This window comes from Apus apus, chromosome 12 (genome assembly GCF_020740795.1).
Source record: "Apus apus isolate bApuApu2 chromosome 12, bApuApu2.pri.cur, whole genome shotgun sequence".
Taxonomy (NCBI): Eukaryota; Metazoa; Chordata; class Aves; order Apodiformes; family Apodidae; genus Apus; species Apus apus.
This window is the reverse complement of record NC_067293.1, coordinates 2,232,241-2,284,510: the sequence shown is the minus strand read 5'-3', so window position 1 is coordinate 2,284,510 and position 52,270 is coordinate 2,232,241. Positions and strand designations below refer to the sequence as shown.

At 42.2% G+C, this 52,270-nt stretch overlaps 1 protein-coding gene across 1 annotated transcript; it reads right to left on the bottom strand.

Annotated features, from left to right (window-relative positions):
• Window positions 1–403: 403 nt before the first annotated feature.
• Window positions 404–41,407, bottom strand: MAP7D3 (MAP7 domain containing 3). Its single transcript, XM_051629991.1, has 20 exons — window positions 41,292–41,407; window positions 29,494–29,595; window positions 28,574–28,654; window positions 26,998–27,161; window positions 24,301–24,415; window positions 23,342–23,374; window positions 18,109–18,210; window positions 15,678–15,776; window positions 15,170–15,268; window positions 13,985–14,110; window positions 11,787–11,932; window positions 11,305–11,435; window positions 9,931–10,175; window positions 8,342–8,477; window positions 7,520–7,700; window positions 6,311–6,415; window positions 6,003–6,056; window positions 5,130–5,223; window positions 4,572–4,770; window positions 404–3,452 (listed from the first exon to the last, which is right to left on the bottom strand). The coding sequence occupies exons 1-20, from the start codon at window positions 41,350–41,352 to the stop codon at window positions 3,143–3,145; spliced, it is 2,583 nt and encodes an 860-aa protein (XP_051485951.1). The 5' UTR covers window positions 41,353–41,407; the 3' UTR covers window positions 404–3,142.
• Between the last annotated feature and the right edge of the window lie 10,863 nt (window positions 41,408–52,270).

Here is a 52,270-nt window from a genome sequence, read left to right as displayed (position 1 = left end):
CTTTTGTTCACAAGCACCTACCAGAAACAAAGAACCCTTGCAAGGAAAACAAGAGGTAGCATCTTTCTGTCTTCCTCATGGTCACTGCTCCACAGAGCACTGCTCCTCTCACTGTTAAGACCATAAAGATCCTGGTCCTACAGGTAAAAAGTTGAAGTTTACAGTGAAAAGCAAGGTAAAGAACTCAACAGTGATGAACAGGTCACTGGCATGTACAAACACAGCAAGAGCTGAAGTTGTTAGTACAAACACCTTCCACCCACACAGCTGCAATTCCCAAAGAGGTTCTAGTTCTGGGAAGCTGCAGGTGGAGCAGCCCCAGGGTGCACCTCAAGGCAGGTCAGTATGGCCAGGCTCAAGAGCCTCCTAGTAAGGTCACGTTTAGCATTACAGAACTAAAGCATTGGTCAACTGCAAAGTTTATTTAACAATGTGCACATATTTACACAGAGCTGTAACAGACCATCAACAAACAGGATCAGCACAGGAAAAATATCAGCATCTTTTTTGTCAGCGTGATTGTCTCTGCCAGAACGAGCAGCTAGCGTACAAAAATACATTCTCCTTTTTACCTAAGGCACTGCTCTAAAGGCTACAACAGTTCTACCACATCCTGAAGAGCAGGCAGTGAGAAGGCTGAGGGGTTGCCTGTTGTGACTGCCACGGCGAGGGAAGAACTTATTTAACATCTTTAGTGCCAACAAATCCATTTGCATTTAACTGCTGAAAAATGCAGCTGCCATTTGGTGACTGATTTGGGTTGAAGTACCAGCCAATGGTTTGTAGCAGGACTGGAGAGAGCTATTCCTTACAGTTATCCCTCAGCCTGTCCATCTGTTACAGGAGGTGTAAGAACAAGGCTGCATTATGACTTTTAGTAGCAATTTTCAGAAGATGCTTTAGTTAATCTCTTCATGCTGTAAAAAGCAGGCAAGTTTGGGTTAAATAGATCACTTAATGCAGGCTTTATGGGAAGGGACCTATATATAGTGCAGCCATTGTTAAAAAGCTATAACAGGAACACAGAATAATTAACATGAACAAAATATGACTTCAGTGGTCTAATACTGTTATGTACACAATAAAATAATACTTCCATGAGTGTAGATACACTTAAATAAGTAATTCCAAAGGAAAACATTTTTAAAAGCATGACCTGTTAAACTGCACTACAACAGACATATCAGGTACTCCTTGTTTTTGTAACATGTTAGTGCATTTGCTGTTTGCCAATAGATTAAAACACATCAGTGATGGTACAATTCTGCATTTTGAAACTGCCACTGTTTTCCTGTTAGAAAAGAAGGAATTTTTCTTCTCCATTCAAAGCTGAAGATACCCAATTCTGCATTTTTAAATAGCACATGAACCAACAAGTAACAGTGTTTTCTAGAACGTTACAAAGGGAATTCAACTTTTAACACGCTCTGAGTGAGTCTTATTTCATCAAGTGCCATTTTAGGAATATGCAACATCTGTCCAGTAGCTAACTGAGGAGTGGCATGCTGCTGTACCTGAGACTAACAGGAGTATAAAGAAACGACTCAAACAGATTCTGTAAAACCTAAACAAGTCATATTTGAACAATGAAATCTTAACTAAGCTAAACGAATGGAAAAGGAACATCAGCAGAACAGCTTCCCTGAAATGTTTCAAGGTGCAAATCTTGAAGTTTGCCATCCCTCCCCTGGCATTTTGTATGTTGGTTTTACTGGAAACTTGCAGATGGAAAAGGTAAACAAGCAGCTTTTCAAAACAAGGCCCTTGGTACTTGGTAAAACACTGAAGTGCAATTGGATTATTCCCAGATCTGTAGTGTGCACAGTTCTGTCCAAAGAGAAGACAACATGTAACCATCAAAACTCTGTGTGTGCCACACAGGTCTGTCATCACTGCCAGAGTCTACACCCAGCGAGTGAGCACAGAGCCACCTGGTTACTCACATTCTCAAACCAGTGCAGTAGCTTTTCTTTTTTTATTTAGAAATATTAGTTTTCCAAGTTACGAACGCAAGTCTTAAACCATTTTATGTCTAAACATCTTCAAGTTCAACGTTAAAAGGCAGCACTTCACTAAAAAGTTAATGATTTTGATGAGGACAGAATGTGACCAGCAGTGTCACACTGAGTCCTCCTACTCCCACTTAGTTGTGGCCTCCAGGAAAAGACTCAGTAAGGCTGCACCCATGGGGCTAAAGGTCAGGAGACGCAGAGTGACAGAGGAGACTCAGGAAACAGTTCAGTCTAGAAAAGTGCTACACTTTAATAAACAAAAGTGCTACACATCACTTAATGGTGGACAGCAAGTCTTGTCTGTTCCCTACCGTTCACTTCAACTGTTCCCACAGTCATTTCTCTCTTGGAAAGAGATCTGCTGTCAGGATGTCCATGTGGGGGTCAGCTCCAACACCAGAGTCTAGTCTTACATAAACTAGCTCACTGAAGCCCCTCGGACACACTGTGTTGTGCTGCATCAGGGTTTGGCTTCTCCAGCACATCTGGCTGCAGATGCAGCTGTACTCCTTTCAGAAAGTTCAGAATATTGTGTGTGCAGCTTTATTAGTCCTCCCAAAATGTAACACAACCATCTGTGGGATTTAAGGTTGGTGTTACATCCTTCAGTGAAATGCAAGACTATTCTACAGGAACTAGAAAGAACAGCTAACACCTTACCAGAGACTGAAGAGACCTTGTGAGACCACGTAGGTCAGCATCAAAAAGTTACAGAACATGCCTAGGAGTGGAAAGGTCTTGTCTGCAGAGTTACACCAGACACCTTTTGAACTGTTAGTATCTTCAAAAGTAACATGTGCCATTTAAGACATCTTAGAAGAAGCCTAAAAATACAACAGATGGGCCTGAGTGCTGGTAGGAGATAGAGGAGCTTCCCAGGGGCCCAGCTGTGTCTTTGGAAGAGCCTTCATGTTGGGCCTTAGCTGCTGTCTAGAGCAAGTCCCTAAAAAGGCATCAGTTGGCGACTGGTTTTGACAGAACACAAGTTACAAGCACTAAAGAAAGAGCTTTCCCTCTGGTCTACACTTGGGAAAAAGTGCCTTGAGAATAAGAAGCTGAAGTTAAGGCAAGGAGAGTAAAATGTGAGGAAGTTAATGATCTATAGCCAGAGGCAGGGACAGAGAGGGAAATCAGCTGGGATTACCTGATGAAGCATCTATAGGTTTGGTCAAAGAATTCACTGCACCATCTTCCTCAAAACCCAGCTTGGGACTAGGAGGTATCGTAGCAGCATCATTCAAGTTTTGATGACAGTGACCAGCAGAGATGCTGTCCAGGCTCAGTCTGGTTGCCTTGGAATGTACTCCAACGTCAAGAAGCTCCTCCAGAGTCCATGAACCAGATTTTCCATTAAGATTCTGAGTGAGTCCAATTGTCTGATCAGCTTCATTAATGCCCAACTTCACCGAGTCACCCAGACCCATTTCCTTTGCAGGATGGCTAGAAAAAAAGAACAGATACTTGTATTACAATTTCTGGATGCTTAACCTTTAGATTCATTACAGGAGAGCCAATTAACAGCTGCATAATTTGCAAGGTGCTGAATATTCCCAAGGGCATTCCTAGACAAGCTTCTCTTGCTTCCACATGGGATCTCCCCTCTGGATCTGATGGGGAAGAATGACTTACCAACATACAGCCACTTGTTGCTGTACTAAGAGCTCTCAGGTAGAGAGCTGGAGCTTTCTGGCTCTGGAAACTTGATATAAGCAAGAAATTTAAAGCCCAGCACCATTCAAACCCTATTTTAGCAGTGTGCATTCTCTCTCTTTTCTCCAGTTAAGACTTTTACAACAAAACTGAACCTGACAATACAAGTCGTATTAAAAACAGATTAAAACTCTAAAGCCAAATCACAGTGATCAATTTTCATTAATTCTTAAGGAAATAATGAAAAAGTCTTTACATTCCATCACTGGAGGAATAAAATGAATTTATCATCACTTAAAAAAAAAAATACTTCACATTTTCATTTCTAAATCATTAGCATTTAGATGAAAAAGAACAGGCATTACAGGACAGATTTTTCCAGTAGTAGGTGGAAATACTTTATGTCCAAAAAGATAAAATGGGAAATATGAAAAAAAAAATGCCATTAAGAGAGGTTTTTGTGTTGTACCTGGTGTTTCAGCATAACTGAAACTGTTCCAGAGCTTTCTCTAGGCTAGTTCTCCTTTCCAGTGTTGTCCCCCTCCCTCTTGGTTAATGTTTTGTTCATGAAAAGGACTGAGAGACAGTTCCAGGGAAAAGATTTCAAGCCAATGCTGTTGTTTGTGAGTGACAGTGCAACACTACTGGCTATGTGTCCCACTTCTGGCCATGGTGCCACCTAAACAATCAGTTATCCTGCCCCAACTGCCCCTGTGTGAAGCACTGACCTGCCAGCATGGACACACCACAGGCCTGGAGCAAGGCAGAGAAAACACCACAGAGCCAGGGGGGTGCAAAATGTGGTGCAGAGCTACATACAGCCCTTAACTTCATTGAAGCACAGAGAGGGAGTTCTCATGTGATGGGTAAGTGCTCTTGACAGCAGAGCAGCCATCTACACAGACCCACCTGGAATCCTTGAATTCAGTAACAAGCAGAGACCCCTGGTCACTCTTCAAATCACTTCCGTTCATGAAGACCTCGGTGCCCTCCAGCTCTGACACATCTTGTTCCTCAGGTTCTGTAGAGACCAAGCCATGAGCAGCCTCTGAACAACCCTCTGCCTCCTCCCTGACTTCCAGGGGAAAGTCAACGCCATTCAGCTTTCCTGAATGGGGGGGGGGGGAGAAGGAAGAAAAAGAGCTTCAGAAAGAGAAGTGCTTTTCTAAATTAATAAATGCAAGTGCCAAAATGACATTTCCCAGCCAAAACTCAAGGCATTTAGCTTTGACAGAATAATTTCTCTATAGATAAGCTGCCTGTAACAACATGAAACCTGTTTTCCATCTTTAAAAATACACTTGTAAAGTGGAAACAAGTTGCCTGCATTTCACTCTCAAATAATGTTTGCATTTAATAATTTTGACTGTCTCCTGCACTATGGGAACAGGCAATGATCTCTCTGTTCAAGCAGAGAACCTTGCTGGAGTTTCTGGAACTTAGACCTGACTCATCAAGTTTCCTTACCTGGTTCCTCAGCCTTCTCAAGACCCAGCTCTTCCTCCTCTTCAATATCCTCTCCCTCCATAGCCTCAGGGACAGACTTCCCTTCACTCTGCAACTGAAAGGCAGGAGCATTACTCAGCAGAACTCCCCACCATCGAGTGTTCGAGTGGCTCAATCCCTGCTCCCCTGCAGGAAGGACCACCCTGTGCCCAGCAGTGAGGCCACACTAGCCCAGAGGCTAGCAGACAATCAGGTCACCCTCTGCTGAGTCCCAGCCTGTGTGGGAATGTCTGGGACCCTCTTCTATCTCTTACCTATAAACTATTCCTGAGTTCCTTCCCCCTCCTTTTTGCCAGGTATGTGCTAAATATTTATTGGTTTTCAGCTATATGAAAGTCTTGGATCTCTGAGCATCCAGAGAATGACTGCTCCTTAATGTGTGTCATTTATCACACACCTTAGGTCACTACAGTAACAAAAAATACACCCAGTTTCCTGTAGCAACCCAAGGGGCACTCAAGGTTTGCTTTAAGCAAAGAGATGAAGCCAGGAGTTCAGTTTTCTGAGTCAAAAGCAGCCCCAGCAGAATGCATACAGTTAAAAAAAAGAAAAATCCATTACCAGTTAGTGTATTTTTTTAACCCATCTGCAAGCAGGACTGGCAGCTCACATGGCTTCTCTGGGCTTTGAACAAAAATGCAAAGACTTTTGGCCAGGACAAGTGAAGCACAAAAACGTTTGCACTGGGAAGCAACTGAAAATTGTCCTGGTGAATGAGAACTTGGTACTTCACATGGAAACCAGTTTGTGGAAGGACAACAGAAAAAGGCAGGATACAAGGCAAAGCCTTCTCTGGGAAGGGCTGTGCTGCATGAAACAGATCCAAACAACTACCTTGGATTCGTTTTGATCCGACCTCCTTGTTCTTTTCATTATTTCTTCAATTCTCTGTTAAAACAGGGAAAATATTTGCAATGACATACAGAGCTCAGCATTCTGGTTTAAAATGTTATCAATGATATTCTCCTATTTCATAAATTCACTACTTTTTTCATCATTTTTGAAGTTCACAAGTCAGAGTTAGCTTTTCTTTCAAAGAACACACTAGTACTTAAATGACTGTGAGACCATTTGCCTGTTCAGTTTAACACCTCAACCAGTAATTCAGGCTGAGAAACTTCTCTGCTCTCCACACAGCCCACCTTTTTTCTTTCAAGCCTCTCCTGCATATTTTGCTGCATAATTCTCTCTCTTTCCAGCCTCTGTCTCTCAGCCTCTTCTTGAGCTTTTGCTTCAGCTTCTTCTTTCTGAAAATGAAACAAGAGCACCCAGTGCACAACTCATTCCCAAGAGTCAAAAGCAGAGCTGTTAGAGCTTCTGGTTCAGCAGAGACAGGAACATCAGACAGTCACTATTAAATGTTACCATTCTTTGCAGCTAAATGCCAGTTACCCAGCTACTGACATGAAATATATATTCCTATGACATTCAGAAACTGATCTGAAAGTGATGTGCCTGGCTATATTATGATGATGCAAATGTTCTGGATCTTGTTGAGATACTGAGGTTTCAAACTAGACTTCAGGTTGAAGATGTGCCTAGGAAGGGTAATTTAAAAAGTAGCAAGACAGCAATTAAATTCTAAATGTGGCAAGATTAACTTCAAAATCTTAGCAGTCAGGTATTACTACCAAGACACTTGGTGCTAAGCATCTTCTGTTCCTTCTACATTGGAAAATCTTTTCCACTATGGCTGGAAACAGAAGCATAGTTAACACTCTGAATAACTGCTACAAACCTAAATAAGCTTTTAAAAAAACCATTCAGACACATGTCAGTACTGCCCAAGAGATACAGCTCTTCAAACACAAAGAAGTTGATTGTAAAACTGCTTTAACTTTCAAAATTAATCTCATTTAAAGTCCACTTTCAGCAGAACAGTTCCCTTCAGTTAGAAGGATGTCTTTGTAAAGCTACAAAGATATTAGCTGTGAAAGATGATTTAGAACTGGAAAAGCAGACTTGGAATCACTACCAATCCTTCTTTTAAAGGAGGCAGAGCAAGTCAGATGACTTTCAGAACAGACCACCTCCTTATAATCCTCAGCAGTAAGCTGGGCAAGTGGGCTCAGTACCAGTATTTTACACATGCAAAATAGCATCCCAGATGGCTAAAAAGATTCTGCTTCTGCCCCACACTTGAATTTATCAAATGCTGAGAAAAAAAAAAAAAAATCACACAGACTGAGGCAAGAAAAGGACTTCAAGACTCTCAAATCCATCTTGGACAGGATGAACTCTCCTGACAGATTTGTCAAAAACGTTCTGTGGAAGAAAATTGACAACAACCCCCTCCCAAACGTGCCAGCAGCTTGTGTGAGGAGCACAGGTGGAACCTACAGAGAACAGACCTGGTGCTGAAGCTCTGCAAGCTTTTCCTGCTCTTCCTGCTCCCGGCGGATCCTCTCCTCCTCCACTTGCCTTTGCTGCTCCTCATGAACCAGTCTCTTGTTTTCCTCCTGCTTCTGGAGCTCCTCCTCTCGTCGTGCCTTTTCCTCAGTTGCTCTCTTGGCCATTTCTTCTTCTCTGATTCTACAGTTTCCAAGATACAATTACCAGCTGGATATTTATTTGTGTAAAAGTGTGCATGCACGTGAGAAAGGCTAGGAAAGCAAGGAAGTTCTAAGTTATCCAATAACAGAATAACTGTCTAAAGATACTTTCTGGTGTGGAATTCCAAATGTCACCATCCAGACCCATCAAAGGAAAAAGCAGGAGTAACCTGGAAGAAACCAGCTACAAGTACATAAATATTCTTTGCTGATTAAGCCAAGGCAGATTGCTCCCATAATGGGATGTTTGATTGAGAACTGGATGCAGTGACAGCTATTTAATAAGTACTACCTGCCTCCATGACGAGTGAAGCTTTCATTCACTGTCAAATCTACTGGGGTTTTCTCAAGATATTCTACAGTCCAAATTCCAGGTACACTGGAGGTGTACACTGCCAAATCCTGCAGATGTGCACACAAGATCTGATGTCATTCTGATCAAACACCTGCAGCAGACTATACAGAATCACAGAAGGGCATAGGTGGGAGGGGACCTTAAAGATCATCAGGACCCCTGCTATCTTTAATCTTAAAATAATATGCAGGAAACATACACAGCTGGTTTCCACTCCACCCACAGCCCACCATGGAAAGCATCCCTTCCTTCTCCTGAGTTGCTACCTTTCCTCTTCCTGCCTCTGAGTTCTCTCCTGGTCTTCACGCTCTCTTTGCTCCCGTGCCAGGCGTCGTTTCTCCGCCAAGATTTTAGCAGCTTCCTCAGCTGTGGTGGTCCCTGCTACCATTTTGCTACCTGATTCTGCAAATGTCAAAAGAAACTGCTGTTAAAAAGCCCCAGTAACCTAAAATTAAGATAGACATTCTCACTCAGCAAGTAGAACCTGTAACTAGAGGGCCAGAAGAGCCCAAGGAGAGTCCTGAAGAGATGCAGAGCCACGGTATCTGATGCTGAAATAGTAACAACTAATTTCAACTACACTGTTCCAACCATATTCCAGATGATAAAGACATTCTCCAATTACCACAGTACTTAAAAAATATTTCTAAAAAGGCATGTTCTATGACACTTAAAAACACTCCAAAGAAAACTGAAAAAAACCACAAATACTGCTTTAGGAAATATACTTAACTTCCTTCTAATAAAACTGAACACACCCTAAAGAGGAAATATTAATTCTTCTAATTTCTCTTGTTTCATAACATTAATATTCATGCCTTTGAATTTAGAGCATCTTAGGGTACAAATAATCACCATCTTGTTTGGCCCTGAAGGCACACACTAATGACTTCAGTAATAGCATGTTTCTGCACATTTTAGCAGCAAATCCATTTCCAGTTTTCATGGACATCAAAACCTCTCAAACCACCAGGTCAGTAGATATTTGTACAGTTCTGCAGTTTCTGTTTCTTCATGTCCTGCCTGATCTGACCACCTGGTCAGAGATATTATTAAGTATATATTATAAATTATATATACTTTATAGATACATATACAGATATGCATGTATATATTATATATACATGCATATCTGTAATTACTTATAGAAATTATAAATTAACATTAGGAAAAAACCCACCCTTGTCATCCAGTTGCTCTTAATATTTATTGAAAATACTCTCATTTTTATCAGGTATTCCCACTCTCTACAAATATTACTTCTTCAATGTGGCTGAAGAACTGATATTCAGATACCAGTTACAGGTTATAGGTTTGAGAGCTATGGCATGATAATGATAGCTTGAAATATGATTAATATTGGAAATAATAGAAGAAAATTAGTCATAACCATGCAGAACACCACAGCTATGGAAACAGAAGGGGGGTGAAAACCAGAGAGGGTGGGAGATCTCAAGTCTATGGAAGATCTTCCCATTGCATTTTCACTTTTGAAGCTTTACTGATGTTCTCTATATGTTTACATCCATGGTGCCTTCATCTCCACCACCCCTAGCAGATCTCTCAGTGTGCCTGAAGTCCAAAAGGCAAACAATTTTTGCTCTTCTTAAAATTACAGAACAAATAATACTGAAAACTCTGGATTTAAATCTCCAAATCAAATAAACTGGCTAGTGCACTAAAATCCATCCCCAAAAGTCCTATTACACAAAATTATTTTATAAATAATAGACAATGAACAGCCTCCACCTTGTAAAGTCCTACCCTCCAATGGTGTGACTCCCAAGCAATTTCACCAGTCCTAGCACACACTGGAGATGTCTTAAGAGTGCCTCAGTCCCTGTGGAACACTCACCTTCTTTGGTCTTTGTGCTAGCTGCTACTGCATCCCTGTCCAAGGCTGGGGAAGCACCTTGTTCTTGTCCTGGTCCTTCTGTGCCCTTCTCCTTTGGTTTGCTCTCTGCTTCACTTTTCTTTTTGGTAATGTTCATAACCCCTGGGGTGAGAGGTGGGCGCTGGATGGGTGCTGGTTTAGAGACTGGAGAAGGAGATGGTGGTCTTTGTTTTGACATGCTGGGTGAAGGTGGGCGAGTCTTTTGCCTGTTGAAATGAAGAGTGTTTTTCAGGGATAACTCTGAAAGCCTCAAACACACAACTGAGGACGGCAGCCTGATTTTTTTACATTTACATGGTGTATCTTGCTTTTAAAAATAAATGCACACACAAACTACTGGTGCCTTCCTCAGAAAACTCCAGTACAGCTGACGACAAAGGGAAGCTTGTTCAGGAACACCAGGAGCTGGTAAAGGCCTGTGGAACAGCCTTGAAGAGCTACAGGAGTAACAAGAACTGAGCTAAGAGGGATCTCACTTGCATACCTTAATAACCATTCATCTCCTGAAGAGGAATCTTGAGAGGTAACAAAGGAAACACTGTGCCCCAAGGCAGGAGGTCAGCAGCATTGAACAGAAACTAAGGAGGGCAGAGGGAGATCGAGACCTCCTACCCAAGAAGTGCCCACTCCCCAAAGAAGACAACCCCTCACTGAACAAGTGCCATGACTGAAAAGGCCATTTGCCTTTAAACACAATTAACCAGTGAGACTGGTAGTGATAAGATGCTAACCAGTAAGTGGTGGATCTTGATGCTTGCTAAGCAGGATAAATATGCCAGAGCTTGTGGCTGGAGCTGTGCTAGCTTTGTGGATTTATCACCTAGCACCCCTTTCTGCACAGAACAGGAATAAAGAAATACCTCTAGTCTATGTGTAGATTGGATTATTGCACACCAGGTAAATGGACCCTGCTTTAGGACACACAGGATTCCAAAACACCCCAGGGCACCTGGACATGCTACTTATGGGCTACCATCAAAACAGGTCTGCTAGCCCACACCTCCATTTACTTCACATCAAGGATAAACTCTGTGATTTCAATCCAAGGAGCTTCCTACAAAAATACAGGCAGATCAACTTATTGAGACAATCCCGTGGTCCCTGCTGGTTTCAGTGCACAGACTGTACAGAAACCCAGGGTGTATTTTGTCTACACAAAAGAGATGAAGGTTCAGGTGAGGGCTGCATCCCTACTGTGGAAAAGATAAAGTGGCTCAAAAGTGAAGTGTATGAACATGGCAGAGTAGGTCTCCCACATGGTAACAGCACAGCTGCTGAGGCAGGAAGCAGCCTCCAGTTTCTTCTGACTAGGAGATATTTCACCTGGCCACGCACCTGACTGCAGAAGGTGAGGGAGGACGTTTCCCCAGGTGAGCAGGAGAAGGGGATCTTCTCTGGGCAGACACAGATGGAGAGGGAGGGCGTCTTAAGCCAGAGCCTGGGGATGGTTTTTCTGTTTCTGATTTCTAAGAAGATGAATAAAAACAAAATAATGCTCACCCTCTACAATACCTTACAGACAGAGGAGCTACTACCACAACCAACAGAAAACTTCTCAACAAGATGTGCTTTACATTTCCTTTATGTTCCAAAACACAGACCCAGTCAGTATGTAACTTAAACTCTGGGAGCCAGAAGCAGCACACAGCTTGCCTTTCACACGTCAGAGAGAGCATTGATTTCAATGCTGTGTTTTCAAAGCAAACACTACTAACAGTTCACTAAGCAAGCTGAAACAGGATCCCATCCTGAGCTGATCCAACCTCCCTTCCCCCCCTAATTAATACAAACCTAATTGCTGTGGATCTTCAACAAACCTGGGTTGAATCTGGTGAACTTGCATCAGATGAAGACAGAGAGGACTTCAATCTGTCGATGCTACGACTGCGCACGGGCACCTTGGGAGCTGGGGCTGGGGAAGTGATGGAACTGGCTGAAGCTGAACGAGGACAGAGGTGAGATTCTATAAAGGTTAGGAATTTGACAAGACAAAACGAGAACCAAGTGCACAGCATAAGAACAGGAGAAAAAGGGGGAGAAAAGAGAGAAAGAAAAGATGGTGTGTGTTAGAAACTGTACAGAGAAGCACCACAGGGAGTGCACATTGCAATGGGCCACGGACACAGACACCACCACACGATTAGTACTTTGGAAGCAACAGCACCAGGAATGATACCATTTTGAAAGCAGCAGTCTGGAGTAGATAAAAATAAAATGCTTTTCCAAACATCTAGATTTGCAACACACCAGTGTTACTTAGGTTCTAGTCAAGCTGCATCTGGTCACAAATACTTCATTTTTAATGGCTCAATATCTTTCAAGTTCTCTGTGACAGATTCAGATTTCAAGCATGATTCCCCCCTGCTCAAGGAGAGAATCACCCTTCTTTTCAAAGAGCAGCTATAAAGCAGTATTACATTAGGAATCTGAGCATTACTTTACAAACTGCTCTTGTGAACTAAGCACTGTTTTATTCTACTTTCCCTCTCTACCCCTTTATTACCATTATGTCTGTGTCCTTTGTCCACATTAACAAACCAAAACAGGTGGTGTAAAAAAAGAACATTCAAGAGAAAAAATTCAACTGTTAAACTAAAACACCTTTCCTACCTGAAGTGTTAGTGTCTTCACACACAGGATATTGAAAGAAATTGTATCCTCTTTTTTTAACTAACATAATCATAGATGGATAAGCATAAATAGATGTAAATACCTACTTCTAAAACCAGATACCGGATTTCTCTATAGTCTGGATAAATTGTGACAGATGCCAGCACTTAATTTTCTGACTTTATGGAAAATACATTTTATTTTTATATTTACAGCATTTGTGCAAGGAGAACTGCATTCTGTTTGTGCACAGTTTGTGCTAAAGCAAAGGTACATTTCCACTGAAATGAAGAAAGCACCTTTAAGTAAAATGATACAAAAATGTAAAAGTTCTCTTCAGTTCAGCAACAGTGAATAAGTCACATGCTGTCAGTAACAGTGAAAAAGATGGTATTTCCCCACATGACATGAACAGAAATATTCATGGCAAAATAAAAAGTGGCACATGGATAGGTATGCAAAAATAGGACCACTGACTACAAACCAAAAAAGTAAAAACTTATTATTACACAAGGGGAGCAGTGCAGAAATGTCACCATCACCAACAAGGACCAAGTCAAGTGGCATAAGATAAAAAACAAAGATGGAAGAACATACTTAGGAGGAAAGGAGCACAACTAGGAATGCAAGTTGTAAGGTATGAGAGGAGGAGGACTCCACATTGGTTCCAGAGATGCATTTACTGGGGCATTCTTAGAACCAGTAACAATTACCAGACTTGTGGGCTGCCCCCAGGGCTAGTCCACGATGCAGAGATCTCTGCAGTGGAACTCAGTGGAGCCACAGTGTGGGTCTATCAGCTCAGTCTGGACCAGTGTGAGATTGCCTGAGCCAGCCAGGGTTTCTCTACATTATCTCCACCTCCTAGTATGCCTCTGCTTCTACCATCGCAGTGAAGCCAGCTCAGCGCTCCCTGCACTTTATGTGAAGTTGACCCTTTTGCCACGTTCTTTCCCCTAAATAAACTTAGGGTTTGCACTTAATTCTTTTCAGCCTCCTTTGAAATGATACTTGTTTAGGTTTTTTCTCTTTCATTTCCTAACACTGTTCTCTGACCGGTGTGTCTCAGGTTAATCTGAGGGTACACTCAAATGCAGGTCTCTGCCTGTTAGAACAAAAACACAAACAAACCCCAAAACTAACACCAGCATCTGCTTCTCTGCAGAGCAAGTAACTGGCACTGGAGTTTAAAAGCCAGCATTATTCTGTGGTTTGTCAAGTAAACATGCAACACAGCATATAAATTGGTTATTACTGACCAAAGAAAGAACAGGGTAACTAATATTATACATAACCATATATTAACTGATTCACAGTTAAGTGTAGCACAGTTAGAAACTATCACGTAAGTTCTTGCTTGAAGAGCAATTGCATAAAACTTCCAGGTTTGCTGCCCTCCTGTTACCTGAGGGATCTTGTCCATCAGCCGACAATGCAGCAGCACTTTTACTCCTAGCTAAGGAGGCCTGTGTGGGGGCCAGAAGGCGGCTGATGATGCTACTGTCCAGGGGACTGAGCTGGGGGCGACGAGCTAAATGATGGGAACAAACCAAAAAGGATCCAAGATGAAATCACACCATGAAAAAGACAAGCAGTACAAAGCAAAGGCAGATCAGCATTGTTGGGAATTGTCACCGTTGGGGAGGAAAAACACAGAAGTCATGGAGGGGGAAATCCAAAGTAGAGCAGAAGAGTTAACCACGGCCACCTCTCATGTTGCATTTCTTGTCCTTGGCTTAATACTAACAATTCTAATGCAGCAGAGATGGGTGCTGGAGTTAGTCACAGCAGGAAAAGTTTTTGGCCCAGCTCTTCAGAGCAGCATTCTGTAAACTGCAGGAAAGGCTGTTCTGACACAGTGGACACAGGACTTGCAAGTCAAAGCAAACAGTTCCTGTCAGGCATCAGTTGCACACACAAATTCACATGGACAGCATCCATCACCCTCCCATCCTGGAAAGATTCTGGTGCACAGTATCATTTCACCTGCTGGCAATAGCTGCTAAAAAGGGAAGTTTGAGAACTGTTAACTCAAAGGGAAAAACGTGTGAGAAAAGTTGCTAGTCTTCAGCTTTAGGAAGAGCTCCTAGAAAAGAGGTGTTTGTAACTTAGTGGGGAATACACAGACTCAAAGAGGTTGAGGTGAGAACAGGTTTCCTCCTTCAGTTGCATGCACAAAGTTTAGGTGAGCAGAAGGAACAGAGAAGTTGCTTTTTAACTGAATAATGAAAGAGAGCTTAAAAAGCAAAGGTAAACTTTAACTAAAAAGTGAACATATCAGTGACATTTTTACTCTATCTTACATTTAAACCTACCAGCTTTCAAGTAAGTCTCTCTCTTCAGCTGAGAGACATTTTGATATCTACTTATAGTGCTATTTAACAAAGTCCTTCTTACATAATTTTCTTTTTGTCCAAAGGGAGAAATTTAATCTTTACCATTTACAGTTTTATCTTTACTACTGGGTAACTAAAAAGCCATTAAAAAGTCCTAAAAATTTAAGAACCAAGGAAACTAGTGAAAGGATGCCTATACAAACTTTACTCTAAGTGGCTTTAAAAAAAATAATTCAGCTTTATGAAACAACCACCTGATTTTTCTTCCTTTTTCACTTTTTCTAGTTCTGGAGAGGACTGGGGTTTACTACTCATTCTACTCAAAGATGTGCTCCTCTTCTTTTCTGTTCCTCCTAGAGACCAAGCGTAAGGAAGATTATTTTTAACAAAGTATTTATATGTGTAAGTTTCTAAACTGCCATTCCCATGCTTTGATTTGCCACAAAATCAGCTAAAACCAGCAGTCTATCATTATGAAGCACTATTTTCTCATTGAGATAAATGGTTTGGCTACAATTTGTCTCCTCTCCCCCCCCCCGCCCCACTTTTCAGAGGAATAAGGCTGGTTTGTGACACAGTTACCCAATATCTGGGTAATGATATTTATGAATAATGATATTTATGCCACAGTGCACAGACCACATGGACAGCAGGGAAAGCCTGAGTAAAAGCATTTACAATGGAACTGGGACATGGCTTAAAGTCAACTTCAAATATCCCATTTACTGCCTCCCACTTCTCAAACCAACTGGTTTCTAGCACCTTTCTGTTCCACCTGCGAACCTTTGAGTCCTGACTGCTGGGAATGTGGAGGAACTTTGTTATTCAGCCTGTTTAATGAGGCACTTCTCTTTGTGGTACCTGGAAGTGAAAGCGCATGGATTAATGATGTGGAAAACCCAGAAGTCCCCTCCAACACCTGCCCCACTTCCCTAACATACAGAAGAGTAATTAAGTCACTTTGTATGAAGCCTTCAGAAGCAGGAAAACTGGATCAGGGAAGAATTACTCTGTATGAAGCATTATTTCGTATATTCCTGCATGTTACTGATTATAGCAGCAGGATGCCAGTTTTGACAGACTTGTTTGACCTACTGAGGCCATAATCAATAATTTTGCAAGGCCATTGCTCATGTTCTGTATCTGTCAGAGTGAGCTCAGAACTGACACAGAACACAGCTGATCTAATACTCCACTGATCCAGAGACAAGCATCTCCCTCTCATTTCCACATCCTGCTCCTCCACCTTCCCAGGCACACACACGGCAGAAGCAATTTGGTTAATTCTGTGACTGCATTTTCTGTATTTTCTGTCTTCTGAACTGAGCCATCTTGCACCAAACAGCCATTTCTTCTGGAGTGCCAGCTGAAGAGCACAGAATCACTCTTTAACTTGCTGCAGTGATCTAAGCCAGGCACTTAATTGACCTCTGCATCCTGACCACATGGATCAGCTGGGAGTCCTGTCCCAATTTCTTGTATTTCAAGGCCACCAAGAATTTCTCCTCCAAAGACAACAAGGATTCACAAAGGATTTCAAGGTATACCAGTAAGTTTGAAAGCAACCCCAGTTAGTTGATCACTAGTGACTTCCTTTGTTAGCAGCTTAATTTGTGCTTTACGGGCCTGTTTCTGACTCACTGCCAGAGCTGAACCCTGCAGACACATTTATATATAAATATCATTTTAAATCACAAGCAGCCTCCAGTGACTCAGAGCCCCTGCAGCTCTGCCAGGGTAGATCTATTCACTGGTTCCCCAACAGGCACACAATGTATGACTACAGGCTCTTTGCTGAGTTACCTTCCAACATGAACCAGCAAAATCAGTGTTAGTTGTGTCCAGCTTGGAGATTCTTCTAGCAAAACTCCTCTGATCAAAGGCTGCAGACTGACAGAGCACTGCAGCACAGGCCCAAGCCGAACTTGGTTTTGTATTAAACAATTCTTAGCTTGTTAATGCTTTTTATCATTTTGGAAAAAAAAAAAAAAACACACTTTTAGGATACAGGCAGTATGCCACGAAATACTGGGAAGACTCCTCACCAGGAAATCCCAGGCTAAACCAAGCTGCTCACACAAATTATTTTTACTTTTCTGAAGCAGTGGATTAGAAGAATTCCTTGTGTTTCATATTTTTTTTGCTATTTGTAGAAGGCAAACTGTCATCATTTACAGACTGTATTGAGATGGGGCAGAGGGGAGACTGGAATGTGCAGGTTTACCAGAGAGCAGGAAAACCAGGGATCTATCTCAGTCTCCACATCCCTGTTCAGACCAGTGGCATGGTGCACATTTTAAACGTGGCATGGGGCAGTCAGGAGCTTCATCCACCCCAAAGCTTTAATTCAAAATGAGACTGGAAGCCACAGAAATTGGTGTATGATAAAAAAAAAATAAAAATAGCTGGCTTCCAGGCCTTTCCTATTCCTTGGTAGTCCTTGGCACAGTAAGTAACCCAGAATGCTTGCAAGCAGTGGTGTGCACTAACAGTTTAGGAAATGCATACTTTGAGTATCAAGGTTACACTTATTTATTAGGCTAGGAAACTGTGTCAGAGCTGCACATGTAGGCTATGATCATGCTAGAGCTTCAGGTCAAAACAAAACATCCCCTCCCACCCAAAAAACTCCTACAGGTGTCAAGGTTTTTCATGCATTCTTCTCTCTGTGGTTAAAGCAGAATTCCAATATTAAAAAAGAAGTGTGTGTCTATAGAGTCCAGGACTGGCACAACAGAAGGATGTCAAAACTAAGCTGATTTTTTCCCTCCCTCAGGCAACCCAACGACTGAAGCTGACCAACATAACCAAGCAAACTTTCTTTTTGTGCTACTTCTACTGTGCTGGAATTTGAGGGTGTGATTTAAAGGCATGCAAACCCGCACAGATGTGACACTATCTGTGATTCAATCACTCATCAGGATTTGACTTTTTAGTAAAACAATTACAGAAGTAAGAAAGTAGAAAACCAGCCATTTTTACCGTCACTCTTCTCCTCTAAGAGAGATCACATCACCTGGGCCAAAGCCCTGAAGGCTCCAGCTGGATTAACAAACTGCATGAAATGCATTTGAGATCAAAGCATGAGGTGAGTTACACAGCAAGGGAGGAGGAGGAGGAGGGTGGTTCCACCTCCTGGCTCCTCCCCAGACAGCAGGGAAGCAGCACACCCGCTGCCACCAGGCACACTTACTTCGGTCAGAAGCATTTAGAAGTGCAGCAGATGATGAGAGACGTTTGCTCATGGCAGCTTCTGCCTGTCTGAGGTTGGCTGGGGAGGGGGGCTGCTTGCTGGCTGTGTGGAGAAGCACTTACTTTAGAATTCATCTTCAGACCTGAGGATGAACCTTTAACACGTTGCTGTGAGATGACTCTGGAAGTATCACATCCTGAAAGCTATTTCCAGTTCTGCTTCATGAGAAACAGGAATTTATTTTTTTCCCTTTGAACTGACTTGGTACAATTAGCACAGAAAAGGCATTTAATTCAGAGGAGTCATGCCAAGATTTTATGCATATGTATGCAAATGAGTGATTTTTAAGCCTTGTGCTCCAAGCAAGGAAAGACTTGCTACTGAGGTTGTGTTGTTACCAGACAGGTAAGACAGAGATAGTAACAACAAAACCTGAAAAACAATAATTCCTTTCTTTGTTCCTTCCACACAGGTGTGGTCAAAAGAACTTTTCAATCATTAGTTAACAAAACCAAAACAAAATGCTTTTGAAAGAGATAAAAGCAAGTTCTAAGGAAAATCCAGAAAGCATTCCTAATTTCAGATTGCTCCCCAAAGCTTGCTGTAACTACTTTAGAAATTTCCAGTGTTTCTCTAAAAGCATGTTTCCTATCAATTTTGCAATTCTTTTGAAAAATAATTGCCATGAGAGGCATTATTTTTTTTGTATGTGTATACACACAGACACATATACACACACATAAAAATCACATCTCACATGGCAAAATTTCAAGTTTAATAGAGAAATACCCACTTTTTAATCACAAATAGTGTGCTTTCAGGATGAACACTACTCCAGAGTGTGGAAGCCTTGGGAAAGCATGGACCTGTTGCTATGGGAAGTCAGTAAGCAGAAAACTGTAATGCACACAAAGTAGTGTGAACAAGCACAACAAACACAAGAAATTCCATACATCAAATGCAAATAATCCATTTTGCTGGCACACTGGACAGCAAAGATGATTAATGTGAACTCATTAGTGCAGAAGCACCAAAGGAAAAAAAAGCACAACTCACCACAGAGGCAGCATCTTTTCCATTTGGCCAGCATTCTACAGAGCAGCTCTTTATAGCAAAAGCCAGGAGATAAAGATTCCCTATGGACAGCCCTGCCTCTGCATCATAGCTTTGCCACGGGTCTCCAACCCAGGCTTCCTCAGCTAGGGGCTTCCTGCAAAACCATGGCAAGTGAAAACCAGATTTTGGAGCTGAAGCTACCAAAGTGACAAGCTCTTGTCACACTGAGCAAGAGCCAAGTCCCCACGGGGTAAGAGGGAGAGAGGGGAATCTACTGAATCTAGTTAAGAAGTGAAGAGCTGAGCTTAGCAATTACACTTGCCCAACATAACCAAAAAGGAGGCATTTCATGAATGAAGCCTGAGTACTGTGATAACCAAAACAGCCTTCAGAGGTTTATATATGAAAATCAGGAAACTCACAACTCATCTATTTGGGTGTTTTCAAAGGCCAAGGCTACCCTCTAGTGTCTGCTCCTCAGAAGGAAGCCTGGCTCCTGACAGCTCAAGTGAGGCCAAAGCCTCCTCATATTGTGCAGGTGCTTCCATTCAGATTTCTCTGGGTTCAAATTAGGACTTCAGCACTTGCATGAAATTTGAGATTTCCATCACCTATTGAGGCCCAGAAGGCAAAGAATTAAATCTTGCCTTGAGAAAAATTACACTGAGCAAAGCAATTATTTTCCAGCAAGTTTCCAAGTTCTGGAGAGGTTCAGTGAAGAGACAAGGGATGAAATGTCTACTGGAAAACTCAAGAGAAAGAAGTACAGGCTAAACGTGCCTGTTTAGGCAAAAAAAACATCATCTACCATCAGTCTCTGTTTCTCTGGGGAACAGAGAGCAGTGATGAAGGCATGAGCTAACATCTCAACTGATACCTTGACAGAAAAAATCCAGCTGGTAAAGGGCATTTATACAGATGTAGGAGTTTTCTTTTTCCAGAAAATTTCATTTGCCATAAATTGCCTAAGATCTTAAGAATGTAATGCTTATTTGAAAATATATGATCAGATGGCCTCAACTTTTTCCCTACCTCACCCACAGGACAGCTTCTGCAAACTTTAAAGCTCTGGATATTTCACTAGGAAAAAAGCTTTCAGGATATTCCTGAGTAAGTTAATCTGGTTATTTAGGTATTTAGAAAATATCTTTTGAAAAAATATCTCAAGTATCTTTTTTATTTTGGGGGGGAAATTTAGAATACTTACATCAAGGGATTTGACATGGAAGAAGCATACAGCATAAGCCTCATGTGATACCAAACATCTGTACTTTTCTAATGGAAGGGGGAGAGCAAACTGTAGCAGCAAAGGCAAAGGAAGCACACGACTGCCATGCAGCAAGGCTTGCAATTGTGTCAGGAACTGGGAAACAGCACCTTGAGAAAATCACTAGGAGAGAACAGCTCTCAGTCCTAGCTTCTCACCAAGTTTTGCTGAGAGAGGGTGCTGCAGCACTGCCTAGCTGAAGTTGGATAAAAGTAGGCTGAATAAAATAATCCCTCTCTCACTTCCTTCCTAATTTCTACTAGGACAAGGAAGTTCTTTATTTAGACAGGAGAGACTCTGGCAGCCCAGTTTCTATCTTAACAGCCAGGCCCCACTACAGATGTACCTGAATATCTAGTTTTGCTTAGCAGTCACCACTGAACCTCCCTCATTTACAAGGACACTGTCATCAAGGGTGCTTTATCACCCGGCCTTGCCATGACTCTTGGCAGACCCACACCCTGCATGTTCCAGCACTTAGAGCAATGTCAGTAATGCAGCACTTGACCCTGAGCCTTTCATCAGTTTTTACATTTCAGGCCATCAGCAGGATACTTGGTGCAGCCTCCATGGATCCTGTTCTGTACATGACTATGTAGAAGGGCTGATGGTTGTGAAATGTTCCATTATATGGGGTTTAATCTCCAGAGCACACTACCCCTGCCACCCACAAATGCTGCTTTACCAGGCAGTATTTCTAAGTCTTACTGTTGGCATGAAGAACATGTCTGTTTTTTTTTTTTTAGAACACATCTATACTTTTTTGCACAGCAATACAATGAACAAGAATGCCTTTGGTCCCAAAATAATGTAAAGAATATTTGAAATCTGTTCCCCCAATGGTTTTCATTTTAAGAAATGGAGCCTTTAATCCCAAATCTGCCAGAGAAACTGATGGTGGAAAAATAATCTTGTACTGAAACTTGCTCTAGGTGTGATGTTAAGACTAGATGGGCTACTCAGCCACAATGACATAATGTGGCAGAGTTCACATGGTGTCTTCTTGCAGAGTAAAAAAATAAGTTAATTGCTGTCTTTCCAGCAGTTACACAAGATGAAAGGGACTAAATGAGGATTTCTTTAGAAAGCCAGCTGGACTTAGGCATCCTACATGGTTTGGGTGGATTTTAAGTAACAAGTGAGGAGCTCCCAGAAAGACAAAAAACTAAGAATGATCCTGAAATGGAAATAAATGTGAGCAGCATAAATCCAATCATGATTCCACACAGTCCACCACAGGTAAGACAGTTTTATGTTTAAATTCTCAACATCAAATCAAACAAATTTAAAACAGTGGGGTTGCATGAGTGTCTTAGTCACTGCATTATCTGTTTATCTCCATAGGCAATTTGAAAAAAAATTGGTGCTAAGTTGTCCAAATTGATGTACTGCTGCAGAACTTATCTGCTCCTCATCCTCTTACTTTATGATGCACAAGGTACAGCTTAAGCATCTATTTTTACATCAAGAGTATGTTTGTTGGAAGGCACTTTATTTTTAATGTGCTTTAGCAGCACTGAAGTTCTTCCTCCATGATCAAAAGTACAGACAGGACTAATTTCCTCACATAAATTAGGAAAGAGCAAAGAACATGATTTTATGTTCATTATGAAGTTTAGCTTTAAAATGAGATAAGGTAGAACATCATAGAATGGTGAAGGTTGGAAGGGACCTTAAAGATCATCAGTTTCCAACCTTCCTGCCATGAGCAGGGACACCTCCCACTAGACCAGGTTGCACAAAGCCTCATCCAACCTGAACCTGAACACCTCCAGGGAAGAATGGAAGAGGAAAAAAAATAGTGCTTTTCTAACCATATAATGCAAATGTGATTTCCTAGTTTCAAGGTTAAAGACATTTGGTAACGTGGAATCCAGTAATTGGATTTTTATATGTATCCAAAAACACATGTTAAAACAGGTAAACCAATCCAGTCAAACTGACTCATTTTGGAGAAAATTAGGGATTCATGCTGTGCAGAGAAAGGGAAAAGTTAAATAAAATACACATGCCAGAATAAGCCACAGTAGTTCAATCATACTGGGTCAGACTTTCATTGCAAGTTCAAGTCTCATGCTGTCAGCATCAGGAGGCAGCTGCACTGCATTAGCAATGCTGGGAGCATGCACAGATTTCCAGAGCTCAGATTTTGTTGGGCCTCAGCTGATAGCAATCATCTTGAACTAGCTACAAGAAACCATTTTGCTTATTAAACACAGCCTGGACAAATATATCAATGATCCAAATTTCTATGAGTGGGTCTGTGCCCTGGAAAGTGCCAGAAATTCAATTAAAATACATTTATTATATAGATTCCTGTTTAGGTAATTGGACAAATCTGATTCTGCTAAACCCTTCATGGAAGAAGTATCAAACTGCACAAAGAGCCCATTCCCTTGCACAGAGTTTCAGCAAAATATCATTTGATTTTGCAAATGCTACTTCAACTGGTGGTAAAAAACAAAGCCACAAGAAAACAAATCAAGCCCTACCATGTACTTTGTGCAAATCAGGAAACAATGAAAGGGTTCAAAATTGCCCTTAAATAATAAAAAAAAGCTTAGACTACAGTAATTTATATTCAAAGCCATGCCACTAAGAATGTCTCTTCTCCTCCCCCATGCTGTATCCAGTCCTCTTTAAAAACCCTAATGCACACACATCCTTCCCCTGAAAATTCCCTCAGGATACCATGACTTAAGCTGTAGTTTAATTAGCTGGGAGGGATAGTTAAAAACACAGGGGCCTGCTTTCTACTTAGGGATCACATTTGTTGCACAGCTGGCCAAAATCCAGGAAAAGATCTGTAAGAAGCTGGTTTTCCTTAGTTTCAGAGAAACAAGAACTCAAGTTTAAAAGGTTAGTAGTGAGTGTAACACAACAGAAAAAGAACAGTTTAGAAATCAATACCACCAGTTCCACCTTCATCTGCAGGCTGTTGCTCTGTAGGAGAAGAAGGTTTTTAAGCTAAGTCACAAGGTTAAATGGCAAAGAGTGCAAGTTAACTAAAACTGGGGAAGCTGGATATCAGAAGGGTAACTTACACCAAAGCAGTTTGGAGCATGTTATAAATAAACACTTAGAAGTCAACACTGCAGCTGACACTGTACTAACAAACACACTCAGTAGAATTCCACCAATTCATAAGATAGGCTGAATTGAAGCATTTTTTTGTTTTATTTTATTCCTGGACAATAACTTACATAAAGTTACTTATTGGTGGAAATAAGGAACTGCAATCCTGACTTGCTGATTTCAGAACGTTTACAAACAGAAACAGTTAATTGTGTGAAACAGGAAACAATCTGAGCTCAAATTAAAGAGTGTTAAAATGCATCATCTAATTTAGAATAAAACCTATTCTCAGGAAAGCTTGGACACTGCCCACTGAATCTCCTTACCTGGTGATCCTTCAAATAGGCAGTTAGCATTCTGTTACTCTAAGGGTGTGTTTAAAATATTTTAGATGTACAGCTGGTTTTTGTTGTTGTTGTTGTTCTGTTTATCACCAGTCTCAGCACAGCATTACATATACTGAGGGACTCAGGATTATTTTAACATCATATGTTACAATTCCCCTTATCTAATGCGTGGGGGCTGCCAATGCAAGGCTGCCAGGTGTTGTATTTCCCATGTGGCTTCTCTCCAGCTCTTCCCAAAGTCAAAAATAGCTCTAAGTGTAGCTCTAAGTGTGAGCAGCATTTCAGGGCAAGTACAGATATGATCCTTTCCCCAAGAGCTGCCCACAGATCCTGTTGTGAGATCCAAGACAGGAGAGGATGCCCAGGTCCCTGTGAACAGTGCTGCACCTGCCTGTGTTCACACATGTATTATGTGACTTCAGCCATGCTAGAAAAGAGGCTTCTTACCCGTTTTGCTCTCTGAGTCTGGAGTTACAGACCCTCCCCATGACCACCTCTTCTGCCGTGTTTCCAGCCGCTGACTCCGTTCCAGGGTCCGGTGCAGAACGGCTTCGTACCGCTCCTGCCAGCAAACAACACCTCTGTGAAGCTCACAACTACAAAGCACTGCTGTGCCAGATGACAAAACACAGGTATTTTTTTTCCCCTGATATGATTTCAAATCTCCTTTAGCTATACTGCCTAATAACAAGCCTTAGTTACAAAAACTATGATGCAATGAACGTTAAGGGCAATGAATGGTTTCCAAACACCACAAAGATGATCAGGTTGAGCTAAAGCACAGATAATCTATTCTACTCTTTACTTAAAATAGCCACCAAACAGATTTCCTACTCAGTAAACAGCACTACTTATTTTCTAAATAGGAATGAACCCCAAGCTGAGCAAAAAAAATTATTTACCCTTTATTTATATTCTGAAGTTATTTCTAAAAGGTGATAAAAATTCTCTGTTATAAAATACCAAGTATAAGGTTATTTGCATTTTCCTCTACAAACACTGACCCAAGTCTTAACAGATCCTGGCAGTAATAGAGACATAAAGATTAACTGTAACCATGCTTGATGTTTCAGCTAGGTTTCCATATATGTGTCAACAAAAGATTTCTCTTCTGGAATAGTCACATCCCAAGTGATCTTCTGAAATGGTATTTACTACTGATACACTGCAGTAAGATACCAAGGGGATTCATAATTGCAAATTTTCTCCCTCTTGAGGACACAAGACTTTTACCTTCTTTCAACACCATTTCACAACACAAACTAAAAAGGTTGCAGTGAATAACAGACAAAGTAAACTTGGAGGAAAGGGAGGAAGGATTCTGTTCACTGACAAAAGATAGTTTCTGTTTGAAATACAAAGCTTAGCTTCCCCTCTGTTAAAGAAACCTGAACTAGAGTTTACCTAAGGTGCCAAAGTACTCAGACATGATGCAATCTCTAGATCACATTTCCATGGAGGTATCTGCAGTGCAGTAATTCTTCAAAGTCACAGTTAAAGACATTGGCTCCATTTTATGAACAGCAAAAATCAGTTCCTGAGACATGAACACAGTAAGCTGCACAGCTGTACAGAGTAACTGGGTAACTGTGAGAAGACAAGCATCTCAATCCTAGCCACGGCTACCTGTCCTCAAGACTCTCCTAGGCAGAGAAGCACTTCTTTTTCCACAGTATTTGTTCTTGTGCTGCTGTTTCTTCTCTTATCTATGGAAGATGATTACAAGACTTGGCTGAAGTATCAAACAAGAATGTTGGAGACTAAGTATTTTTTTATGCACTTCTATCTACTAAATTTACAGTTGTAGATGGCAAATACTGCCCTAAGATAGATTAGCTTCTTTAAAAGTTAGTATTTTCTAATGTCAGAGTACCAAAGCCAAAATCTGTTCTCACTTTCTGGTTGAAAGTTTACAGGTCAAGTGCACACTATTTTCACACCTGCCAATTCTTAATGTATAACTCTCTAGGTACAAGGTCATCTTCTTCCATGGACCAAGTAAAAGACAAAGTCAACACCAATCAAACATCAGCCAGTCCTTGTCTTCCTTGATTATTCACCCCACTGACCACTTAAAACACATCTACCATCCTCAAAATGACTGTAGGCTTAGGGGTGGCACCTCCTGAAGCACAAGGGATGCTTTTTGCTTAAAGAGATGATTCTGCACTGGACTGCAGTCAAGGCCCACCCAAATATTTCTGCTTGTTCTCCAGCAATGCCAACTATTCCATGAAGTTCAAATGGAATATCAATCTGAACACACCCAGAAGCTGATTACAGAAAATAATACACCAGAGTAGAATACTGCCAGTCAAAAAGGGTAAAAAAAAAAATGTACTGCTAGAACAATGGAACAATGGCTGACTCCAAAGGAACAGCACAGGCTCTTCATCCTCTACCCACAAGCAAGTTCTTACAACCAGCTCATGAAAGCACATGTGTGCTTCACTGCTGACTCTCAGGAATGGACCCTTCCAGAACTTGCATCACATTTATCATGCACTAGCTGACCTGCTCCTCAAAAGGGATGGCATAACTTGATGTGTTTATTTCTACTTCCAGCTTCTATCAATTCGCAACTCAAATACTGCTCTGCTGGTCCATGTGCAGTCAAAGCCAAGGCAGAGAGGAGAGTCAAGTAGGAACAGTCCATATGCAGATCAAAGCAGCAAAGGGTACCTACACAGACAACATCATCAACTCTTCACCAGAGAGCCACAAACTGTCATCTAGAGGAACTGAAAGAATGTCAGCCTCTCAGGCCACTGCAGGGCTTCCCAGGAAGCAAGACACAGATTTAAGACCTGTCACCCATGCTGAGTTACAAACAGAATCGGAGAAGTGCACTGAAAGGAATCTCAAAATCCAAGAATGTGGGGTGAGGTTTTTGCTCCTGTGAAAAATAACCACAGCAGGCACAGCTCCTGAAGTCCTGAGTGCCTTGGAGTAGCTGAAGTTAGGCCTGGGATGGGGAAGGAGGACACGTGCCTATATACACAGTCCAATGTACAGGTATGGAAAATATTTTTATGTTCTAATACACTCACCATTTCCCTCATTTTCTACTACACACCACTTCAGAGCATGGTAATGTAGGAAAACAATGTAGGAATTTTTTAAAAACTATAGAACACATAGTACCTTTTCCTCCTCTATTTTTTGTTTTCTCTTTTCTTCTACTGCTGCCCTCCGTTGTTCCTCTCTCTGCTTCTGTTCTTTTAGCTTTCTCTGCCTTTCTTCTAACTGTTTTTCATACTGGAGTTTTGCTTTTCTCTCCTTTTCGAGGATTTGTGTCTCTTTGGCAGCTGTAAATTTTTAAGAAAAAAATTAAAATACAACTTAACTACTAATTGATATTGCAAGACACCTCACAGGCAAGGGACTACCCAGCAAAATTATCACCACTTAGAGCTCAAACATGCAGCAAGATAAGCTTGCAGACCTGGGTGACACTGCACATGATGACATGGGAGTCTTTAATTCTGTCCCCAGGTTAGGCTGGAATTAGAACCTTTCCTGCCATTAGGCTTTACTGTCTAGACAGGAATGTCAGGATATGCATACACCCTATGTTAAGCATATACTTTTCTTGCCATCATAACAGTGAAGCCTTTGTAAGAAAGTAGCAAGTCGAGTTTAAAAAGGCAGAATTTCCTACGCTGTGATTTTCTTTTTTTTTTTAGAACAAGATATAATGAAAAGATTGACAGTGACAAGATGGGAAAACCCCACAGTTACTGCATCCAAGTTCAAAATAGCTATATCACTCTTCTCCCATTTCCACCTTGGAAGAGCTGTGTGCAGCTAAACAGGAAGCTTCAAGTCCTGTGACAAAAAGCTGGTGGTTGAATGCCCAGTGGAAGTATTTTCCACAGCTAGACAGATGAAATGAACTGAGAGCGCAGATAATGACACCAACAATACACAGCAGGACCTACATATAAGGTCCCCCAAATACTTCTGAATTTATATGTGTACTAGTCCCACCTCTCTCCATGCTAGGATAACACAGTAATTCCTGTTGCTGTGTCTTTCATGTTTAGAAATGAACAAACAGGCCAGAGTGGCAGCAGCACTCCTCAGGAGCTGGGGGGCCCAGAGCCAGGCTGCAGGGCACACTGTGACCCTTCCATCTCCTGCTGCACACACATGCACTGATCCAGATCCCAGGCAGCATAAAGCTGGGCAAGTTTTATACTTTTCTCTAGGTCTTAGATTCTTTGCTCAGATAAAGATACCCAGTTCAGTGCAGGAGTCATTTCAGTGTGCTAGGAAACAAGGGAAGCAGTGTTCAAGGCAATCAAACTGTTCAACTGCCTAAATCCTTTTTGGTTTTCTCTGCATCAGCATCCCCCAAACCTGTCTCCAGGGCTACAGGAAGCAGTTCTAAGCAAAAAGTTTTACTTTCAGCAGTGTTTTTGTTCAAGCTTCCAATAGGAAATGGCTAAATTCGCTTGGTGGTCACTAAGAAATGGATGGTCAGAAGTGCCATACAGCTTCAAGAAGCTAAACATCTCTGGAATGTTTTCCTCTCATATCTAATACTTCTCCATTCAGGTCCACAGATGGTCATGGATGCAAGACCAAGAGGAGACCTTGTCTCGTCGCCAAAAAGCTGAAAAAAGTGACTGAACAAGGAGTAAGACAGTAAGTTGTACACTATTCCTTCATCTTAAACATTTTAGGAGATGATATTTTAAATGAAAACAGAAAATACCATGTTGCTTTTCCCGCTCTTCTCTGCGCTCCCTGGCCAGTCTTTGTCTCTCTTCTGTTCTTAGAGTGGAACCATCTATCACTGTAAAAAAAGAAAAATTGAAGACACATAATTGTCAGTTATTTTGAACATTCAATTTTAAATCAGAAAGTCAGAAGTCTTTACTATCAAAAAGACAATGAAACTTCCTGAGAGATACATACCACCAAAGCACTGCACACCCTGTACAGAGATTAAAGATGTCATCTGAAAAATTCACAGGAAGCTGAAGATCCTTATTTTCCCCCTTTCCATTCCCTCAGAACAACCAATCCACTATTTTTAATAGATGCAGCAAAAAGCAAACCCAATATCAAAAGGCCCAATGCATCCAATCAAAAGAAAGCCTGAGCAATAGTCACATGTATGAGAACATACTTTTATTCCAAATTCAGCTCTGATCCTCATTCTTGTCCATACGAATTCCTGTGATCAAGAACCACAGGAACCTAGGGAAACTCCATCTGAGAACAGACAGTTCACCCACCATGACAAATTCCAAGCCCTGTAACACAGCTAGTTTGCAGGCTAAGCACAACCAAGACTCTGTAAGTCTCTGCAGGTCTAAAAAATATCCATTTCAGCAAGAAGTGAACTGGTAACCTGACTTGAGCACAAAAAAAGAATTTATCTTTGTTGTTATGCCCCACTGAAATGGTAGGGAGCTTCACTATCTGAACTCTGTGAGTAAAGAGCAAAAGTCTGTCATTAAAACCAGACCTTCAATGAATGTACAAAGCAAGTACCAGGTGCTTTATGCTCTGATGCCTCCTGAAGAAAAAAAAGCACTGCGCTTATTTATAAAGATGTTTTATTAAGTAGCTACTAACACTTCCTTGTGAACCCAATACTTCATTAAGAAAAATGACCACTAATTATACCTGGTTTAGTTGCTGTCTTTATATTTATTGAGGTCTGGACTGCAACAGGGCTAATGCCACTTTGGCTCCTCCTTTCTTCTGCTATGGCTTGGGCTGCAGCAACTGTGAGAAAGAATAATTCCATATTAAGAAAAGCTCTACAACCAAAACTCACGAAATAAATATCTAAAATAAATACAAAAAATTCTATTTGAGGTCCCAGATCTTATTATTAAACAACTAACTTGGAACTGCTCAACTTGTAAGAAGGAAGAACTTACCAAAAACTTCAGATCTGGCACAGCTTTTCTTTGTAAAAGCAAAACTTAAAAACTTCATGTTTTAAAATGTGTAGCAAAGGGCTATAGATCTTCTATAAAAACAAACTTATCAAATATTTAGCAAAGTTATAAGTCTGATTTACACTTAATAAGAAAAACTCTTTGCTACAGCAGGTGTATCTGTGGGCTGAACTCATATGTATGAGTTGATTAGCACTGGGACAATCACACGCTGATGAATCCCAAGCAGGGACAGGTTTAGGGAGACCTTTCTTTATTTCATGACATGAAAGCAGTGGATTAGCTGCATAAAGCGAATCATTAAGGGATGCTTAGAATGTATTTTGAAATCTGGATCTTCAAAAATAAACTTTAATTATAAATTAGACTCCAAAACAGTAATTTGAGCATTTGTGCAGAGACCCATTCACCTTACTCAAGTTTCACCAAGGTGAGGACAGTGACCTGCTGGGCTCCAATCCCAGTCAATCATACAGAACTGAAATGCTAGCAGTAGAAATGTCACTAAATAATGAAACCCATTAAGAAGCAAGGAGACTAATTTACTGTATCACTTTTCACAGATTTCCTTTATTTTGGTATCAACTTTCCCTTGAAATAATCACTTTTTTGGGTGTGAAGGGCTCCAGGGAAAGCAGGCAGGGCAACCTGTAAAACAGCATCACCCCATTTTCCTGCACAGCTTTGAACTGGAGTGTCCTTGCAGCAGTGACACCTTGTGCTCACCTTGGCTGACAGATACTGGGAGATCAACTTGGTTCTCACAGAAAAGCCCAACTCTGGGGGGAAGCAAGAGAACACACCACACAATCAACCAACTCTAGAAAGCAGAAGCTGATGCCTCTTTTAAACAGAAAAGGCAATTCACAAACATAACACATAACGTGCCGAGGTTTCAACCCTAATGCTAGAACTTGGTGTTACACTAAGAACAAGAAAACAGCTTTGCCAAGGATCTCAGGCTTCCCTTTAACAGAGCAGTGCAGAATGCAAAGGAGGAAGGAAGAGTCTCCCTCTTCTCTATGCATTGCCATGACAACTAGTTGTGTCATGGTAATAACCCTCCCTAAGGCTGTGCCCAAGAACAATCACCTCAAAGTGTTTAATCCCATGTGATGTCAGTGATAAATGCTGACTACAATACTTATTCAGCAACTCTAAATTGTCACCCGCAGCTGTTGCCATGTCTTGAATTAATTTTTCATTGCAGCACCAAACAAAAGTCTTCCTCAGTTCCATCCCATACATCTCCAAGGCTCTTTCAAACAAGTCAGTGAGCAGATACACCGTGACATGGTGAGGTTACCAATTGGCAAAGAGAGCAGCTAAAGAAGGGCTCACTGTAATTCCACTATGTAGATGAGAAGTCAGTCAGAAAGCTGATTTTGTACACTGCTGCACATCACACGGGTGAGAATCTAGCCCAAGAATTCACCAAGTGAAGAACAAGAAAATTATATATTCTAAACAAAATCAGATGTGAAAACAGTCTAAGGAAACCAGCCTCCTGTAGCTTCTTCTGAGAGCAAAAATACACAGCCAGGGTATTTAGATCCAATTACACCTTTGCAGATCACAAAGGCTGACAGAACATAAGCTATTTCAAATACCATTTAAAGTGAAGATGGATACAGATACCCAGTTTCATCTTCAGTCTCCATCAGCAAGGGAAGAGACAGGAGGTGCACAGGCAGACAGAGCCAATTCAGCCCAGCCCAGCTGGGAAATGAGCCTGACTGAATAAATTCACCCTACACCAGGTTTGGTTAAGACAAATACTGGAATTTGCCTCAACTCTCCAAGTTTAAACATCCACATTTCTATAACAAAGTTATAGTAAGAAACAAACTGCCCTTTAAACAGGTACAATATTAATAATATTTTACTTGTAGAAGTATTTTATTATTGGCAATCTTGCTGAACAAACCAGTCATAATGGATGTAATTTCATTTTGAAAAATAAACATACACCTGAATAATGTTCATGATTAGAAGGCACTCATTTAAAAAAATTGTGTCCTACCTGCAAAGCAATTAGTCACATCTTAATTGAATAAGGTTGCAAAAATTTGCTTTAGATTCTATAGAACAGGAAAGTGGGTTACAGAAACAGTACAGCTTGCAAAGGACACAGAGGAGAAAAAAAAGCCTAGAAATACTTAGCCAAAGGATTTTGTATGTCAGGTAAAATATAAATGTTCACTGTTTCAATGCCTCATTATTTTTATAGAAACAATGTGCTTACAAATTTGAAAGCAGAAGATTTAAAGGCACAAGGAGAGCACCTTTGTGTTACACAGAGTCAATTTAACTAACAGAAAGTTAGAATTAAAAGTGAACTGAGGATGTGAACAAAAGATTATTAAAAGGGGAACAGCCATCACATTAGATGCATCCCCAGGACCTGTGAGCCCAATTTCACCAAGTCTCAGGTCAACAGGCAGGTTTTACAGCCCATGTCAATTTTATGATAAATATACAATATGAAACTGTGATTTTCAAGATCCACATTCTACTACAGTAAAGGAAAATCAATTGCAGATTGTTATACTCTGCAACTTTTTAAAAAATAGATTTTATTTTAATATGATAAAAGAAATCTTAGTTTTTAATACATTTAAGTATTCTTTGGCACAGATGCCTGTAATTCTTTTGCCTAGCTTTCCAAAATGAATGTAGCATCTGCTGTGGAGCAGAACTTCACTGAAAAGAATTTTCCACAAAATCTAACTATCTCTGTAAAATAAGCCTAATGCGTCTGTAATAAATCAGGGTACCCCCAAACAGGAAACCAGTTAACCATAATTTCACTAAAACCTGTGTTTCATGATCCATTACTGGGGGGTGCCTTCAGGGGCAAAATTCCCAGAGAAGAAAAATTCTCATAGAAGCAAATTAAATCTCATTTCTATTCTGAGCTTCTCCTCCCACAGTAGTCACTAAAGGCTTTCAAAACTATAATTTGTGATCAGCATGATGTCTGTGCTTTTTTCCACAGTAGTCTACCTTTAAACACTTCAGCTAAAATTAATAAAAGTACAAGCACGTGGTCAGTAATAATATTTGCACTCACGCCTACTAAAACAGGAACACAAAATGGTTGGGGAGCTTGGGAAGCAGTTTTCCTTCTGCACCCTCCTCGCCGTTTAGCACTGTGTGTCTGGCCAAGTGTGTCATGGAGAAACTAAACCAATAGAAGTAGCAGGAATTGGCTGCTGCAGGAGGGAAGGTGCCAGATGAAGCCCAAGCTCCCCTCCCAGCCCTGACAGTGCAGGTAGGTCACACCTCCCTCGCACTCCGCGCTGATCAGGTTTCTAATGTGCCCTGAAGGGACCGGTGCTAAAAATAAAACTTTATTTCTATTTCAGTCCTTGCACTGAGTTAATACCCTTGGCCCTTGCCAAGACTGTCAAAGGACTCACACAGTTGCTGTTCTTAGTGGAACTCATTAGGTTTACCCAGGCAGGTTTAGGGCTTCCACCCCATCGCCCCCACTGGCTTGGAGCCAGCCAGAGCTGCCCCACTTGCTCTTCCTCTCCTGTAAGAGAGCAGCAAGTGCTGACTTTCACAGAAATCCTTCTGCTTCTTAGGATTTAATGACTTGTTATGCAAAACAAAAACAAAAACGTCAGAGACTAAGCCTTTGAAAGGAAAGTGAGAAGGACTCCTGAATGTTAAGCATTGTTGTGAATCAACATGTTTTCTGTAAGTCTAAAGCAGGTAACAAGAAGCCAATAAACAACCCATACATCAAAACAAATTTGAACTTCCCGGCAATTATCTCCGATTTTACAGTAAACTGTCAAATCTGCAAGATGTCATTTCTGCCTTGCTCCATTACAGCCAACTACTGTTTGTCTAGGTGCTAGGAATCCTTTTCAGTAACAGTCTTCAGACCTTATTCCTTTTAATATTTTTTCACAACCTTCAGGAAAGCAGGGGAAACCAGCATTCAAGGCTGAGATTTCTGTGTACTGTCTTTAAGCTGATTACCACTCATTAATTAACACAGGCTAAGACAAATGGATGCATGATCATATACTTAAGAGGGTTTCAAAATCCAGTGTTGGTTTCATGCTATTACTCCGTGTTCAAAGAAGGATGCTCCCTCACACAAATGGGTGGACATCACAGAAAGCTTCCACTGAAGAACAGAACACCTCTCTCCATATGAATTCCTCTTTTCCCTTCTTTCCCCATTGATCCTCATTTCCCATCTTTGGGCTGCAAGAACTGACAGGCTCCATAACCAAACTTGTGAGCCTCCCAGAAGGCACCTTCTGATGGACCAGCTGGAAGGCAGATGGTTCTCCTGTTTTGTCTGGGCAGCCACCAGATGGGAAGCACACAGATCTCCAGAAAGCAGCACACGCCGTCTCTCAGCTTCAGCAGGCCAGGAGAGCTTCCTGTTGCCTTATCCTTACTCCAGACTCTGCACACTTTCATTGTGCATTTATTTCCTGCGTGGGATACCTATTAAATTACCTTTACGTGCTTTCCTTCCCTTAAGCTCATTTCTGCAGCTGATTCTGCAAAACAATCTGGTTTTCCTCACAATGTTCACAGTGGTTTAGGATTATTTCTTCAGTTCATCACAAGTATTGATCCCACTAGGAAAATATTTGACACATGCATTCCTTTGTAGTGTATGAATAAGCAGTTCCAGAAGTATTTGAGACATATTTGCAAGAATGTAAGTTTTTACTTAAAGATCTATACTCAGATTAAGAGCTAGAAACACTAAATAAATTACACAGTTAACAAAACACTATTTATTTCTTGTAAGGAAACTGAGAAAGACAATGGCTGAAGCAACCTCAATAACATGTTACCATAGCTGTTCAGCCTAGAGTGCAGAGAGGCACCAAGAAGGCTGCTAGACTAATTTGTGGGTTGATCTCTGGTTGATCCCCTTTTCTCTAGGGGAAGCACACAATCAAACCAAACTTGAATGTAACAGAAGCACAGACCAAGGAATCAAAATTTGTCTTTAAAAGCACTGGCAGCCATATCCCAAAACTTCTTACAGTCAGAGATGCTGGAGCATTGTCTGACAGCCACATCAGACAAGTACCACTCTTAGTCCAAACACAACTGACGCCTACTATGAATATATCTCCTTGCTGATTCCTGCTGTTGCTCATATTCTCTTATTTTAATTTTTCTCACACTGCTCAGCCATGACTTACGCTTCCCCCTCCCCGACGGGAAAAGCAACTGCTAGCACAACACTTGAAGAGGACAAAGAGATGTCCCCAACACTTACAGAAGCCATCATCAGGTTGGTAAGCACTGCCTGTATTGTGTACATGGGGCTGACAAGCCAAATCCACCCCCTTCTCTGGCAGAGAGATCCAGCTTCACAATTTGGGGTTCTTTACTACTAAGGTACATTGCTACTCACAACGTGAAAGAAATGAGACAGAACCACAGCAGATTCTCTACTGTCACTGGCTTTCTGCTGCCTTCACTTTCCCCTTTGCCACTCTCTCCTTCCCCACCTTCCAAAAGCAATTTGCATTCAGCATGATCCAACTGAAACTTTTATTTAAAAAAAAAATAACATGATCTGTCACCACCTCTTTTGATTTGAGAACGTGATTTGTACAAAAAGGCCCTCCAGAGGGGACACTTCTCCAATTTACTCATTCCCAATTCTCTGCAAGCTTTGCTCTAAGTCAGATCACTTTCCTGCTCTACCTGGCATTAGTTATTAATCAGTTTATTGCACTGTGCTTAGCAAGGTTATCTGCACAATGACTTCTATTTAGAGCTGATGCTTCCTACATAAAGGATATAGAAGCCTTAAAGCCCCAACCGTGTTCTTTAGCAAACAATCATGCATTGTTGTTGTTTCTTTGCTGTCTAGAAGCAGAGTCTTAGTAAGACATGGCCACAGGGAAGCCAGGGGTTTGGAAAGGTTGGAACAGTCATGTTTCTCAGTGAAAGGGCAAGGCATTAAGGTATTCATACTTTATGTAAAATTACCCACCAGAATACATTAAAATTGTGTTTTAGATGTAAAGAGAATATTTCTGCACAAAGTTTCTGTGGCTTGGCAATTACAAACTCTTCTCACTGACTGCAAAACAAACAGAAATTGCTTTCATCCACCTTGAGTGATTCCTTTTAAGGATATATTTCACACTGACTGCAATGCTGATGCAATGAACAATGATTAAAAGTCCCTCGAGAACCTTCCTATGTATAACAGAAATCAGAATTTACCTGCTTCTGCATGAAGGAAATTCCAAGCTATCCTAACACTGGACTAAAAGGAAAGCAGTTTAGATACGCCCTTATGTAATTTCAAGTGGATTCACTGTGAAATGTAGTTGTCACATGATGTAACTTAAATGCTAATATATAGGTATATACAGATTAAACACTCCAAAACTGTTAGAACTGGAAAAAGGTTTTACAGGATGAAAAAGGTAAAATGGTGGAGTTCTAAACACAGAGTGGAAGATCATTAGTACCCACTCTGCTGCACAGATTATTTTCTTTCTTTAATAACACGTTTCAGTGCCTCAGGCTCCTGGAGTGCATGAGGGGGGAAAAAAGGATTTTTAACATGTTTTGTCCCACACATTGGACTGGCTTAACAGATGTGAGTGCAGTCCCACTTCTAACATGCACTGAGCAGTTTGGTTCCTACCACAGCTCTAGCTGAAGTGCTGGCAAAAGCTGGACAGCCAGCCACCAGCTAGCTCTGCTTTACTCCTCCAGCTCTGGAGGCCAACTTAAACTGACTCCTGATTACACTCCTGCACAGCCACTGCAAAAAAGTAACTTCAAGACAAACTTCTGCTCTCTTCTCCTCTTTCACATCTGTTTTCCCCATTGTATTTTTTTCTTTATTTTATATGCACTATCTCTAAGACTGAAACCAGCTACCTTCTATCTGCTACTTCCTTTCCTGAGCAGTCTGTTTATTTTGCTTGCTGGAAGGATGTTCTTGTTAGCCCTTTTGTCCTCTTGTTTGCATGCTGGCTATTGTTTCATACAGTCAGCCCAAACAATGCCAGCCAAGAACACAGCCTAGCACAACAAGTCTCAACTTAATTGGAGACCAACTCTGTGAAAACACCATTTTGAGCCTTCTTCTACTGAGCTCCTTTACATGACAGCAGTGAAAACTACTGCTTTTGCCTTTTACACTGACAAATTTCTTACGGCAACTTTAGAGCACATTCAAACACTGTAGCAGACCAGGAATTTGAAGTTCCCAGTTTGTTTTTACAAATCATCTGATAAGTCATTTTCACAGAAGTCATTAAAATTGCGTGCTCAGAATTCTATTTGTCAGGCTGTCCTTTCACAACAGGACTGCAAGCATCTCCAATTATTTAACCAAGTTTAAAGACAGATTGCAGTATTTGATACCCTATGACTAGGATTAACATAGAATATTTCTTCTGTTTATCTCATTGTATCCTAGTTCTTTTCTTCTTAACTCTCTTGTCACTTTTAAAAACTGACAAAAATAGCATGTCAGTACTTGAAATATTCCTAGCTGATTTCTTTCTGAAAAACACAAGGGTATAAAGAAGAAGCAGTCCTTAATTCTAGTCACATTTTAGGGCAGTGCACAGACAGGGATAGTACAAGCCACAGTGTCTCTGGGCTCCATTAGAGTTCTGATCCTTGCAAGTCATGATTTGATTAATATTTCAATCTGAATTGAAGCATGGAATAAAAAATTATATTTTGTAATTTTGAAACATGAAAAAATATGTAGAGAACAGAACATTCTGTATAAGAAATTTAAAAAAATATGCTGTATATGCATATGATTTTGAGATTACTTTGGGGACGTTACAGCAAGGAGGACATCTTTCTTGAATGCATGTGGAGAAATTTTAAGTTTTAAATTAGAATAACCACTTACAATTTAAAGTAATCTAATACACAGGATACATCTTCACGAATCTGCATGAAATCATCTCTAATCCATACTAGTGCATCTCCAGGAACAAGAAGAAAATGAAATTAAGGCTCAGAGCCATTCCAATCACATTAAGTTCTCAGCCTGCCTTGGGAATATTCTCTCTCACCACTGGGATCTATGTGAAATCCAATTTCTGGGGAGTTCTTTGCATTTATCACCCTGGCACTCTGTAAAGCAGTGTACATACTACTTCCATGAAGGGGAAAAAGATGAAGCATGGAAAAAAACGTAAAGACCTTCTCCAAAGTTACCAGGAATTTGAAAAACAAGAAACTAAGTCAGGCCCAGTGCTTGCCAGCTGCATCCCTGGTCACTGGGGCATCTTTGCTCTGCAGATGGAATAGTTATGAGTCATTTGTACAAACACCACCCAGCAAGACAACAACTGAATGCTGAAGATGCTTTTACTGTAGCACCCCTGTGCTATCAGAAGCCTGGCAAAGGAATAGCTTTGCTGTTTTGCAGCTTCCCAGACAAGTTCTGAAGCTCATCTCTACTCACAAACAGTCTGTAAAACCCAAAGGCTTTTAAGGATCCAAATTCAAAAGCAAATTCTTTCTCTCTTCCAGTAAGCAGCTCTGCTGCAGAGGTCAGTTCATCAGCTGCCTGATCAACAGACTCTTCTGGATCCCAATTAGTATTCTCTAGACATCACCCACCAGGTTCTGTTGTGGGACTTTGCCACCAAGACTGTCAAGGAGTTCTCTAGTACTTCCACAGGCATTAGTACAAACTTGTGTTACGTTTTATAACCATTACCTAGAGGCCAGATAAATCTGCTCGTGTTCCTGACCAACTCAGCAGTGCTTATGGTAACAGAATAGGAGCAAAAATTCCTCTTCCTCCCTGAAGGATGACAGCAGCAACCATGGATCACAGGAATGGAATAAGCAACTGCCATTTACATGCTGTTTCACAGTGTACAATCACAATTAATTTCTCATGTTAAGTGATCTTCATCCATCACTGACAGAAATGCTAACTGGCTTCTAGCTGTTGTAGCAAATTCTGCGTATTGTCATCCACCTAAAGGAAGCAAGACTGAACAAGTGTGTAAGGGCAGGAAATTACTGCAAAGGAACTGGAGAAATGAGAGCAGGCCTGCAGAATCTTAATTATCTTTGATACTCAAAGAAAGAGAAACCTTTCTTACCTTAATATTAGCTTAGATTGGCAAGAAAAATATTATATTTAAACTTAGCAACAAGTAGCCCTGTGGGATTCTACCGTTTCAAAGCCCAAAATAATTAACAAGCACCAATCAGCCACTGATCAAACCAGCATTAAGAGGCTGGGACCAGGAAGCAGAGGCAGGGAACAAGAGCCCAGCAATAAGGACCCACAAAGGAACCTATGCAAAAGGTTAAGTACACAAAAGGTCTATAGACACCTCCTAGGCAGACTAGCAGAAAGAGAAGTTGTTTCTCAGCAAGATGCTGCTCATTTATATTTATTGTCTTTAAACAGGAGATTCCCAGCCAGAAGTTCAATGGCAAACGACTTTAGGTGCACAGAACTATACTTGTTTCATATAATGTTTGTTCTCTAGATTGATTAAAACAGCAAAAAACATACTTGCTCACAGACCAGCAGAAACTGGATCCAAGTATTCTAGCTAGTAGATGTTTTGGAACTGAGAAGCTCCCCACACAGCCAGCTGAGCTGAGAAAGGCAGCAAATTATGCCCCTCTCTGAACCTGTCCAACCCTAGCGTGGGATGGAACAAGGTTCCTCCTACTGTCTTTTTTTTTTCTACATCTTCTCCAAATAGCTGCAGTATCAGACTTGGTTGCTGCTCACTTCTCCAAACAGCAGCAAATACAGTGGCAATTATCTTGCAAATTCCACCGTTAACCACTGGATTGCAAGGATGATTTCTAAACATTATTTGCTTTCCCCAGAGAGTGAGGGAGTGCTGCTGAGAAGTCAGGAGCAGAACACTCAGGATTGCTTCAATTCACACAAGCAGCAAGTTCACCTTCTCATAGAACTGCTAGAAATGCATTCTATGTAAATTGAAGCTTAGATTCTAGTTCAGTGACTTCTACGCCCTCAGGGAGAAAAAAAATTATAATCAAGATCTAGCCTTTCCAGGATCTAGTACGGGGGTTTGTTTTTGTTTTAACACGATGTGTGTATTAAAACATTTTCATACATGTAAAGGGAGATGGAGCTGCCTGGCTCAAGGAACATTTCACCTCTGGTTTTGGGACTAAATCTAGGTCATGACAGCTGTCAGCAAATGTGGGTGCCTGCCTTTAGAAAAACTTAGAAGGCATAGTATAAGTGCATCCAATACACAAAAGAAAATTCAGCAGTTCTAGCAAGGTGGATAAGGATCAAACAGACACTGTCTGTGCAGGTGAGAAGCGCTATCTTTTGGCAGACTGATATCCTTCTGCAGCACTAGACTATCTTAATTTTGAAAGAGAAATAAAAATTAAATAATATTTCTGACACAAAACACACTTGAGGAGAAAGACTGCCAGATGAGAGTTGTGCATTCAGGACCCTTCGCCAGCACTCTTCTTTATGTAACTATACAGGTAGACTGAAAACATTTAAGTGAGAGGCTACCAGAGTAGGTTTTGTACATAGTTCAAGTCAGATAGTTTAGATCAAACCTCAATTCCTTTTCCTGATTTTCTTTTTTTTGTCTGGGATGAAAAAATGTTCATCGTTATTACTGGCTCACTCTCAGAGCTAACGTGTGGAGATGTGCCATGAAATCATGCTTGGAACACACCTCGTGCAGGCACAATGCTGCTTTCAGAGTATGATATTGCTGAGGACCTGAAGTACAAATGGGCACTTCAACACACCCAAGGACAAAATCCAATCGGAGTCTCTTTAAGACATCAGCTCAAAAAACCGAAAAAAACAACCCTGAAGTTAAGGTTATCCAATCTTTGATCAGGAATCGGTGCCACGACCCATCCGTGCCTCCCGCACTTGGGGCCGGGAGCGGCCACCGGGCACGGGGCCGGGACAACCTGCAGGAGCTGCCGGAGCCACCAGAGCAACCGGCAAGTTCAGGTCCTCAACAAGTGCTGAAAAACGGGCGACTCGTGTAACCAAGCGGTCCTGCGGCCGCCTGTGCTGCTGCCTACAAGCTGCCAGAGGTCCCAAGTCAGCACTTAGCGCCCGAAGGTGGGGGAAGGAGGCTCCGCGGTCTCACTGACCCGTTCGGGCCAGCGGGCGGGGAGAGGGGCCGGGCGGCCCGGCCAGGGGAGGCCCCCAGCCCGCCGGCCCCCCAGCCCGCCGGCCCCCCAGCCCGCCAAGCCCCCAGCCCGCCGGTCCCCCAGCCCGCCGGCAGCAGGACACAAAGCCCGCCGGCCAAGACGGCCCCACGTCCCACTCCCGCAGCCCGTTCCCCCCCGCCCCGGGAAGGGGCCGGGCGGCCTGCGGGGCGGAAGGCGAGCGGGGGGACGCCCGGCCCCAGCGGCGGGCCGTGCCCTTGGGCCGCGCGGATCCGCAGATGGCTGCCACCGGGACAGAACCCACCCCCCGCCTCCCCCAGCCCCTCTACTCCTTCCCGGCCCGGGGCCCGCGCTGCCCGCTCTCACCCATCTGCTCCCGCAGCCCCTTCAAGGAGGGCGGGGGGGCCGCGCCGCCGCCCTCCGCCATCTTCAGCGCCGGGACGCGCGACTGGCGGCCGGGCGGCCGGGGCGCGGGGCGCAGTGCGCAGGCCCCGCAGTGCGCAGGCTCCGCGCCGCCCGGCAGCGCCGCCGCGGGGCAGGGCCGGGCCGGGCCGGGCAGCGCCCGCTCCTCAGCGCCCGCTCCTCACCGCGCCCGGGGCTGCCCGCGCTGGGGCGTAGGCTGGGCCCGGGGCGGCTCCCGCGCCGGCGGGCTCCCAGCGGCGGGGGGGTGGAAGGGGCTTTCCCGCTTGCTCCATCCCGCCCCGAGCCCGACTGAGGCGGCGAGGCGGTGAACGCCCGCGGGAAGGGGCGTCGAAGCTGTTGGGAGCTGCCGCTCCGCCGCAGTCCCACTGGGCCGGGCCCTGAGGGGACGCCGGGCCCTGAGGGGACGCCGGGCCCGTGCACAAGGCCGCGGCCACTCGGCTGTCCACGGGGCAGCGTGTGGTGGGTAATTTATGGCCCCACAACAACAACTGCACATGTTATCCTGCCATTAATGATGATGAATTGTCTTCTGATGGGGAGCTCTGAAAGAGAGAGACTTCTGGGCCGGCTGTCCAGGGTAATGAGCCATTATAAACAGTCTGCCTACAAACTCACTTTTCCAACAAAGGGGTTCAAGCAAAGGGGAAACTGGCTAAATTTTCAGCTGGTGTACCAAGTTTTAGCCTTCACTTGGACAGGTGAGGACTGGACGTGGTTCAGCAGAGTTAACCTTGCTGTGGCAAAGGTGGTGTTTGGCCTGAAGTGATGGCCAGTGTGCACAGCTGGACCAGCCTGTGAGGAGTGTGAGCTGACGGGTGCTGCTGGCAAGTTTGTTAGGCTTGAGTGGCCCGTGGTCTCTAAAGGTGAAGCACAACCTGGGATTTATCCCTCCGGTGGAAATGAGGTTGACTGGATTAAAAAGAAAACAGCCACAAATGTCCAAGTTGGGCTGCACAGCTTTGCGACAGGACCAGGAGTCGAGTCTGGTGTTTCAAGCACCACTGGTTTGGTACGTTTCCGAAAGAAGTGAGGAGGAAACAGCATCTGTGGCCTGAAGGTAAGTTCTTTGGACCTTGTGCAGAAAACTCCCTTTGAAATCGTAAGCAGAAAGTTTACCTTTCAGAGGGCCGCAGAATTTGCTCATAAATGGGAAGAATGCAGAAAAAGAAGTGGTAACATCATGTAGTGTTTCAAGACAGTAAAAAGGCACCTACAAAAATACAGGGCAGAGCTCCATTTTAACTTGAGTATTCAGACCACAAGCCTGCCCAGTTCTTTGTTTCTTGTTTGTTATATTGGCTTTCCTCATTTTAGCATGTATGTACAGAGAATCCTTTGTGTGTTCTTTCCTCTCTGTGTCTTCACAGAATGCCCATTGTTATTATTAGTTGAAACAAAAGGACAGCTAAAGGGAAAATAAACCCGTAACATTCTGTGACAAATTTCCAAACTCTGTGTTTATAGTATGTAGTAATACTACCTTGCCACTTAGCAATCTCAATGTGCTTTATACACATGCTGAAATTAAGTTTCACCATTCCACTGAGAGTCATTCAGATGTTACCCTCATTTTACAGGTGAGAAAACTGAGTCACTGAAATCAAAGTCTCTAGTTACGTCACAAACAGAGCAACACAGCAAAAAAAACCCAGCCCAGATTTCTTATCCTGTCCGTATTCATGTCATTTTCCATCTTCCTGTCAGCAACAACTGTAAGAAAATAGCACCAAAGTGTTTTTTTACATTGATTCTCTATAGCATGAAGTACAATAGGTGTGGTGTAAAAGAAAAGGTCAAACTGCCTGATGGGATGTAATTTTTATGTTTTTTTGCAAGCTCCACAAGTAATGTGTAGTTTTGAGGTTGTACTTTCCATGTCTGTAAAACTAAAGTGCTCATGAGTGTTTGGGGGTGTCTGAATTTTTGGTTAGGTTACATATATTTTCCTTACAGAATTTCTTTAATACACTGAGCAAGAAAAGGGGTCAGTGTCTATGAAGCCGTTTCTGTTCCTCTGAGAAGAATGAGACAACTGGCATGGGAGGAACCAACCATTCTGCTGAAAGGAACACTTACAAATGGAATGGGCAGCTAAAATTAATTTTCAAATGGGATGGCATTTTCTGTTCTTTCCGTTTCAACAGGCACATCTACAAGTTGCCTCAGTGCTTGCAGTTTAACACATCTGATACTCTGCACATGCAAAGCCTCAGAGTAGAAGATATAAATTACAGGAAGGGAAATGAACCAAGTGGTGCACACTCAGGATATTTGTGGTGGAGGCTGTAAACTTAAAATAAAAAGGCCAAGCACATACAAATTTATGACAGATGAAAAGACTCAAGGTAGAAGTGGGGCATTGTCCCTTCCTGCTCTCCACACACAAACGTACTCCTTGCTTTGTGTATCTTTTATCTTTAGGCACACAGGAACTGAGCTGAGAAAATCTGCCCCATGTGGAAAATGTCTAATCTTTTTTCCCCCCATGAGCAGTTTAGGAATGTTTGAGCTAGTATTTCAGCAATTGTAACTGTAACATCCATCTTATTTCCTGGTGTTTCTCAGATTTGTGGTTTGGTCATGGAGTTATTGGGCATTTTTAGTGCAATTTCATTAAAAGTTTGACCTTATGTGGCTTCAGCAGCAGTTGCAATCATCTTTCAATTTAGCAGCATTTGCAAATTTGATTGCAGTAGTTAATTTATTCTTATCCTTTAAAGACTGTCCTTTTTTCCATTGTCCCCGTGGAAAAGTGAATCATTTAATTTTAAAGTCATTTTTTCTGTCCTTTCAGTTTTCATGTGATAGTTTCTGACAGATCTTTCAAAGCTAGTTCGCTGATGGGCCCGTATTGGCATTATGAGATGAAAAGAGAGCTCTGGCACTACATGGAGTTTGAGATTCCAGGAGTTTTATGCTATGCATTTCAGTTTAAGAAATACTAATATTATTTGAAAGAATAGTAGCTGAAATTAATCAGGTAGAAACTTGCACGTGTGATGACCCAGATGCAAAAATGAAAAAAGGAAAAAAAGCTACTTCAGGAAGTACATTAGCCATTGGTAGATCCAGGGAGGGTTTTAGAGGAAGAAGCACCCACCCATTCATTCATTTCTTACCCTGTTACTCAAAATATCCAGTGTTGCTCAGTACTAAATGTTGTCCTTGACTGGACTCGGTCTAAAATCTTGTATAACCATTTTTATATTGTAGTTGAAAAAAAAAAACAAACCCTAATTTTCTGTGAGCCTAAAGAGCCTAATCTCTTTGATCACTGGAGTATCTAATAGTAAAATGTTCACGTGCATTAAGCTTCATTTATGTCAGCCTCACTGAGTATGAGCTGAAACACAAAAGACAGGGAAATTAGATGTATCTGTATCCTGCATAGGATTTTGAAAAATTATGAAAAAGTATTAAAAAATGTTCCAAATCCAGAAGTGTGAGGCATATATTGTGACAGATGAGAGTGGGTTTCCTGTGGTGACTGTAACTGCCATGGCTGATGGGAAGAAAATTGGTGGTGTGAAAATTACTGTGGCTGTCCAACCTTCTTTCCAAATGGGCTTTAAGTGCACACTCTTGTTTATTACTCTCCTGCTGTCACAAGTACCTGCAACAATCTGTGCTACTAATACATCTATACTCTAGGGACCTCATTTTGCAGTGTTGGCTCAAGTTGTCTTCTATTTATCTGGGAGAATAATTCCTTAGATGTAAAGTTATCAGACATTATTGCTTAATATAAGAGATACAGGCTCAAGAACTTAGTTTGTCCTTGGTCCAGGATTTATTGGATACCTGGATGGCAGAGTGGAACGCATCCCTTTCACATTTGTAAACACTGCTGATAGGTTAGAGGACAAGCTTAGAATTCAAAGTGACCTTGGAAGTTTAAAATATAGTCCAGGAGAAAATGAGGAGAATTAGAAGCTGATGCAAGATGAAACATCTAGACAGAAATAATTACTTGCAGAAAAGTAAGACAGGGAACAGCTTGCTGAGTAGCAGATAGAGCAGAAAATAATCTGGGATGTCACAAGCTGAGCATGAGTCAACAGTGCCATGGTGTTGTGATAGGGGAAGCCCTGCCTGGGCACAGGGACAGCAGGACAGCCTCTTGGATGGTCCTCCACTCAGCTCAATGATGGTAGAGCATCAGTAGAACTGTTGCTGGTGCTCTGCACCAGAAGATACCTGCCAGTTGGAGAAGAGCTAGAGAAAGTCAACAAAAATAAGTAGAAGAAATGAGGAAAGTTGAAGAATTGGGATTTTATTTTTTTTGTTAGTCTAAAGAAGAGGCAAGTGAAGGGTGATAATCTGCTTCCTTTGGCTGAGGCAGAGACAGTAAAAGACAGTAGACTGTATTTCAATCAGGAAAGATTAATGTTTCATTTTTAGTGAAACATTATCAGGTAGGGATAGGGGAGCATAGTAGGACAGGTTGCTGGGGAAGTGGAAAAGCTCCAGCATGGGAGGTGTGTGGCTGGATGAGTATCAGGCCCAGAAAGGCAGGTCTGATCCGTGGGCAGCAGGAGGGACTGCAAACCTCATGAGGGCCCTTCCATTTCTGTGTTTCTGGGGTTCTGTAGTTCCTGCCTGTGCATTTTGGGACTTTTGGCCAGAATAAGTATTATTCAATACGAGGATTGTAGAACTGCCTTATGAATTTAGATAGAGCATACTGAGGTGACAAATGGTAAAAGAGTTCAAGGGAAGGCACCATGATGATGAGGCTGCCTTGGGTAGCTGGGAGAAAAGGTTTTAACACTTCAGTGCATGACACCAGTTCTCTATCTTCATAGAATCATAGGATAGCTTGACAGGGTACTGAGCCACCTCATATCAACTATACTAGTGCCTAGAAAAGTTGGACCAGATATCCTTGACGTTCCTTCCAACCTGGCATTCCATGATTCTGTGATTATAAGGACATATGATTCTATGATTCTGACAGGAGACCAATTTACACAGGAATAAAGTGAGAAAGAACATGCACATGTAATGCATGTGGAAACAGATCTTGCTGCTTTCTTCTCTGTGCTCAAGTGCTCCCTGTAAACACCTTATGCTGTCATTGCTAGCTGATTGTGTCACCACAGTGTCCAGGAGCCTACAGGAGAAGTGGCTGAACAGAGATGGCAGTGGCTACTCCCTGCCCCAGAGACCCCAACAGAATCTGTAGAGCAGCTGGCTACTTTTGAAAAGACTTTTCTTACATTTGCTTCTGTCTTGTCCTGCTCTGATTTGGAGCAGTACATTTCCCCAATGGAAGATGAAAGTGAATCAGTTCAGTCTATTTCCTTAAGATACAAATCCCATCACACTGAGTCATTGTGAAAATGCTGCTCTGGCTGTGCAGATTCCAGCCTTTCCCTTTGCCTACAGCACAATTTGGTGATTATTACTGAATCACTTCAAATTATCCAGAATTTTGGTGTAATTACTGTCAATGGCACTAAGTAATAAAATTCCAACAAGATAAACACTGATACAGTAATCCTTATCACTTCTAACACCAAACAATTTAATCTTATCATCATGTGCCGATGAGATAACGTATTCCAGCAGTGGCTTTTTATGAATATTGTGTTGTTCCAAGTGGTGTTGAGATAAAATACCATTGTAGAGAGTTACAACATTATGCTAACAGTGCTGTGAATCTGACTGAAAGGACACTTTTTGAAGACTCTTAGATGACTCCTCAAATCTGTGTAATGATCTACAAATCCTTCTGATTGATCCCTGCCTACAAATGAGTACTTTATGGGAAATGGGAGAACACAGAATAATTTTTCAGTTATCTGAGGGTGAAAAATTGCTTAGTAACTCATCGCTGCTTAGATATTTTTTCCTCCTAACGGCTCAAAGGTGACTTCTTTTGAAATACCAGTTTTCAAAGAAGTCTTCTTGAAGAAAAAAAAAATAAGAGCAGTTGGTTATGCTCATTTTATTATCTGCAAGGCTCCTTGGCAGAGCGAGGGGAGTCCCTGGTACCTGCTTTTGGAAAAAGAGCAGATTGTAGTGATCATGAGGAAGGTTCTTAGTGCCAGGATAAAAGCTTTGTCTGAAGTCTTTGTTTTCCTCAGTTGATGTTTGCTTGGAGTTTGAAGGGTGGCTCTGCCTACAGTAAGTTTGTCAGGAACAGCTCCCATTTCCCAAGCTCCGTGTATACATGTTGCTTCGTATTTCCTCCTGCTCTTCTGGCTTAGGACGACTGCATCCCATTAACTTTCCTTGCTGTCAGAGGCCTTGAAGATGCTCTTGGTGTGAGATGGATGATGTTAGGGCTGCACTACAAAAGACTACGTGCCTCTGGCACAGAGAGGTGGTGGCTGTACTCATGGTGTGGAGAAGCTGTGGTTCCATTTCTTCTCTGGGAATTTTAGTCTGTCAGTTCTGCTGCTGGATAAGCCTCTCCTCATTCAATTAATCCAACCTTACCGGGTTCAATATGAGATAAAAGCTGTGTGTCCTATTCAGCAGTATCAAGAAAGATTTTAGCTCTTGGATTACTTAATTTTTAAAGACCAATTGCACAGAATAGTTCCTTTTTGTAGGAAAAGTATTTGGAGAAGAGGCTTTAGCAGTGTCGTTGTTACTGAAATCTACGGTGTTCCTTCCCATTTTGGCTTGGTGATTGCTGCTTTGGCAATTCCCACTGGCTTCCTCCATGGCTTGGAAAGACCCTGGTCTCTCAGGCTGCTTTTCCATAGACCCTTCCTTGTCCTCCCATGAAATGGGCCCTCTACTCCTGATCAGCTGAACGGACTGAAGTGGGATTCTGCAGATGAACTCGGCAGGGACAGCAGGAGGCCCCTGCCACGGTTTTAGACTCTAACACTGTGAAGCTCCTGTATTCCAGCACAAAAAGAGGGCAAGGAGATAAATGAATCCAGTGTTTGTTTGTTTGTTTTGCCTAAAGAAGCTTCTTTGTAAGCGTATTCCACATGAGTATTCTGTCCACGTAAAATAGATCCCTTGTGTCTCAGTTTAAGTCTCTGTATATTGTTACTTGTGCAATAGCTCAGAAATACTTTAGAGGCATTATATTGGAGCTTTTATGGCTTCTCTCACATATTTCCTCTGTCTCCCTGCACCCACACATCCATGCACACATTATGAGAGATGCAGAGTCAGATTCTGCTCAGACTTCTCATTTTACACAAAAAAACTATCTCTTTTCACACTTTTTTTTCCCTGAATTTAACCCAATAGTAAATTTTGGAGCTCTTGATAAACACCCAACAAGACTTTGTGCTACAGGAAGGAGTGATAAACAGCTAGATGTGGAGCTGAGAGCCTTAAAGGAGAAGCATCAGCCCAACTGGGGCTGGTTTTCTTGCCTGGTAGGGTTGTTTTGTGAAGTTGCTAGAGAGTCACAGCAGTGCCATTTATTCTTGAAAGCATGGCTTGCATGCAGGGACAGACCTAACAAATCACCATTGTCTGTCAGAAGCAGGTTTCATGCTTTCTTGTTTGGATTAGTCTTCATTGAAAGCTCTGGATGGTTGTATGAAGCAGGAAGAGAAAGGCCAGATGTTTCTCCTGGAGCATTTTCTAATTGTCTCTCCCCGCAAATTTAACCATTCCATGATTTCTTAGGCTTCACAGCTGTATTTAACTTCAGTTTTGGGAAGTCTTCAAGATCAAAATCTGAAGAAAGCATTTCAACTTCATAGCCATAAACCAAAGAGTGCTTTGCTGCTTGGGGGAATCACCAAACATGAGGGAATGTGCCTGCAGAGTTTTCTAGAAATAATTTTAAAAATATGGCTGTGAGCTGCAACTGAAGTAGGATTTCCACCACAAAGAAAGGACATGTGTTCCATTTATGGAAAAGGAAATTAATTAATCAAAATTAGTAATAATGAACATAAAATGAACAGTTTTCAACAGGCAAGTAGCAAGATGTCCCTGACTGGCCTTTCTTAAGGTGGTATGTATGAGGCTTGTTTATGGTAACTAGAGTTTTCTAAACGAGAGAGACAAAAAATGCAGATGTAAAAGCATGTGAGTTCCACTTTACAGGAACAACCGATCAGTTTCCACCCCCCTCTAGTGCAGTCAATGATGTACAGTGCAATTAGGCCTCCAGGTAATAAGCACTGGCTCAGTTCTTCATAGCATTGTGAGTGTAAAATCATAGGTAAGTGCATCATGATGAGTCAACTGATGCTGTGGGCCATGGATTCAGCAACATGCAGGATTGTAGACGCCCTCCCCCAAGAAATCCACACTGTCCAGTCTGTTACCTTTCTAGCTTTACATTTATTTACATCATTTAAAAGGACAGCCAGATTTCTTTCTCCTAGAAATGTACATGCCAAGCTAGCACAATATTGAAATATATCTGAAATAAGTGAGACATAGGAATAGCCTGTGGGAATCTTTTGGATACATTTTGTGGCAATGTCAGGTGATCATAAGTGACAACTCCAGAAGAACCCTCAAGGGGCTTTATACAGTAAACTCCTCAGTTTTGGTACTTCCTTAACCCTCTTACCCTGCTAACAGAAACCTCCAGGGCTCTTGTTTTCTGAAAGTCCATAGCTTTCAGTATGATTGCTGTTAGCACAGGTCATGGAGTTACTCACAGAGTAACTGTAGTTAAACTAGAGTAACTGTAGTTTATTTGCCACAACTTCTGCTTTCACATGTGAAGGTTTCTGGCTTAAGTCAACAGTGGTGAGCCCTAAGTGGTTTGAAATCCTGTGGTGAGTGGCCTAGTATAAATTACTGTGAACAGGGTGTGATAATACCTATACATGTGTAAACTCTGCTGCAAACGTGTTGTCGAGATTGTGTGGTTTGTCCAGTGAAGAAGAAAAAGGGAGAGATTGTTCTTTGCCTTACTGTGGTGATGCAGAGCATCTGCTTTGGTACCTGAAAGTTCCAGTTTCAAGGTGTCTTATCACTGGGTCAAAGCAGGCAGCTCAGCAGAGGCCCTTTGAAGCTTGCTCTGCTGTAGGACCTGAGAAAGAAGGAAGCACCCAGTGCCCCAGTAGGTCTGACCATCAGGTGCTTGCTCTCCACCAGCAATACTGGTTGTTCTTAGTATGACAGCAGCCTGCCCAGCCTACCAGGGCTGTACCCTTGTCTTTTCTCAGGGGCATGATTTTCAGAGAGCCTGCACCCCACTGACTCACAGTAGTATTGGGGCTCTGTAAATTGGGGGAAAAGAAGTTCTGGTGAGTCCTGCGATGGAAGCAGCACTTCAGCTGTGCAGCGTTTGCTGCCAAAGTCGGTGGGAACTGGATGGGGAGGGTTTCCATTTGAAGTTTCCCTTGAAATACTGACATTTGCCATTTATTACTGTACAGTGACACCTGAGCAAACTCCATTATTTTGCTGTTCCACACCTGGAAAAATAAGTACTGTAGTTCAGACCTCAGGGTAATAAGTGTTGGCTCCTACTTACTTTTCAGTGGTAGCTCCTTATCTGCTCAAAGGTGATGCCATGAACCTCAGTTAGGTAGTGGTTAAGCAGCGCTTTGAAATTATAAGGCCCCATCTACCTTTGAAGTATTATAATGTTTCCATAAACTATTGTAACAAGTGCATGCTTCAGTACACAGAAGCTGTGAGTCAGAAATGCTTTGTAAGTGAAATAATCTGGGACTTTTCATCCCACTGACATAAGGAAAACAAGGAAAATCTTCCGCAGATTTATATGTACTGTGTATGAACCTTGAATTGCTGTCAAATATAACAGTAGTGGTTTTACTGCAAAAACCTCTGTACAATCCAGTGAGACAGCAGAGTGCTGTGTAGGGCAGGACTGGAGGAGGATGGGACAGGTATAGCATCATCTATGTCCAGTGATTTCCTTCAGCATCCAGCCCAGCAGCTCATGGTTGCTCTCAGCGTGCCTGTGCAGTGCTATAGATGTTCTTTTATTTTGAAGCATTGGAGAGAAGGAGGAATCTGACTTCCTTGTTTTGCTCTTCAGCCAGTGCTGCCAGTGGTGAATAAAATGTGTTGCTAAATTAATAAGTTATAACGTTTTTTGGGCTAGGGCCACTAAGCTGTTTCTGCTTTGCACGCGAGTATGGGAGGTATGTTAGCCTGGGGATAGAGTAACAGCTCCAAAAGGCTGCAGTGAAATGCAATCTGGTTCTGACACAGTGCAGCCAGTCAGGCCATCTGTGAGAAGGAGCACCCAAAAAGGTAACTGGCAAAGACTGATAATCCCCAGCTGAGCCTCCAAAACTCAAAGCACCCAGCCTAGCTGCAGGGGAGCTTACAATTTGCAAATTTGAGAGTTGTGACTGTGGCACAGAAGTTTTACAGTGATGGCAACTGGTTAGGAATAAGGATATTTAGTTTGTATTTCTTGATCAGGGTCCACTTTTGCTCCTCATCTTTCTTAGGTTCACCAAATGACCGGGGATGGTGGGTTAGCAGGACACTGGTGTGGTCTGAGCATCCCTCTGTAGAGACCTCCACCACCCAAAGGAAAGGGTGGTGTGTGTGTGCTGTACCAGCCCATCAGTCTCTGTGTCACTGCAGGATTAAATGGTCAGAAAAGTGACCCTATGGAAGTGGAATGAGGGCACAGCTTCCCCCAGGCACGGCCAGGTGGAGGGGCTGAGGTGGGGGTAGGACTGCAGGGCTGGGGGTCTGGGCGGTGATGCCCCTCCCTGGAGCAGAGCTGTTGACTCACCTCAGCTGTAATCCCACAGTCATCCGTGCCACTGGTTTCTGTCCAGCCTTCCCTCTGGCTGGGGTTATCTGTGCCTCACACCTCAGTTCCCACCACAATCCCAGAGACAGCAAGGATTGATGGGTGAACCTCTGACCAGCTGGGACTGGTATGTGGGGTCCCAGAGCTGGAGAGTGGCCACATGCTGTGCAGCCACTGAGGGTGTGCAGCTGAGCAGGGTGTCTAGCTACAAGAGGCTCTGTGCAGTGCAGCACAA

Bases quoted from the DNA above. Each gene is read 5' to 3' on its own strand.
- MAP7D3 (XM_051629991.1), bottom strand. From the start codon at position 41,352: ATGGCGGAGGGCGGCGGCGCGGCCCCCCCGCCCTCCTTGAAGGGGCTG. The intron at 4,771-5,129 runs GTAAGGAAACTT...CCCCCCATTCAG, and splicing joins TGAGAAGGCTGAGGAACCAG to GAAAGCTGAATGGCGTTGAC. The intron at 3,453-4,571 runs GTGGGTCTGTGT...CTTTTTTTCTAG, and splicing joins ACTGAATTCAAGGATTCCAG to CCATCCTGCAAAGGAAATGG.